Genomic DNA, 72,089 nt, shown 5'->3' on the forward strand with positions numbered 1-72,089 from the left:
TTACTTGATACCTGTAATTGGAACCAAAGTTGCTAAGAAATATTTGGATATTATAACCTTATATACAAAAGGTGAATTGATTATTGCAGGAGATTTTAACTGTGTTCTTAATAGAATGACAAAACTACTGATAAGGTTCCTAAGCTATCCTCAGTAGCTAATCACTTAGATCATTTTATTAATTCACAACATTTGAAAGATACCTATGATATTAAATCAACTAACTCTCTTAACCTTATACATTATTCTTATAGATTTGGCACCCAGGCAAACATTGATAATGTTTTACTTTTGGTAGTTTATTTACTAAAAATTGAATATGCATTGATAACTTATTGTCCTTTATCTGACCACAATGCTATTACATTTATGTTAATGTTAAAGCCAAGAAATCTGATTTGCTATCAGAGAATCCCTGCTTATACAGTAAAATTGAAATACTTTAAGGAATGGTGTCTAAAAGAAATAGATCAATAAAGTGAAATTAGCAAAAGTGGAAGAGTTTCAGAAGCAATTTTCTGGGATTCTTTAAAAGCTTATCTATATGGAAGAATTAAAAAAATGGTACATATGTAAAAAAAAAGAATGGGATAAGTAGTTGATGTCTTTGCAATTTAATATAGATAGATTGAAATCCAGTTTAAAATCTTATGACATATCAGCAAATGCTGATTTGAAAATGTTAAATCAGAAAATACCTTGATGTACTTTACCGTATAATATCAATAAATCTGGAACAACTAAAATTATAAACTTACTCAATAAACCCAAAATGTTTGCAGAGGTCAGCTGTTAGAGCTAAGAAAAAAATACTAATCATATTAAAGAAATCATTTCCAAACAAGGTGAAAAAAATAAAAAAGTGACTGGTGTAAAATATATACGATATGCTCTAGGAAATATTATGAAAAAAATTAATAACAAAGAGCCATCCTTAGAAATCAGCAACATAACCAATGACTTTTTGAAAGGCAATATAAGGTTTAAATTAACCAAAGAACAACAATCCAAAATTGATAAGTCATTCTGTTTTAAGGAGTTAAAAGATCAAATTAATAATCTTAAATCAAATAAAGCCCCTGGTCTTGATGTTATAATCCTAGAATTATACAAATTATTAATAGAGAATATTTTAAATATCCTATTAAAAGTTTTTGAACAAGTTAAACATATGTTAACCATCCATCCTCCTGAAAAATATTCCCTGATATATCCTATCTTGAAACCAAATAAAGAGTCTAATGTATGTTCTTCTTACCATCATATTTCATTATTAAATGTTGATTATAAAATATTTATGTCTATTATTGCAAAAAGGTTGAACCTTATTATGTCAGGATTAATAAATGGTGATCAGACTGATTATATACTACATAGAAAGGTTCAGGATAACATAATTAGGCCTAATAATTAATAGATCTGGCTAATAAAAACAAAAATGAGCTAACTATAATAAGTTTAGATATAAATAAGGCTTTTGATTCTATTAGTTGGAATTATTTGTTCAAAGCACTTATGAATTTCCCTAGATTTTATAAATTGTATAACTAATCTATATAGTAACTCATTCTCTTTTATTAAAATTTGCTCTTTTCTTTCTAGTGCTTTCAAAATATTAAAAATTATAAAAGAGGGTTGTCCCTTGTTACCTTTATTATTTGCTCTAGCAATTAAACCTTTTGCAAACTTTATTAGAACTAATAGCAAAATTCAGGGATTCTCAATAGTTGAAAGTTATTCCCATAAAATTCAGTTATTTGTAGGTGATTTTGAAGCTTCAATAGAAAATTGAATCGCATATATTAATACTTAGTGGCAGGCTTAATGTTTAACGCTGATAAAACAAAAATTTTACTTATTAATAAAAAAGTTAATAATCATTTAACAAACTGTAAGAATTTCATTTGTGACAATTCACAAATTAATTATCTTGGAATTATAATTAAATCTACTGTAAAAGACTCAAGAGTAGTAAATTATAGTAATTGAATAGACACTGTTTCTGAACTCCAAAAGAGTAAAAAATCCTACACAGAGCATGTAAGAGTGCAGGGGGCATGTCTGAGAGCAGAGCAGAACTTTCAGAATATACACATACCCACAATGAAGAACAGCAGAAAGGCCAAAAGAATGAGTGAGACCACTCATAGGTGTCCACATACCACCAGCAACATCCCCCATGTGTACAACAGCAATAGTAAATACAAAGAAAATAAACATACCATTTTTCTTTTTGTGAATCCGATTAAAGCTAACTGTAGGTGCATGGGTTTGCCCATCACTTAGCTACGGTTAATGCAGCTTAAATGGCTGAAGAGGATAACAAGGAAGATATATGGAAATGAAGCAGTATAGCAATAGTGTAATGGGCACTTACGAGCAGGCATTCCTGGTTCGAGTCCCACTGCAGCACATTCCATTTTCCATGTCAAATCACGTTATGACCAATATTTTAGTTACATAACCTACTAAATAACAAATATTTGTGAACTAGAATATTGTATTAAATGCAGATGTGAGGTGTCAGTGTCATAATGTTGCAAACTCCACAGATAATCACATGTGCCCCATACAGCATATGTACACAGGAATAATGGATATAAATGTAAGGTAAAATGTGTAATGAATGATAACACCATACAACTTCCAAATCCCCCACCTTCCCAAGAGCCATTAGACATTACTGTCTAAATCAGTGCAGTTGTAAGCAGAAGTAAGCACTAGTAAGCAAGTGTAAGCACTATTAACCAGTAGTAAGTATATGTAAGCACTAGTAAGTGGGTTTAAGCCCGTTTGTGCGGGGGTAAGCAATGCAGATACAGGTTAAGCAATATTGAAGCTAACTCTCTGTAAGTATATTTAACCGGAGGTTAGCAAACCCACACAAACTCACTTACAACTGCTTAAAAGTGCCTTAATCACTCTGTATCCAATGGCCCTTGTTCTGCCCAGCAACAAAATAAACAGCCGTGTAGGTCTTGAACACAGGACCCTATACACTATAGTCGCAGTAGTTAACCACCAAGCCATCACAGCAGTACATAAGAATAAGGTATCACCAAACAAATCCTCACTATAGTAAAATCAAACTGAACATGTGAAAGGAATCAGTATACAGTCAAATGTTCTATAACCCACTACATAACAGAAATATGTGAACTGGAGTACTGAAGTACGCCCAGATGTGAGGTGTAAATGTAATATAGTGTTGAAGTCCCCTACTAAACACAAGGACCCCATGCAGTGCACAGACACATGAATCATGGATACCAGATATATATATATATATATATATATATATATATATATATATATATATATATATATAAGATGTAATGAATAATACATCAATGTCAAAAAGCAAATATAATGCAAAGTCAAATTTAAGCAATGCTAAGCATTGCACAGGCCAGCTTAGGAGGTGTAAGCAATGTTTAGGCCAGCTAACTCAATGTTCCCAGTGGTATACCCCTTTAAACAATGTCAACCTTAGGTAAGCAGGTTTGCCCATAGCTTAGCCTTTTCAAAACTGGTCAATCATGGCAAAGTGCTGGAATTCAGCCCTACTTAAACCCAACAGGTGGGAATACATCTCATAACTGGTTGCAGCTTCCCCTTGCTAGCACCATGGTAGAAAGGGGAGAGGGAGTGCACTTCAGGGGTGCAGCACTGGTGCATCCAGGAGTCCAGAGTCATGGCAGAACTCTTTGTCAAAGACCATGAGCAGAGACTGCTGCAGGGCCAGTACCAGGTTTCTCAATATAAGGTGAAAGCTTGTGACCACCTCGCCCATGACCTCACCAGTGCCACTGGCATACCCCAAACTGGTGAGCAGGTCAGGCATCACTATGCTGACCTGAAGCAGCATAAACGGGACCTCTTGGAGCAGTGGATCCAAGAGGCTAGAATGGCGGGGGCTGTCCCAGCTGTGTGTAAGTATCACTCTACTATGTGTGTAATAATTGCCTGCTCATGTATATTATGGATGGGTTCCATACACTAGATGGAATTTTTTCTAATTCGAAAAAGTGCATGGAATGCTCACTGCAGCGAAAGTGCACTTAATCGAAAGTGCAACGAATGGGTGTTGTACTGAACTTCCGTGCAGTACTCACGGACCTTAGGGTTAGGGTATGGGTCATAGTAAGGGGATAGCCCATAGGGCTATCCCCTTACCATGACCTGTGCCCTAACCCTAAGGTCCGTGATGACTGCAGCACAGTGAAGGACATAGCAATGTCCTCCACTATGGTGCGATAGCCACGAACCTTAGGGTTAGGGCATGGATTAGGGTAAGGTGATAGCTTTACTAACTATCCACTTACCCTAACCCATGCTCTAACCCTAAGGTCCGTGACTATCGCACCATAGTGGAGGACATAGCTTGTTTTTATGTCCTCCACTGTGCTGCGGTGTTTTTGGTGAAGTGCACTTACTCAAAAGTTCACTTTTGTTAAAGTGAACTTTCGCAGAAGTGAGGCTTCCTATTACAAGTTTGAAGTAGTGAACTTTCATTCTTGTAATAGGACTCCATTATGGATAAGTATGGCTAAGTATTCTGCTTATGTCCTTCACATTGACAAGTGAGGGGGCTACAAACCAGGAAGCCCATGGCTGTTGCCTGGAGAGGTTGCCAAGTGAGGCAGGACAGTAATACTCTTGCATGTACTGTCATAGGAAATAAATCTAAAAGCATTAGTAAGGTAATTGCCAGTATAAAACCTGTATTGTTTAAGGCAAGTACAGCATATACCAGGGAATATGTCAGGAAGAGTCTCATATAGTTTGTATGTAAATAAAAGCATAATAGCCTTACAGTAATGGTCAAACTGCTGGACTGCATGTTTATACTCTGGTATCATATGGTAATGTAGATTTGCAGTCACTTAATAGTACTGCTGTATTAAGCACTGTTACTCAAACTGTGCAGCATAAATAAAATGTGTAGGAATGTCTGTATATGACTGGTGTAATCCCCAGAGGTCATTTAGTACAACTGAGAGACACATAGACAGAAAACAGTGAAATGGCAGACAACAAAATCCAAATAGCAGACGCAACTGAGACGTGAACTTTTGTATTTTTAGCACACACAGCCACGGTTCGAATTCTGGCAGTGGTAGTAGTCTGCATGCAGAATCATACCCCACAACTGTACAGATATGTCCGGAATGTCCAGTAAAGTGGCCCATAGCTGCTGCCTGTCACCCTGTCCCCCTGGGAAATCAGTGGGATGATCCCAGATGTGTAGGCAGCAAAAAGGAAATACAACTGTTTGACACACATCTATGAGAACAAAGCTGGCACACTAGCAACTCCCCAAATTCTTATGAGAGTAATAAGCCATGTGTGTCCCATTTACACTCCCATGTTGTCAAGCTGTGACCAGAGTGTGTAAAGTAACAGAGTGAGATGTATGTGCATAATCGTAATGTGGAATCTGGTACTGTGTGTGTGGCAACATTCAGGTAGTACTAACAAACATTGCTCCCACAGGTACGTTGGATATGAACACTGTGCCAAGAAATAAAAAGCTTGATACCCTGTACTGGTACTGTTTACTCTGGTATTGTATGGAATTGTGAGTGTTGCAGTTGCTCTGAATAATAAGGTATCACTGTCACTCACACTGTGCTACATAATATAACTGTGTAGGAAAGCCTGTATAAGAGTATTGTAAGTCACTAAAGGTTGAAGAGGCCAGTAGTCTAGATATGTCCCAGTTCACCTGCATGTGGTCAAGACATGGCCAGAGTCTGTGCAGAAAGAGATGGACAGGTATGTGCACAACATCAACCTGGAATCTGGGAGTATGTGTAGAAACAGTTAGTGTTAACAAACATTTCCTCCACAGGTATACCAGGTAAGAGGTGTATACTGCAGGCAAAACCAGTTCATGTATAAAGATGATGACAGACATATCACTGTCCAAACTAAGGCAATTTGGTAGAGTAATAATACTTGTAAGGTACACATAACAGCACTGACTGGAATGTAATGTGAACTACAGGAATATACTAGTTAATTGACACATTTCTCCCCCCCCCACTATATCTTCAGCAATAAACTAAATACCCACCTCAACTGGTATGTGATGACTTCACTGTTCTGTTGGGACACATGTCCTATTGGTTGATAATTATTTAAATCTAAATAACCATTTTTTGAGGCACAACATGACAATAAGAAGCTTGACCTTTTATTAAACACACTGAACTAAAGAAGAAAAACAATAAACATCTAGTAAGCACTTTCACATTCTCTTGAATGCTTCATCAGACTGTTAAAAAAGCTAAGCCATTTTGACATTTAAATACCTTTGCTGTTACTTCATCAACCAATCATTACTGATCCTTACTTGATAACATCAGTGCTTAATTGATTAAAACATTAACTAAAAAATTGCTGGCTGAAATTCATGTTCAAAACCTCTGTGATTCTTTATATTAAAAACAAATATTTAATTTATAATAGATACTTCAACCTCATTCAGCGTAAAAATATATATACAACACATCTCAAACTGTATGTTCCACTATTTAAAAATCATGTGCTTATGTATAAATGTATACTATAAAAATATAAAATATATCAAATATATATGTTGTTTATTAATAGATTTGTGAGCCATCCTGAAAAAAGTTAGACTAATAGCTTATAAACAATGTTAATGTGTCCCTTGCTATCAAGAATGGTTTCATGGACACCCTGTCATTCAAACCAGATAGTCTATCTGCTTGTAGCCTCATGATCCCCTTGTCTCTCTTTGTTCAGTGTAGTCTCTATGATTACCTAGCTTAATGTTCTTATATACAAACTCAATCACAGTAAAATTAAAACCATGTGTACTGCCTTCATTTATAACATGTCTAGCTAGGCATTGCTGTCATCTTCCCTGTTTATAGCATAGACATGTTCTCTAACTCTTTCTCGAAGGGTCCTATTTGTCTTTCCTACATAAAAATGACTACATTTTTTGAAGACTGCTAGGTATATTAAATCTTGTGACTTGGAGTCTGCATAAATTGAAAAATTATATGATCTTCCACTGTCAGGATGGACAAAACTATTGCTATTAGACATGTAACTGCACTGGTTACATGTCCTACAAGCATAGGTCCCTTTCCTATCAGATGTTAAAACCAATTTATTATTTCTCTCATAATATAATAGTCGTTTGAGTGATTTTGTATTCTTGTAAGTAAATCTAGGTTTATCACGCACAAGTCGCTGTATATCATCATCTATTGTGAGAATATTCCAATTTCTGTGGAAGATCTCCCTGATCTTCTTATTATTATTTGTATACGGTATTACTGGCTGTTGTGGCCTGAACAAGGCTCTTCTTTCATTTTTAATGATCTGTCTACCTCTGTATATGTAGGGATTTCCACTTATTCTCCTATCTACAAACTCTTCCTGATGCAAACTCCTTCTTTCTTCTGACAATATACCCTCTCTCTTTGAATTCACCAGATAAGGTCTGTATGGTTCCCTGAAACCTAGTCTCATCTGTAGTGAGTCTAGAGACCCTCAGTGCTTGACCCTTTACTATATTGAGATAGATATGTGGGGGGTGCATACTAGTGCGATGTAGCAAAGAATTTCTTCTACATTCTTTTCTGAATAACTGCGTTTGTGTAGTGTTACCTTCTTTCAGTAGTATGACATCCAAAAATTCAATTCCGTGTGGTGACCATTTCCCTGTGAAAGACAGGAAACTTGTGGTGCCATTTATATATTGAATGAACTCTTTTAGTGTCTGCTCATCACCTTTCCATATTAAATAAACATCATCAACAAACCTTTTATATAATAATATATTTGTCTCATAATATGAACTACGTATAATATAGGTGTATTCCCAATATGCCATAACTATGTTTGCATATGAATTCGCACAAGGAGTGCCCATGGCCACTCCTTTCTGTTGGATAAAATATTGGTTTTCATACGCAAACACATTATTTTTTAAAACCAAATCCATTAGTAAAGCACATCTTATTATTCATTCTCTTGGCATATCTTTCTCAATCAAGAACAGCCTCGTAGTCCACCCTGTATCATTAGGAATAGATGTAAATAATGATGTTACATCCAAAGTCACCATGTATTCTGTCTCTATATCACTAGGTATATAGTCTGTAAGGCTTTCCAAAAATTGTTTAGTTGTTTCTCCAAATATATAGATATATTTGTTTCTGTTAACCATCCCTTGCTTGAAACTATAGGTCTCAAAGGTGAACTTTCAATGTTCTTATGGACTTTAGGTAATCCGCTAAAAGTCGGTATAGATGGTTTCTCTATTAAAAAATATTTATAAAGATCTGAATCTATCACTGCACATAACAACAAGTCATATAGTTCATTTTGTACTCCATTAATAACTTTGTTAAGCTTCACACCATCAATATTTGTGTATGACTCATTATCATTCAAAAGAGTCTGAATCTTGGATTTATACATCTCAGTATCTAATACTACTACTGCACCCCCTTTGTCAGCATTTCTAATGACAATCCCCTTGTTTTCCTGTAAATTCTTCAAGGCTTGTTGTTCATCGCTATTCAGATTATAAAAAATCACGTTTGACTTTAGCTTCTTTATTATCATATAGCTTCAATAGGTCTCTTTCACATGCTTTCTCAAACGACTCTACTAAAGGGTGCATCTGAGGAATAAAAGTTGATGGCTTCTTGAAAATTCTGTTAACATTCTCACATATGATGTCTCCATATAACATTTTAAGATTTATATTTCTAGTAAACATTTTTAAATCAATTAGCATATCAGTAAAGTCAACATCTTTCGCTGGACTAAAAGATAAGCCTCTATTTAAAAGGCTTCTTTCTGACGATGTTAAATGATAACTAGAAATGTTAATAACTAAGTCTGACTTACAGGTTTCAGTACATTTTTCTGAAACTCCAGTCTCTCTTTGGGAAATTTGCGTTTCTTGGATCCCTGTAACGTTGACCATGGCGTTTTTGTGTTCAGTTGTATGGGTAAAGGGAAAGAAGAAAAAAAAACCTCTGTAGAAGTAGTAGGAGATGCACTAACAGCATTTGTTTCTTTCCTGCGTACATCTTGATTCAGAATTACATTAACCGTTCCCGCTAAAGCTGACGGTTCTCTATTGATATCCATCGCATCGTTGTTACATGTGGTATTATTGTTTGTCATCACTTCCTTCTTTGGTGGGTGGCTCTACTCCCTTCTTGTTTGACATATCAGGCTCCCTAATTGGTTGAGCTATCGGAATTGATGTGTCTCTTCTTCCATCTACGGATTGGTGGGCTGTCTTTTGCTGATTATTGCCTCTACCTCTCATTGGTTCACAAGGCCAAGTGAACACATTCCCCCCTCTGGAAATCGAGGAAGTCCCTTTCAAGTTTCTTTTTCTTTCCCTGCATCAATTTATTCTCAAGTAATGAGACATTAGCACTAGCACTTGCCAAAAAATCATTCATCTCTCCCTGTGTCATATAACCAGCCAATTCTTCACGTAATCTAGTAAGTTCAAACATCAAGTCTTTTTCTATTGACATGTACTACCCTACTAGTAATTTCATATAGCCTCAGCTGGTTTCAAGATTGAGTTGTTGCCATTTACTAAGTAGTTCAGGGTAAGTGATACCGAAATTCGGCATATTAAGTATACGTAAACCACGTGGAACTACTTTAAAATTAATGCAGGCTTCCATATGCCTATGTTGCCATTGTGCATATTTCAGTTTCTCTAGAGATTGTTCTATTTTCCTCGTTAGTTGTATAACATTAATATTTCTGTTAATATCGCGGGTTCCCCTCTCATTACTCATTAAATCAATCCTTGATAATTTCAGTAAAGGATTACTGTCAGCTAATAACAGTTTCTTAAACAAAGTTTTATTGGTATCAGTCACAGTGTCATTAAAAGAAAAAGCTGAATTCACCATGTCCTTTTTACTGGTCACTTCCGTCATGTCCCTTGCTTCAATGATAAAAATGGAGTTAAGCAAAAGGAATCAACCACAAAGGGTAAAGTGCCTCGAGCAAAATGTAGTTTCAAAATCAAAATAACCTTTTCTTGAGGCACAACACAACAATAAGAAGCTTGACCTTTTATTAAACACAAACAAAACTGGAAGCGAAATGAAGGAAAAACCTTCAAAGTTTAATATAAATCCACAGCAAAACACGCCAATACCAAAACCATGAACGCCTTCCAAGCCTGAGCGTTTTCGTCACAAATGGACTTCATCAGATAAAAACAGTTGTTTCCAATTACCCTTTTATATAAATTTAAAAACAAAGAACCAATCGTATTTGTATATTCCATAATAAGCCTTCAAATCACATAAAAGTTTCAATTGATTATTAAATGTGTACACCATTTTAATTTCATAAATATTCTTCCTAAATAAATACATATAATTAAATAAGCAATGAATAAATAAATATTTCCCAATAAGTTATGAAATATTGTTAAAAATTTGTATTTAAAACCCCTTATAAATAGTGTATAAAAAAATAAATTACATTCATAAATGCAAACCTAATACTTTGTGTAATGATAATTTCATGTAGACAATGATGCCATCTACTAGTTACCTGGGTTATCACAACTTTCTATTCATGTTTTTTCAGCCCTTATTTTCAAAAGAGGTTGAATAGATATGTATTCATTTAAACCCAGTTTCCTATTTGCCTCTAAGGCCACTTGCCACCACAACTCCCTATAGGCTATTAATTCTTCCCAGGGGCCCGCTCTATTGTCACTTACTATTTGGTCCAAAAAATTGGAATTTGGACCCTACACAAGTCTTGGAATGCCTAAAAATCGCATTTGTTTCCTTTTCCTTCTTGACATCATACATGTGTTCATATATTCTTCTTTTTAGTGTCCTTTCCATCTTTCCAACATAAAAAGAAGGACATTCCACACATGCAGCCAAATACACAAGCCCCCTTGATTCACAATTATAATATGCCTTGCTTTTTAACCATCTTTTTCTCCCTTCCAAATATATTTTTTCTTTATTCAAAATGTAGTCACATTGTCTACACCTACCAGATTTAAAAGTTCCAGTTTTTGTTCTACCTCCTGTTTCTTTGTTCTTTTCGGTATCAGTATTATTTTCTAAACATCATTTTATACTAATGGTGTTTTTGAATATAACTTTGGGCACATGGGTAGATAACCCTTCCAAGTCCGTAAAGTTTTTAAATCTCTCCCATTCTCTCTGAAATATTGTCTTTACCTTCTTGTTTAATAAATTATATTCAAGAATAAGTGATTGTTGAAAATTTTCATCTTTCTTTTCTTCTATCACTTTCATTTCATTATTCGACCCAAGTATAGGTCTGAACCTGTCCCTTCTACCCTTTTCTACCTCTATTCTCAAACTTTGGATGAACTCCCTTGGGTAAGCTCTCTCAAGAAACATTTTTTGTAACAATTCACACTCAACTACAAATTTATCATCTTTACTGGTCATTCTCGACCCTCTTACAAACTGCCCTTTCACTAAATTCTTTTTACAATACAATGGGTGGGCACTATTAAAATGTAAAAAAGAATTTACATAAGTGGGTTTCCTATAAACACTTGTTTGGAAAGTTTTTTCTTCTAAAGTTATTTCTACATCTAAATATGGAATGCTAGTCTTGGAATAATTATATGTGAACTTTAAAAATTTCGAAGTTTCTTCCATGTATTTGATAAACTCACCCAGTATATCTATGCCCCATATCCAAAATATAATGATGTTGTCAAGAAATCTTTTATATAATGTCCAATATTTCTCATATTTTGATCCCAAAATATGTTTCTTTTCCCAATTTGCTAAAACTAAGTTAGCAAAGGTAGGTGCACAGGCGGCACCCATTGCTACTCCTTGCAACAGCTGGAAATTTTCTCCATTAAAAATGAAAAAATTATTTTTCAATACTAAATCCATTAAGCCTGTGCACACTACCTTTTCTTCATGGGTCAATCTACTATCAGCAAATATTTCTTCTTCAAACATCATAATGCCAGCCTCGTATGGTATGGAGCCAAACAAATCAATAATGTCTATAGTAACGAATGTAAGTTCTTCATGATACAAATTGGTATTCAAAATACCCAAAAGGTCCCAAGAATCTTTCAAAATTGTTTGTTTTTCTATCCAAATATGCTTGGTCTTTACATCCACATATTTAGCTAAGGAATTAGTTTTTGACCCACCTGCTGAGACAATAGGTCTCAGTGGTGGGTCCAAGCTGTTTTTGTGGATTTTCGGGACACCAAATATAACTGGTATTTTGGGCTTGGCCTTCTTCAAAAAAGTTAGGGTCTTAATATTAATAAGCTCTTCATTCATTATGTCCTCCAAAATACCGTCAATTTTGTAATAAGCCATATTGATTTAATTTTTAGAGACCTCCCTGTATTTTGTTTCATTTCTTAATATTTCATTCATTTTTCCTTCATATACAATCACATCCATCACCACCACTCTGCCACCCTTATCGGGTTTCATGACCCTAATATTTTTGTTAGTTTTTAGTTCCTCTAATATTAGGTGTTCCTGAGGGTGGAGGTTGTTGTGAATTTTGTGATCTCTCATGTTTTTCTCCTTTCTTCTAATTTCCCTTTCCATAATATTTTCAAAGTTCTTTAACTGCGTATGTATAACTGGATTAAAAACAGATTTTTTCACTAATAAGTTTTCATTTGTAATGTTCCCTTTTCTTTTCACATCAACATCCATACATTCTTTGTGAAATAACTGCAAATTCATCTTCCTAATAAAAAGTTTTATATCAATGAGAGTTTGTGTAGAATTACCTTTTACAAGTGGAATTAACTTGAAACCCTTTTTCAATAATTTAAAATGCTGAACATTTAGTACCAAAGTACTAAAATTGTAGATAGTTAACCCTCCTAAAGTGTATTTGTTCTCATTCTCCTCTATAATGTTGTCCAATCTATCCTCTGTTAGGTGGGGGGTTCTGTCCTCTGTTGGGTGGGGGGTCCCTATTGTCTGTATCTCCCCCTCCCCCTTCTCCCCCCCATTGTTGAAAATTTCCTTGCTGTCTTCTATCTTGCCAGTTCACACTCCCTGGTCTTTCTAGGGGGGGAAATTCAACACCATATTCATTTTCCATCCACTCTACACTTTCCTCATTGTTTCTGCTTTTTTCTAGGGGCTTTTTGTAATTATAATTATTGTGGTGTTTGTAATTATAGTACTGATACCTGTACCCCGTCGGTTTGGGGTAACTAATCTGATTTTCATATTCCTGGATATCCCTTTTTAATTTGTCCATTTTCCTATTAACTAAAAGTTTGCATTTATCATCTATTTCATCCTTCATTTTAAAATATTCCTGCCTTTCTTCCTTTATTTCAAAAATCAAATCTTCCTTGATACACAAATCTAAATAGTCTATCTGAGTTTGAAGGCTTTCTAAGTTTCTGTTGTTCTCCTTTACAATCAACCTAACAATGTCCAGCCCACACTTATTGAACACCACTATCAATTCCTTATGAAATTCTGATCCAATCTGCACATTGTTAGGATATTTCCAAGTTCTCAGTCCTTAGGGACAATATCCCACTTTAGGCATTCATTAAGATACACATTTTCAATCATTATAGTCTTATATTTATGCATAAGTTTAAACATGTTATTCAATTTTTTACTAAAAGAATCATTATTGTAACTTCCATTGTGCTGTCTGTTAATGTTGGCATTGAAAGAATACTGAATACGGAGGTTCTGATGACGTAGGCCAATCGAAGAGGCTCATTGGACAACTCACCCAACTGGTAGATCTTCGTACTCCCTTATGCAGAACCCTGGTCAGGAAGGAAGCAGAAGGGACAAGTATGCGGTGTGCGCATGTGGAGCAAGAGGTTTCCTGTCATAAAAGCAAACATAAAAGTGAACTGTGTGGTGCTGAAGGAGCGAATGAAGAAGGGGTCGGACCGAATGGTAGCCACTTCAACCCTCCAGACACACCAGCGATTTTTGGTTTAGACAATGAAGAGAACCCAGTTTATTCCTTTGACAAACAACCGAGTCAAAGGAAACGGAATTGCTCAGGTACTGTCAATCATGATAAGTCTATGGACATGAATGACTGGCTTAAAATTCAGTATTCTTTCAATGCCAACATTAACAGACAGCACAATGGAAGTTACAATAATGATTCTTTTAGTAAAAAATTGAATAACTTGTTTAAAGTTAGGCATAAATATAAGACTATAATGATTGAAAACGCGTATCTTAATGAATACCTAAAGCGTGATATTGTCCCGAAGGGACTGAGAACTTGGAAATATCCTAACAATGTGCAGATTGGATCAGAATTTCATAAGGAATTGATAGTGGTGTTCAATAAGTGTGGGCTGGACATTGTTAGGTTGATTGTAAAGGAGAACAACAGAAACTTAGAAAGCCTTCAAACTCAGATAGAATCTTTAGATTTGTGTATCAAGGAAGATTTGATTTTTGAAATAAAGGAAGAAAGGCAGGAATATTTTAAAATGAAGGATGAAATAGATGATAAATGCAAACTTTTAGTTAATAGGAAAATGGACAAATTAAAAAGGGATATCCAGGAATATGAAAATCAGATTAGTTACCCCAAACCGACGGGGTACAGGTATCAGTACTAGAATTACAAACACCACAATAATTATAATTACAAAAAGCCCCTAGAAAAAAAACAGAAACAGTGAGGAAAGTGTAGAGTGGATGGAAAATGAATATGGTGTTGAATTTCCCCCCCTAGAAAGACCAGGGAGCGGGAACTGGCATGACAGAAGACAGCAAGGAAATTTTCAACAACGGGGGGGGGGAGGGGGAGATACAGACAATAGGGACCCCCCACCCAACAGATGAGAGAACCCTCCACCTAACAGAGGATAGATTGGACAACATTATAGAGGAGAATGAGAACAAATACACTTTAGGAGGGTTAACTATCTACAATTTTAGTACTTTGGTACTAAATGTTCAGCATTTTAAATTATTGGAAAAGGGTTTCAAGTTCATTCCACTTGTAAAAGGTAATTCTACACAAACTCTCATTGATATAAAACTTTTTATTAGGAAGATGAATTTGCAGTTGTTATTTCATAAAGAATGTATGGATGTCGATGTGAAAAGAAAAGGGAACATTACAAATGAAAACTTATTAGTGAAAAAATCTGTTTTTAATCCAGTTATACATACGCAGTTAAAGAACTTTGAAAATATTATGGAAAGGGAAATTAGAAGAAAGGAGAAAAACATGAGAGATCACAAAATTCACAACAACCTCCACCCTCAGGAACACCTAATATTAGAGGAACTAAAAACTAACAAAAATATTAGGGTCATGAAACCCGATAAGGGTGGCGGAGTTGTGGTGATGGATGTGATTGTATATGAAGGAAAAATGAATGAAATATTAAGAAATGAAACAAAATACAGGGAGGTCTCTAAAAATGAAATCAATATGGCTTATTACAAAATTGACGGTATTTTGGAGGACATGATGAATGAAGAGCTTATTAATATTAAGACCCTAACTTTTTTGAAGAAGGCCAAGCCCAAAATACCAGTTATATTTGGTATCCCGAAAATCCACAAAAACAGCTTGGACCCACCACTGAGACCTATTGTCTCAGCAGGTGGGTCAAAAACTAATTCCTTAGCTAAATATGTGGATGTAAAGACCAAGCATATTTGGATAAAAAAACAAACAATTTTGAAAGATTCTTGGGACCTTTTGGGTATTTTGAATACCAATTTGTATCATGAAGAACTTACATTCGTTACTATAGACATTATTGATTTGTTTGGCTCCATACCATACGAGGCTGGCATTATGATGTTTGAAGAAGAAATATTTGCTGATAGTAGATTGACCCATGAAGAAAAGCTAGTGTGTACAGGCTTAATGGATTTGGTATTGAAAAATATTTTTTTCATTTTTAATGGAGAACATTTCCAGCAGTTGCAAGGAGTAGCAATGGGTGCCGCCTGTGCACCTACCTTTGCTAACTTAGTTTTAGCAAATTGGGAAAAGAAACATATTTTGGGATCAAAATATGAGAAATATTGGACATTATATAAAAGATTTCTTGACGACATCATTATATTTTGGATAGGGGGCATAGATATACTGGGTGAGTTTATCAAATACATGTAAGAAACTTCAAAATTTTTAAAGTTCACATATAATTATTCCAAGACTAGCATTCCATATTTAGATGTAGAAATAACTTTAGAAGAAAAAACTTTCCAAACAAGTGTTTATAGGAAACCCACTTATGTAAATTATTTTTTACATTTTAATAGTGCCCACCCGTTGTATTTTAAAAAGAATTTAGTGAAAGGGCAGTTTGTAAGAGGGTCGAGAATGACCAGTAAAGATGATAAATTTGTAGTTGAGTGTGAATTGTTACAAAAAATGTTTCTTGAGAGAGCTTACCCAAGGGAGTTCATCCAAAGTTTGAGAATAGAGGTAGAAAAGGGTAGAAGGGACAGGTTCAAACCTATACTTGGGTCGAATAATGAAATGAAAGTGATAGAAGAAAAGAAAGATGAAAATTTTCAACAATCACTTATTCTTGAATATAATTTATTAAACAAGAAGGTAAAGACAATATTTCAGAGAGAATGGGAGAGATTTAAAAACTTTACGGACTTGGAAGGGTCATCTACCCATGTGCCCAAAGTTATATTCAAAAACAACATTAGTATAAAAGGATGTTTAGAAAATAATACTGATACCGAAAAGAACAAAGAAACAGGAGGTAGAACAAAAACTGGAACATTTAAATGTGGTAGGTGTAGACAATGTGACTACATTTTGAATAAAGAAAAATATATTTGGAAGGGAGAAAAAGATGGTTAAAAAGCAAGGCATATTATAATTGTGAATCAAGGGGGCTTGTGTATTTGGCTGCATGTGTGGAATGTCCTTCTTTTTATGTTGGAAAGATGGAAAGGACACTAAAAAGAAGAATATATGAACACATGTATGATGTCAAGAAGGAAAAGGAAACAAATGCGATTTTTAGGCATTCCAAGACTTGTGTAGGGTCCAAATTCCAATTTTTTGTTTTGGACCAAATAGTAAGTGACAATAGAGGGGGGCCCTGGGAAGAATTAATAGCCTATAGGGAGTTGTGGTGGCAAGTGGCCTTAGAGGCAAATAGGAAACCGGGTTTAAATGAATACATATCTATTCAACCTCTTTTAAAAATAAGGGCTGAAAAAACATGAATAGAAAGTTGTGATAACCCAGGTAACAAGTAGATGGCATCATTGTCTACATGAAATTATCATTACACAAAGTATTAGGTTTGCATTTATGAATGTAATTTATTTTTTTATACACTATTTATAAGGGGTTTTAAATACAAATTTTTAACAATATTTCATAACTTATTGGGAAATATTTATTTATTCATTGCTTATTTAATTATATGTATTTATTTAGGAAGAATATTTATGAAATTAAAATGGTGTACACATTTAATAATCAATTGAAACTGTTATGTGATTTGAAGGCTTATTATGGAATATACAAATACGATTGGTTCTTTGTTTTTAAATTTATATAAAAGGGTAATTGGAAACAACTGTTTTTATCTGATGAAGTCCATTTGTGACGAAAACGCTCAGGATTGGAAGGCGTTCATGGTTTTGGTATTGGCATGTTTTGCTGTCGATTTATATTAAACTTTGAAGGTTTTTCCTTCATTTCGCTTCCAGTTTTGTTTGTTGGTACGTGGTGTTTGGCAACACCAACTCTGGCATTTTTTCTTTTATTAAACACACTGAACTAAAGAACAAAAACAATAAAACATCCAGTATGTGCTTTCACATTCTCTTGAATGCTTCATCAGACTGTTAAAAAAGCTAAACCATTTCTACATTTAAATACCTTTGCTGTTACTTCATCAACCAATCATTATAGTTCCTTACTTGATTAAATCAGTGTTTAATTGATTAAAAAATAACTAAAAAATTGCTGGCTGAAATTCATGTTCAAAACCTATGTGATTCTTTATATTAAAAACAAATATTTAATTTATAATAGATACTTCAACCTCATGCAGCTTAAAAACATATATACAACACATCTCAAACTATATGTTCCACTATTTAAAAAACATGTGCTTATGTATAAATGTATACTATAAAAATAAAAAATATATCAAATATATATGTTGTTTATTAATAGATTTGTGAGCCATCCTGAAAAAAGCTAGACTAATAGCTTATAAACAGTGTTAATGCTTGTTGTCCCTTGCTATCAAGAATGGTTTCATGGTTTATTAGATACAGGGGTAAGCAGGAGTAAGCACTTTTAAGCAGTAGTAAGTGGGTTTAAGCCTGTTTGCATGGGGGTAAGCAATGCCTACACAGGTTAAGCAATTTAGAAGCTAACTGAGTATAAGAAACTGCAACTGGAAGTTAGCAGTGCTTACCTCCACGCAAACCCGTGCAAACCCATTTACAACTGCGTAAAAGTGCCTTAAACACTCTGTATCCAATGGCCCTTGTTCTACCCAGCAACAAAATAAACAGCCTCTGCAAGGCTCGAACCCAGGACCCTGCACATCATAGTCAAAGTGATTTATCCCTAAGCCATGTCAGATATACATATCCCTGATGTTTTCACAAACATAACATCCAGCACAGTCATTCAACAGTATAGGAAATGTATCTAAACATGCAGATGTATGGCTGTGTGCACATATATTAATAGCTAAATAGATATAGATATATCTATATATAGATAGGAAAAAAAAAAAAAAAATATATATATATATATATATATATATATATATATATATATATATATAATACATACATCTATTTATGGTTCTACCTGACATAATCGAAACCCCAGAACACCGACAACGCAATCACCGACACCACATAATCGACAGTGCAGAAACACGAACCCTCACATGCCCGACAACGAAATAACTGACGGTACACAAACACGAAACCGCATACACTACACACACCACAATAACAACAATCAACAAACAAAACACATCCCCTGTCCAAAAACCACACACACAACACAAGCACACCAAAATCCCTACAAACCCACACTAAACCTCACATACACAACTATCTACAACCCTAACCCAAACCCTAACCCTAAGGTCCATCACTATCGCATACTCAGCTAACCTGCGCCCTAACCATAACTCACTTAACCCGCCCCTAACCCAAAGACTATCACTACCGCACACTTACCTAACCCACTCCCTAACCCTAACTCACTTAACCCGCCCCTAACCCAAACACTATCACTACCGCACACTTACCTAACCCGCGCACTGACCCTAACTCTCTTAACCCACCTCGATCCCCACAGACCGTCAATATCCACACTTACCTTACTCGCACCCTAATGTCCGTCACTACAGCATAATTACACAGCCTTTTCCCATGTCGGCATCCTCGGCGTCGGCGTTTTAATCCGTCGCGTCCGTCTTCTGCATTGTCGATCTTCTGGCGCTCGCGATTCGCTTGTCGGTGTTCTGGAGTGTCGACTGTCTCAGGTAGAACCCTATATATATATATATATATATATATATATATATATATATATATATATATATATATATATGTCTACATCTATATGTATATATATATATATATGTCTACATCTATATATATATATATATATATATATATATATATGTCTACATCTATATATATATATATATATATATATATATATATATATATATATATATATATATATATAAATATATAGGTTTAAACGGACATACATCTGTAAATAAAAATGGGAACATAAAAACGTGTATGTCCACATGCACAGTTAATGATGTTGAGGGGGCCCAAACAACATATGTCTTGTATGAATAGATATTCCCCTCCCACAGCCAAACATGTCTGCCCTGCAATACACTACCGACTGTTGCAGATCCCATAACCAAGACATGGCAGAACATGGACACAAGATGTTAACAGTACTCCATCCCACCTGTATGATGTCAGGCTGGTATCAGAAACATATCATGCAGTACAGTCTGGCTACCATAGGGAATGTACAATGTGGAAGCAATCAACATCCCTAGGATACAGATACACAGACACATATATGCAGAGACAGATATACACACACACACACACACACACACACACACACACACACACACACATATATATATATATATATATATATATATAGAGAGAGAGAGAGAGAGAAAGAGATGTGACTACACATACACACACACAGATATGTATAGGAGGATATATATGTAGAAGGTGCACACAATACGGAACAGCCACTATGCCTACAGTTACCACCTTACCAACTGGACACTGTATGAGCCACCCATACAAATGACAATCGTTGCCTGCAACATATACCCACAGAGAGGTCAAAGGGTATAACACTGCACACAGGTTTGCACTCATGGGAAAGCTTTATTTGTGTACTATTACAGTTGTATTTGCCATGTCAAATAGCTGTTTACACACCAACATCCATATAAACAGAGTAATGCAACTGTGAAGCAGTTATACTATTACAGTAGTCTGGAAAGGTTTACATATGTTGCTGTCCAGGCCAAGGCCTTCAAGTAGTACAATAGTAAAGACAGACTGGGCCACAGGATACCAAACAATCAACAGTAAGTAATGCAGATGTATAGTCCAGCAACCTTTATCTACACTCTGTACACAATCCCTAGAGGGTAAAGACCTCAGCTGACACAATGGGATGTATCTGTTACATAACAAGGCATAACTGACACAATCACACTGACAAACAGAACAGTCTGTATGGCAGGAGGCAGTAGGTCTGCATTTACCCAAGGTGAATTGTATGGTAATGTACATTGAGATACCTTAAGGCAGGTTACCCCTGATACCCCCACATGTTGTAACAGCCTGGGTTAATTATTGTGCATCCCCCCTAGACTTGGTAATACAGTGCCATATACCACTGTTACATACACTGGCCTCTGGAGTGCAATACACATATGTATTGTGTAGGTGAAGCCCACACATATATGGACCCAACCCAACAGTATGTGTGGGAACACAACAGCAGTAGACTGATGGCAGTAATGGCAGCATGACATACTCACAGCCCACTACATAACAACCTCTGACAGCATGTCATATGTACAAAGCCTTGTATGTAGGTGGAGGACAGAAGCTGGAACACAGGCTCATATGTGTAAAACTGTTGTCATACACTAAGCAAGTTGCTGGTGTTACATGATAGTCTGCAACATACTCTTAGTCAGGAATATTAAGTTAGAAACAGAAATGGATGTAGCCATGTATTGATAGCACTCAACACATACACTGCGAGTGATATATCTGACACAAGACCTGTGTGGTGGGCAGATAAAACATAATAGGCACACCTGTGGCCATCAAGAGGATAGGCCCACAGTTGAGAGTTATGCAGACAGACTGCATTCCAAGTTAAACTAGTATGTACACACAAACCCTGTAACTGTGGTGCTATACAATGCATACATCACTAATGACACACTGTCTGTAGTTCTGGAAACTCTTACAAATATGTAACTGGCCTGAGTGTGCAGGCTCTCCTGTAAGAGGTATTGCTACCTGCTGTCTGTAACACTACTGCCCACACACAGGAAGGGTGCCCATCATACAGGAAGGGTAAAGGGACCATGCCCACAAGATGCAGGGATTTATAGTAGTTGGTTGCCATGACAGTGGTAATTGGAAGTACTACACAGCATGCTACATGAAGGTACCAAGTGGAGGACACTAACTGGTGCAGAGACCATCACCTGATCATGTGTATCACCTACAAATTTCATGCTGCAATCTATGCAAAGCAGCTCAGTCAATTTGCTGGAGAGAGACTGAGAGAGAGAGTGTGCATATAAGGCACAAAAAAATAAAAAAAAAAAAACACTCAGAAGAGTCTGCATTCCCAGAAGAATTATACATGTATGTAACTGACTTTAGTACTTGGTCAATAATAATGGGATAGACGATGTGGAATGATTTATATGTGCCTTCAGGTGTTGTTGTTGCAACTGAACAACTGCTAAGGGCAATAGAGTCCATCCCTTTGGGTAGTGGGCCATACCCATCAACCGTGCAGAGCAGCACTGACTGATAAGATGTAAGCCATCATAGTGTGTGTTGTGTAATGGGAAGTATGTATATTATGTGGCCAATAGCTGGTGGTGGAAGTAATGCCATTATGATTGACATACAGGGTCCTGGGTTCAAGACCTGCAAGGGCTGTTCATTTGGGTTGGGAGGGTGGCTTAATATCTAAGGTGTTTGCCTTGCAAACCCAAGGTGCAGGGTTTGAGTCTCAAAAGGGATAATTGGCTAGGCTTAAAATGGCTCATAAAGGCAGTTAGCTTAGTACTATACTATGAACTATGAACCTATGAACATGAACACAGCCCACCTCTTGCAGGATACTCAGGTTAACCTGTATTGCAGCATGCAGGAATGCCATACATGTGTAATAGGGTTACCTGCAATCTAGCTCTACATATACCCCCAATGTCAGGCTGTGTCCATATGTGGCACCTGTCTGTGTTGTAGCAAGACAGAACAGTGCAGATGTGCAGGAAGGCATTGTGAGATTGTGGACCTGATGTCTGAATGTACCCCACATATAGGTATGCATATGTGTACATATATATCTACATGTATGTCCACAAATATAGATACCCATGTGTAGACATATATATGAGCACATATATACTTCACAAATATCTACACATATATAGATATATACCTATATGCACATGTTTACATATATATAAGCACACATACACAAACATATATATATGTAAATACATGTCCCCTATAGAACTACTGCAGTGCTGCATGCTATGTGCGAGGAAACAGCACACATAGCAATACGCACATATATCAACAGCTGTCAGTGTGTGCAGCATGGATGGGTATGTCACATGTGAACCCTTTGTTGGGACCACATTGCCCTTGTCTGTGAAGTATGGAATGGGAATATGGCGATGTATGGTGGGTATAGTTGTGGAGGTAGTCAGGGTTGGCAGATACAGAGGGCAGCCTACAGGGGAGGTATGTGACACATGTGATGTATAACCACTCTGGATGGTGTGTGTGGTCTATGATGTTAATGACCCATGGGCCCCAATATGGAAACAATGGGAACAAGCCTTCCACCCACTGCTACTCACAACAGCAGTCCATGTCCTGAAGGTGCCTGGCCTGGAGGCTGAGGAGGAGGAGCATGTGGGCCCTGTGAATGTGTACTGGATGTCTCAAGGTGATGTAGCTCATGCCACATGTGTCTGTGGAGCCCGTTATGGAACAGACCCTGGACCTGAGCTCAGAGGACAGGAACATGTCTGTGTGTGCCCCCGGGGGCAGATGAGTTTAGAGAAGTGGTTCTGATGGCCAATAGTACATAGATATGCTGTTGTGTCACTGTTACAGAACATATGTTGGTAGCAATAGTCTACACAATCCCAGAACATGTCCAACATCATGCGTAGATAACTGCAATAACACAGTATGTCAGATGTGCAGCACACACATAGCAAGCATACCATAGGCATATATAGAACCATTGTGGCCCTGACAATGGCATGCAGGTGAATAGTCTGTAACAGCCCAGCAATGATAGTGTCCACACAGGGAACACGGCTACAAACAGATTGCACAAATGTGGTACAGTACAATATCTGCCCCACTGGTAGGTATGCTGTAGCCATACCTATTGAGTTGTGTATACAGTTTGTTGTCGCTGATATGGTGAGGGGGTTGACAGTGATGTGTATTAAGAACTGTGGTAACTTTGCTGCATGACTTGCTCACACCTGTTCCCATCTTTATGTCTTTCAGGCACGATGTCTCATGGAAGGCTGCCAGCCTACACAGCAGTGGAAAATGAAATTTTGCTGAATGGACTCATACAGCACTATGCAACCTTGTTTGGCCAGGCTGCCCATGATCAGCAGGAGCAGACTGTCCTGTGGAATGAACTAGTCCACAGGGTCAATGATTTCGGACTGCACAACCGCAGTTATGAGCAGGTCCAGCATCATTATTCTGACCTGCTTCGCAATGCCCATCGGCATACTGCTGCAGTCTGGGGGGGTCATCTCACCGCAGGAAGAGCCATAGCATCCATCCCCCCCGACACGTGTGGTGGAGCTCCTTGCCAGCCTTGTGGTACCTGCCTGTCTGGCCAGCCACCAATCACCAGACACTTTTGTGGAGGTGGGTGTCACCCACACACTGGTTGAGGAGCATGAAGGTAAGGTCGCAGGGCACATCCATAGACCACTGTTGCATATACATCCACATCTGTACAGGTAGATCATGTATATCTGACACATCATAGCTATATTTTGTTGCTGCATAGTAGTGATAAACAGATGTCCATATGTGGAAGTATTGTGGGAATGTACTGTTGATGTACTGTAATACTGCACCCACTCAGCAGCAATGCCACAGTTGTGGCCACTGACTTTGCATCTCCCACCCTCTGATGTAGGTCCCTCTGGGATACCATTAAGGCAGCAGCCTGTAGCTGGTGAGTATGGTTTATGTAGATGCTTGCCAATACACCGGGCATGTAATGGCGATGGTATATTCCATGCACACATCTAACACACCTACCCAAAATACATGCTGTACATGTGCACGTATTGTTGCTGTGAAATGCACAGCATCACAGGGGTGACCATGATGGGGTATTGGAAGGGTATGTCAGACACGTGCATGATAACTAACATCCTCTCATTGCAGAATGTGTCCACAGGGAGTAACATAATGGTGGGAGACATGGCCTACATTAGGGACATGTTTGAAACAACACCCATATACAGTGCAACACCAGTGCATATACCTGTAGGACAATGGCAACTGCTGCAGAGATACACTATGGCATAACACTCCCGGTCAACAAATTTAAATAAATAAATAAATAAATAAATTATAAGGCATTACTATGGTCCACATTATCAGCTGGGACTACGCTGTAACATGTGGTGTTCAGTGTATGGGACACTGCAAAGTGACACACGTGTAGGGCTTACTTGTCATGCATCTGCAAAAAGGCTGAAGGAGGGGGGAGGAGTGTCAGCATGACATACCAGTGTACTGCAGCAGGGATCCTAAGGATGCTAAGAATGGCTGTATCTGCACATAGTCAGTTTCTGGACCTGTGAAAGCCATAACCCTACCCGCACAGCAATAGTGATGGCAGTGTGTGAACACCAAGGGATGTGCACATGAGTAGACCTTGCAATCATGTGGATTAGGGGGACATGTGTAGGGCAGACTAAACATACACTGGCAAATGCAGATGGCCCACACTGATATACCCCTGCAAGGAGTAGTGACTGCTGTAGTACACACAAGAGGTGCGACAAGCCGTCATGATAAGGGTGTGCACACATATGCCCACACAGTGTGTATGTATCACGGTCAGCATCCGCTCACCTAACACATTCCTTAGACATTGCATGTGAAAGTACAGGACATATGTCACATATCGGGCTCATGTACTGTTACGATATGCAGTGATGTGGTCCCATGGCAGACCAAGGATGGGTGCATCATATCAATAAGGGTGTGCACACCCCCCATAGCCATGGTATGCTCTGATGGTTGTCAGTGTAAGAGTATTGGATTGGTCATACATGGTCCGCTGATGTTGAGAGCTGTGAATCAGACATCAGGCATTCACAAATTACATTTGTCCACATATCAATCCAGGTATGTGTTGCTGGAAAACATAGGGTCTGTGAGCATTAAAGCTGACATAACTGACACAGTAGTATACATTCAGCAATGGGCTGCATACCTGTGAGGTGTGGTGCACAGTACATGGCAGGGTGCAGAAAAGGTGCACAACAATACTGTGTACATGGGTGCAGTGGTATCCAGGGGAAGGGGCTTCACCTAGTGACACAGTACATGCATCACACACATGTATACTGTTGCTAGCATGGATTGGCTATAGCTGCACTGCATGCTGTTGGGTACCATATGTTATGCATGTTGACAGAGGGTTAATAGGATGACTGTGTGTACTATAATTGTGCAACCTCACCTGTATGTGTGTGTGTGTGTGTGTGTGTGTGTGTGTGTGTGTGTGTGTGTGTGTGTGTGTGTGTGTGTGTGTGTGCATGTGTGTGTGCATGTGTGCGTGTGTGAGTCCTTCTGGGTAGTTAGTTTGTCTGTAGGGTCACTCTGGTGAAGTGGAGGGAGGTTTATGCATGTAGGATGCATGTGTGCATGTGTGTGTGTTTGTGTGGCTGGCCATGTATGCACGTGTGATTGTGGGGTGTTCATACAGCAGTACCTCCCTCTGGTATCATGCAGTGCATGGACATGGACTGCCACATTACACACCTGGAATACTTGTCATGTGTATAATCACAGGACAGCTGATAGTATAATATGGTCTGTAGCATGGAACAGGCATTGAGAGGGGAGGTAGACACCAAGTACACCCTAAATATCACATTCAGCAGAGAAGTCACCTACAACCCATGTATGCAACACTACAGATGCATTGGGGAAGTACTTGTCAACACCAGGGAGTGTATCCAAATATTACAGTTGTCACATGATAGGCTGATTGAGCAGCATATCTGGCATGTACTGAGCATTGCATACACATGACGCACCAGTGCATGATATTATGGTTAGAACATAGTAGCCCACACATATAGGGGCCATGGTCATGATGTCCAGACATACACAGGGAGAACATCGAATGACAGCAGTAAGGCCATCTAAAACCACTACACACAGGTCATGCAGGTAATATAGTAACAAGTCTTGTGTTATGATTGCTTGTGTAGGCATTTAGAGGACTGATATGTTAATGAGTGGTATCAATGTGTATATGTTACCAAGTGTGATGGACATATATGTGGGACTGTCTGTAAAGTCATGGACAGGTAGTTATTACAGTGGTGTGTGTGTGTGTGGGTATGTGTTTCTGTGTGTGTGTGTGTGTGTGTGTGTGTGTGTGTGTGTGTGTGTGTGTGTGTGTGTACTGTTAGGCAATGCTGTACAGGTTTTAAAGTGTGTTTGTTGTTTATTGTTTTCCCTCACAGGTGGTGAGGTGAGTCAGGGTCACTCCTGCATGCAATCTGATGTTGATGTCCATACAGACACCGAAGATGATGATAGTACTGTTGAGGCACAGGTGGGTTTGTCAGGGGCTGACACTGCGCCATCATTTTACACCCCCCTTTTAGCAACCCCAACCCAGCACACAGTTTCAGTGCCTATACATACCCCATCACCAGTGGCCATAGTGGAGGGACAGCTGGTGTTTGGTGTCAGTGCACAAGAAAGAGTGGTTACCATGCCTACTGTGTCTGGTTGCAGCAGGCATAGCTTAATGTCTGGCAGGGCACCATATATGCAGATGTCCCAGGGTGCTCATAGTAGGGCCACTGGGCATCATGCCCCTGGCAGAGGTGGCATAGCTGGTACCAGCAGGTGCAATTTTCAGGCTGTCATGATGGTGCAGGCTTGTATGGAATGTTACACCAGACAGGGCCTGAGGCTGCAGAGGGCTGCTCTCTCATCTGTAAGTGACAACATCCGTGAACTATCTGGTACCATCCATGCTTATACCGAGCTCATGGATGGACGGCATGGTGAGATGATGGCCTTCATTGCCTGTGGTATGTCTGTGCTTGAACATGTGGTGGGGATGCGGCAATGGCCTCTTGGACGTAGGCCAGCAACGCCAACAGCTGGCAGTCAATGTGGACATGCTATGACACCAAGGGGCTCCCGTAGTGGCAATACCAGCCCCGGCAGTGTGGGGGGTGCTGTCCACACCATACCACAGCAGGCCACATGCACATGGTCTTGGCCAGTCCCAGGAGGAACCTAGTACCAGTGGGCATTTGTCATTGGCAGGTGAGAGTAGCACATCGAGGCCTGTACCTGGACATGCCCATATAAACCCTGGCAGGCACAGTCCACGTGTCCGTGGCCAGAGGCAGTGAACTGCACACCCTGTCAGGTATGGTCTGCAGCTGTCCATAAACACTTGTGTAGGGCAGCCATATGGCAGAACTGTGTGCATGCATACCCACACACTATACAAACACACCTAGGGCAACCCCATATCTACACACACACCACATCACCATGCCCAGCTCACCTCAGTACACCCCTCACCCACACACATGGTGTCAAATGTATGGCCTACCCTCGGCCTCTGGCAAACCAACAACACACCCTATGCATATGATGATACCTGTGCCACATCCTTGTCATCCATACCATCAATGCAGGGACAGATTAATATGGCTCTGATGTACATGGTGACTGTACTACAGTGTACCACAGTGCAGAAGTGTAACATGTTGCAAGGAGTGAAGTGTAATGCATATATGTCAGGTAGTGTAGCCATCCAACAATGATGCATTATAACTGTTAGTAACACTGGTTGATTGCGGTCTCTATAATGTTATCCATTTGCGTTGTAGATGTACATGTGTCAGCAGAAGGATGGTCTGCAGTCATATTCCATAACAGGGTATAGTACTGTGGTGACACATGTCACAGGTTAGTATAACGGTTATTGCCTGTGCCACATGGACAGATGACCCACTGGAGTGTGTATACCCTGCAACCTGATGTAGACCCATCCACATACACGCACACTGTTACCTGGCAACACTGGGACTACACCCCTACCTAGGTACGTAGTGATACTGAAGTGTGTGGCTTACATTGTACACACCAACAGCATTTAGGGTGAGGTGTGTCCCAGGTTACATGTTATATGCAGAAAATCCACAGACGTGTACAGTATGCTAATGGGGGATGTAAAGGGTGTATATGGACAATATGTAGTGTGACATATCTACATATACACATTAACAGCCACATAACAGGCAAACACACATCCAAGAGACCAGGGCCTATCACTGCTAACTAACTTTACCTTGTGTCCAATGCATTACCCGTAGGCTGCACACAGCACATTTATAACTGGCCTGGATTGTGGTATCAATTACCTGTTTGATTGATGGTGACAGTGGTAACCATAACGTGGTACATGGGACATGTACCAGGTTTACCTTGGTGTAATGACAGTGTACACAGCACCCACATCCCCCAGTGGATATTGTACTCCCTGAAACCCATGATGACACTCTGCCACACCCACCATCACACACTGGCCTCAACTGCGATACAAACCATAGTATACCCCAACAGTGGTACTACAGGGATGTGCATCTAATGCACATGCCAAATGAGTAATAGGGTGTTGCATTGTCATGCCTCGCCTATGGGCAGCAATGACACTATCTGTACTACTGTGTGGCAATGGGTATTGTAATAGGAGTATGTGGCCTCAGAATGCTGTACCATACAGATATATGGACATGCACACATACACACTTGCCAGAACACAATAGGTATCCCATGCCTATCAACCCATTTGTACAACACTGTTGTGCTGGTAGTGCAAGGCTCATTTAGCCGGTATGGAGAGGAGCTTAACAGCGTACATGTAATGTCCCATACAGCAGCAGCCACAACTGACTATGGCAATGGGTGTTGCGGTGGTTGTGAAGGCCCTCATGGCATTCCCAAGTACATGTGTGCTAACATACAGACACTGCTATACTTAGTCATGCAGACATACACATGTGTCAGTACAGGGGTGCTTCACTGCAGGTGGTCATAGCTGTGTACCTAGCTATCATCTAGGGAGAAATGGGTCATGTAGGGGTAGTGTGTGCAGTGGTATCCTGCCACCTGCCATGTAGCTGTAGGCAATCTATCGACAGACACTATTGTGGTGGCCCTCAGGGTAAGAATGACATGCATCAGCCAATCCTCCAGGTGCCTCCTGCACATGGCCACTGAGGTGATCAAGTTGACATGTATGCAACATGCATTACAACATGTTTAGTGTCTGTGATGTAGACCTGTACCCAAGCATGTTCTGTTGACTGTGGTAGTGTAGTGGAGGTACCCATGGCATGTGGTGCGTACAGGGTGTCATCTCCTATATGTGTTAGTTCTTACACAGCTGGGCAGACATGTCAGTGTCAATCAAGCTTAGGTTGCCTGTACATATCCCAGCTGAATACCTGCCATCTGCACATCTGTACAGGGACTGACAGTCATCAGCATGGAAAGTAGCTATGCAGTAGGTTTAGTGTGTTGACAGATAGATGTTTGACAGCAATATGTATGCCATAACTACATGTCAGAAGCCCTCACTAACATGTGCTGTACAGACGGTAGTCTACAGTTACATTCCACATGTCAGATCATTACCCAGTAGGGGCTATATACTGTGACACAGCTCACACACCAGGGATACAACAGGGAGGCCTCAGAGTCCAGCTATGCCTGCAGGTGTGCCTGTTGTCAGTACTACATTTAGGACTCTGCTCTCACCTGGGTAAGCACTGTCAACAGTAGTACCACCATGATACACTACATGCCAGTGTGACAGCATGTACCCTGGGTTACTAGACCTGTATGAAACACATTCACATGGATGACAGTGCTGTACAGGCCTCATATATGTCTGTTTCCCACACATGACACTCACACCCCTTGCTAGTGTAATGACAGCACATAGGCACATGTATTGTACATGGCATCACATTACCCTGCAATGTTATCAGACTTTGTGGTGTGACCTGGTTACCAGGGCTAAGCCTTGCTTGGCAAGTATCAACATTGCTGCAATATAACAGCTGAGCTGATGTGCGCACTCTTAAGCAAAGCCTACACTGTGTAAGAGCCCATGCATTTACCCATAGCTTAGCACTGCTTAGCTTCACGCAAACTGGTGAAAACCCACTTAAAGCTGCTCAGAACTGCCTTAACCACTTTGTATCTGACAGGCATTGTTCTGCCCAGCAACAAAATGAACAGCCATTGCAGATTTTGAAACCCAGACCCTGTACAGTCTAGTCACAACACTTAACCACTATGCCATGACCACTGTGAAGACAGCTGGTGTTTTACCAATATATCTGTCACTACGCATATTGAGTAGTATTGAACAATTGCCTTTACTTCCACAATTGTGTAGTACTTGTTATTAATATGACTGTTGCATCACATATGTTGTTTTATTTTTAATGTACACATAGCAGATACATATGGTAAGATATATCTGGGAGGGTATACACAACCCTGAGGTTTACACATGACAGGAATATGGATATACACATATAATAGGTCAATATATGTCTACATGTACATATACATGTATACTCATACATATGTCTGTATACTCATCTGTATATTGCAACATATATATGGCCATGTGTACATCTCTTAATATGTAAATATAGATCTATATGTATGCACATCCTATGTGTACAGATATGCCTATTTATGTGGCTATATATGTAGATAACTATAACTATATGTGCATACATATCTCTTCTGATACACCTATTACTGTCAATATATATGTAGATATCCATACGTATATGTGCATATGTATCTCTAGATGTATATGTATAAATATATATTGCTCTGTATATGTATAGATCTGAGCGTTTATATGTATATATATATATATATATATATATATATATATATATATATGTACATATACATATCCATCTATCATGTCTATATGTGTATATATCTATATTGATATATGATAATTATATATACATATATGTTCACCATATGTCCTGAACATGGAGTGGAGCCCTACTTCAGCCCCAATAGTCCCAACCTCTTAGTGACTGTTATGGTGGGCTGGCAGCAGTATATCTGGCAAGTATCTGGACATAACATCTCACTGGGTGAGTACACTAAGCTGTTAGGCATGTAACAAAGCAATGTGCAGGCTACAGGCAGACTGCCACAACACTGGCCTACATTTCCTATGGGGAATACACATGTACCTGCATATATAGCAGCCTCTACAGGCATCTCACAGCTCAAAGTAACAGACACCTGTATGAAAGTGCGTAACAACAACCAATGTGAACACAGCCACATATGGTAAGCTAGCGTAATATTACAGTATATGGACTATCAGATCAACACCATCCTCATATGTGCCACTCACACATTAACCCTACATATACTGGGCCACTACACAGTGTGGTCCGATGCCTGTCTGTGAAATGGGACATGTGTGTGTTTGTCCCTACAAACATATAAGCTGATAGGGTAACATACAACAGAGCAGCATGTAACATCAGATAAAACAGGACCACAAATAATGACATCTACGACAGTCTGTACATAGGCCAAGGTACATATTCACAAGATACACACTGTCAACAATAACCATAAGTACACAGAACTCAGTACTTCACACACAATCACAGAATGCCCAGATTATGTCCTCAAATATAACCCCTACTATACATAGCATGTGTGCCAGTCTGATATCTCACTGGCTTGTAATCAGATATGATGTCAATAAATGTGGTGTACAGAACATATGTGCCTCTTACTGCATGACATATGTACAAAGGTTGACAGAGTTCTGACTAGAGGCACAAACACAGGGCCAATATTGACATGTTGCTGTGATAACCTCATACATTTACTGTTGTAACAAGGTTTGTTGCAACATATATCATATGAGGAATATGAAGTCAGTAACTCTCATGGCTGTCACCATGTACTGACTGCAATCTTCATACTATGCTTCTGCAGTTCACAGATAGGTGCTCTGTGGGTAACACAAGAAACCAAAGGCACCACACACTGCCCAGTCTGCAGATGATCCTACAAATGGGGGTTTCTTCATAAACATAGCACTGACATGACAGGTATAAAAACATGTAGGACAGCCATATCCACACACACCCTGTTAAAACAACATTACTCCAATGCAGTATAGCAGCACTTACATTCTGTAGTCATGTCAGGCACATCCCCCTTCTGTGTGTTGGCCTGTTTCCACAGTGTATGTTGTTAGAGGTAAATCCCCAATCCATCTGTGATGCTTTTTGCCAAACAACAGATCTAGGTCCTGCTCACAGTGAATGAAAAGGCCCAACACCAACATGATGTTCCTAGATATTGGAGTGTGTTTCCATGCAATTGGCTATGGGAATGTTACCACAGCTGTTCCACACACAATCAGCAAGAGGAGGGCTGCAATTCATGCAGAGGCCATCAGCTGATCATGAGCATCATTTACAATACACATGTTGCTGCATAAGCAAAGCAGGTTTAAATCTCCACATCCACCAGAGAGGGAGTGAGAGTGGCAGACAGAGGCTAAAATAGGTCAGGGAGGGATGAGAGAGTAAAACATAAGCATGTTTGTGTCACACAACTACCAGTACAGGGTACCAAACACCTGACTCTCTATGTAACACTATCATATGTCTATGCAGTTATTGGATGCGCTACATAGGTTACATGTTGAAGAGCCCTCCAAATGTATATGTGATGATGATTGACATCTGCAACAGTGATATGGTAGCTGTACAGTAGGTGTAGTACACATGCCTGACCACATGAACAGGTGTCAGCATCAACACAGCCACACTCTCTCTGGGTCCCACACACATTGCACACTTGGCAGGGTCAGAAATACAACTCCTCACTAGTTAGATGGCCACAATACAGTACTGTGCAGGTATCACATGCACCACAGGGGTTTTCTGGAGGGTATATGGACAAAGGGTATGTGGAGATGTCTGACATCAGACAGCATGCTTCAATATGCCAATGGGGGTTGTGGTGAGTGTGAATGTAGTCATAGGCATCATACACCACACACACAGACACAGGGTGCCAGTTCTGACATGCATGGGTGCATTGCTTCACGGGTGTGCAGTGGTCGACTGTGCCAGATAGCTATACAAGGATAGGTGATGGGTATACCTTGGCATCAGGCCACATGCCAATGGTCTGCAGTGTGGCTCAGGGATGTAGTGTCTGGATTGTCCCACAAAGATGGGTATTGTATCCACCATCCAATCACCTGGGTAACTGTTGTGTGTGGCCAATGCTGTGCATTGCTTGCCATGTATGTGTTCCTTAGTCCATGACATGGATGGTATCTGAGATGTGCACACCTCCCATATGCATGTACAGTGACATGTGGAACTGCACCTGGGGTGTCTGGCCCATGTTGTGTACACAGATTGTTATCATCAGATGTGCCACTCCTGGCCTCATGTGGCGGGAACTGTTAATAGACAGCAGGTTGACCCTGCACCTACAATGATAGCATGATGCTGGTATTCCCTGGTGTCAGTGGTATCTGTCCATACAGGGCTTGTTTTTCAGGCATGGTATGTCCTTTGTGGGTCACATTTGATGGCAGTACAGGTGTTGCAGGTGTTCAGTGGGGAACATGGGAGAGGTGTGCTGTCGGCATGTACATGCCTATTGGACTGATGGGCAGGGTGCCATGCTCTCTGTAGCCCACTGAAATCACACCGTAGTTGCTATCAGTGGGCAATATGCAGGGTACTACCAACATAGCAGCTGTTGCCTAGGCAAGTGTGTGTGTATGAGACATGCATTGAGAGTGTTCTCCGGGTGATACAAGGGATGCTAACATTGTTCAGCTGGCCTTGATGTCACATGTAGGGATATGGATTTGCACACCAGGCTCTTGGCTATTTCACATCTGTTATCCCTGTATGGTGGACATTGTGATATATATACTAGGGCTACCATATAAGAATTTGACAAAATCCACTCGACATTGAGTTCAGTTGTTCCACACTCACCTCCACAGAGGATATGAATGACAAACACAGACACACACACACAAACCTGTCATGTCTGGGATTAGAACTTCTACCTAACTAGTACATTACACTACAGCACTATGCAGTTAAAGGAAGCACCATGGAGATTACTGGAGTACTCCTTCCCCAAAGGTGTATTTCACAGTGAATGACATCAGCAGGATTGCCAAAGTAGGGCATTTGAATTGTAATGAGTATGACTAGCCAAAAATGCATTGCTCCCTACACAGACATAAAACATCAACAACTGCCATGTGTGGGAATAAAACCCCTACCAGAGTTCTATATCACACTACAGCATAAAGCAGTCATAGGATGCACCACAGGGATTACTGGAGTACTCCTTCCCCAAAGGTGTATTTCACAGTGAATGACATCAGATGGATTGACAAAGTAGGGCATTTGAATTGTAGTGAGTGTGACTAGCCTAAAATGCATTGCTCCCTGCACAGACATAGAAACACACACAAAACATCCACGACTGCCATGTGTGGGAATAGAATGCCTACCAGAGTTCTATATCACACTACAGCATGAAGCTGTTATAGGATGCACCACAGGGATTACTCGAGTCCTCCTTCCACAAAGGTATATTTCACAGTGAATGACATCAGCAGGATTGCCAAAGTAGGGCATTTGAATTGTAGTGAGTGTGACTAGCCAAAATGCAACCCTTCCTACACAGACATAGAAACACACACAAAACATCCACAGCTGCCATGTGAGGGGAATAGAACCCCTTATAGGATGCATCATGGAGATTACTGGAGTACTCCTTCCTCAAAGGTGTATTTCACAGTGAATGATATCAGCAGGCTTGTCAAGGTAGGGCATTTGAATTGTAGTGAGTGTGACTAGCCTAAAAAGCATTGCTCTCTACACAGACAGAAACAAACACACAGTTGCTATGTCTGGGCTTAGCACTCTTATCTAACTAGTTTATCACACTACAGCAGTACATAGCTATAGGGCATGCCACAGAGATTACTGGGCTACAGCTTTCTGAAAGGTGTATTTCACAGTGAATGACATCAACAGCCTTGCCAAAGTAGGGTATTTGATTTGTAGTGAGTGTGAGCAGCATAAAAAGCATTGCTCTCTACACACACACACACACACACACACACACACACACACACACACACACACACACACACACACACACACACACTTGCCATGGCTGGGATTAGAACTTCTACCTAACTAGTTTATCACACGGCAGCAGTAAACAGTTATAGGTTTCACCGCAGAGATTACTGGGCTACAACTCTCCCAAATGTGTATTTCAAAGTGGATGACCTCAGCAGGCTTGTCATAGTAGGGCTATGGGGGGGGGGCAGTGTGTGTGCATGGGCCATAACCCATTCATCTAAAGGTTGACACACCACATGCGGGCACATGCAGCATTATATTCCACAGGTACGTGTATACAGCTGCTAGATGTTTCTCATCCAGAAAAAAAGAGGTCATTGTTCCTCTCTACTCATAACTCATTATAGAGTACAACACCCCTTTTGGTATGTACTTCACAAGACATCTACAACAACTGGAAAGGCCACAGAAATATCTCGCAAAGAGGATTCCTGACCTCAAACAGATGCTCTACGCAGACAGTCTCAAAAAACTCCAGCTTTACTCAGTCGCATATCGCCTACGCAGAGGCAATCTCTGCCTAACATACAAAACTATGTCAAACCCAGAGCTGTTGGACATGGTCCACTTAAAGAAATCCCAATCCCTTCAAGCTACATGCTCTAGGGACCAAAACCTTGTCACCACAATAAACAGAACATGCTGGAGGGATAGATTCCTGTCCCAGAGACTTCCCATACTCTGGAAAAGACTACCTATGTCAAACAGAGCTCCTCATTAGCACTCTTCAAGAAAAATCTTGATGATTGGATGGGAGATAGGAAATTCACCCAGGGGATCACTTCTGTGGCTCTGCTTAACAGGGGCACAGGAAAATAATGTTCTTGGGAGGCAAAAGCCAGGGTACATTTTTGGCTAGGCTTATATAGGCCCTAGGGCCAATAGCCTAGTAGCTACCTATGAACTTATGAACCTATAAGATGACTACTTCCTTATGCAGTCATGTTGCACAGCTAGCACTTGCACCACATAGTCTGTAATGCTGACAGATACCGGTGGCTAATGTCTACAGTGAGTGACATCTGAACCTTATGTAGTTTTAACCATTTGGCTGTGTGCTGGGTGGGACAGGCCTCATAATGGATGGCTCCTTGTCACAGTCACTCTCTTCCACACATCTATGTACATCTACTTTTGGCTTATTATAGTGTGTTGTCCTTGGATATATGCCTGTATTTCTATCCACTGTGTGTGCAAAGCATGATTGGTGCATACTGAGGAGTGTCTGCACTAACATCTGCCAAATATGTCTGGTCTATTGTTGTTTTCAGACATGGGCTTCATTTGTTTAAGTGTGCTGTGCCAGCATGCCCAGTATGCCCTCCAGGTAGTTTGTACTCCAGTGCAGACGTTTGTGTTGTACACCTACAGGTAGCAAACTGTTTCTGAAGAGTATCCGCCGATCATTTGGCAATATGGGAACAAACTGTGCAGGGGATAGTGTGTACTGTAGGTGATTGTGTCTCTGCTGCTTCAGCTGCATGGTACTGCTGTTAGCAGAGATATTCAGACATGTACTGTTATACACAGTGATGTTTTCTGTCCTTAAGTACTCTCAGGTGGACATTCTTGCACACAGTGATGTCTTGGGGGACAAGGGTGACTGCAGCTGTGTCCAGTATTGTGGGCAGACACCTATGTATTCATGGTAAGTTATGTCATTCTGGTGGGGGAGCTGCAGACACTTTCTACTGGGTCTGTGTATCCAGTTCAGCACCTTGGTACAGTGCTGGCAGAGGATCCCATACTTGTATACCCATCAACATGACAGTATGGGCTTATCTTGCTGTGGCAATGCCTGACAGCTGTACAGATTCACACATGTTATCCAGAGGCAGGGGCCATGGGTCAGGACATTACCCCTATTGTGGTGTATGGGCAGGTGTGTAGCCACCCATTCATTTATGTGTTTGCAGCCAGGGATAGTGTGTGCACTCAGCTTGGTGTCGGACCTTGCACATTTTGTGCTGCCCATGCTCCCACTCACCCCCTGTTATTGTAACCTCTTCCACACATTATGCATACATTCTCTTATACTTTCCCTAACGGTACCACCCCATCACAGGTGTGTGTTAGTGTTGGTCCACAGTTCATGCAGTGGGATATGGTGGACATGTTACTGTGGTGTGTCCACATGGCCTTGAATATGGCTTATGTGGAGTGTGTTATGTTGTTATTTGGGTGTCCATGACATAACATGCATTGGCAGTACGTGTGAGACACAGGCTTTTGGCAGAGGCCTGTGGGCCATTAGGTGTTGCTGTGGGCCAGATGTGGCAGACCTTTGCATTTTGTCAGTCCTACAGTCTCAGACCACCATACAGTATATTCCCCTGGGGTGACAGGGTAGGTGTGATAGGTATTCATGCCAATACCTTCTATCAGTCTTGATAAGGTGGTGTGGATGCTGGCAGGCTGCTACCTAGAGCTAGGGACACACCTGCATGGGACACCTGCACTGCTTGCTGCATTCTTCTGCTATTGTTATATACAGGTGGGGTCATACTGTACCTATTCCCCACAGCATATATATGACCAGAGAGGTACCTGTGGATGGTGTCTGTGTGAGCTGGGTCCATGTGTGCTATGGACACTACTTACATCTGACACACAGATATGCGTGGGGTATTCCAGTTATGCTGGCATGTGCAGGTACATCAGCTGTTTCCCAATACATCAGTCCTACCTCCTTTGTGATCTGCAAGTGTTCAGGCAGACATCATCGGTATCCCCTGCTACAGGACCAGTTACTGTGATGCATACCTATATGTACAATTCCAAGGGTGTCTCCATTTCACAGTAACACAATATATACAGCATGTCTGGGGTACTTTCCCCTGTGTACTGCTTATATATCTAGCCCAACAGCCATGCCATGTCAGTCTTTTAGATGGTGACACATATTACCACCATACATTTACAATGGCTTACTGCTAGCATGTGTTGTACTGGTGGAGATTGTCTTTGGCACTACAGTTGTGAGGGCTTGTCCCTGTCATCAGCAGTAGTGAGCAATGGCCACCAGGTCTTACCTCAACATGCATACATACTGACCACTCTCACACAATATGAAACACACACCATCCTAACACACACAGACCTGCATATTGTGCAAATGCTACAACCTATCCTGCTACCTTGGCCATGTCTGGGCATCTGTGCTCCACTCGTATTATACCTACTCATACATGTTACTACATTTCTACACAGAATTGGGGGCACACCTGACTGTTACTACATTTCTACACTGGATTGGGGGGAACACCTGACTGTTTTTACATGTCTACATAGGAGTGGGTGGCATACCTGACTGTTACTACATTTCTACATTGGAGTGTGGGGGGGGGGGGCACACCTGACTGTTTCTACATGTCTACACAGAATTGGGGGCACACCTGACTGTTACTACATTTCTACACAGGACTGGGAGGCGCACTTGACTGTTACTACATTTCTACACAGGATTGGGGGGAACACACCTGACTGTTTCTACATTTCTACACATGATTGGGGGGACACACCTTACTGTTTCTACATGTCTACATAGGATGGGTGGCACACCTGGCACTTGTATACATTTGCTATGACTGTACTGGCATGTCAGGTACTCCATTTCATTCTGTAGTCTAAACTATCATGCCAACTAGAGGCATATCAGTGTACTACAGGTCTTAGCTTTGGTTGACCTACATATTAGTGTCTGACTTCCTACCCTTCAGAACTAACATCCCACTGCCTGACCTGCTGTAGTCTGTCTGTGTAGGCCTGGGGGGTGGTTATCCATAGGCATCATTCAGAGACCATAGCACAGCCTCTGTTTGTGTTTATCTACACCTGTCCTGCTGGCTGAGACTGTTGTTGAGTATGTGAACCTCCCTGACTGGCATGTGTGAGTCATATGGACACACATGTCACCCAGCACATTTCCTGCAGTGGGTTTTGTCGCCCTGTGTAGTAATGGCTACTATGGTGACTGCAGTATTTGTTACAGCTGTCATGGTGCCACTATGGGTGTCTACTATCTGCTGGCATACCATTCAGCCACCTGATTCACTTGCATGCTCAAATCCATACCATAGATACAGGTAACGACACATTCTACTCCATTTGGCAATTGGTAGGTTGATTGACTTACCTTGTGGGTGTGCCAGTATTGAGGATGGTGCTGTAGGGCTGCCTATGTTGGATGCACATAGTACACTCCTTATACATGGTTGAGCACAGGTAGTGTCATGTTTGGCATCCCTTTTACTGTATGTGTGAGTCAGAGAGAGGTGTCATTCCATGGGTCTCTACTGTGTCAATGCATGTCCAATGCATTGCCTCTTTGCCAAGGCATGCCTCCATCTGCCTACTAGGGAAGGCTCAGGTTGCTCCTCCTCTGAGTCACTCTGTGCCTGTGCAGGCCTTGGCATTGGTGGGGAGCTGTGTGTCCCTGCCCTGTGCTGTTCCTGGTGCAGCTGTTTCCACAGGATCATATTGTGTAACATGGCATGTACCATAACAATTTGAGTACATGTAGCTGGTGAGTACTGCAAGGCTTCACTGGATGTGTCCAGGCACCAGAACCGTGACTTGAGCATCCCAAACACATGCTCTATTATAAGTCTGGTCTGTGTGTGTGCCTTATTATGGCATTCTTGTTCGGGTGTGTGTGCATTTCTGATGGGTGTCATCAGCTACGGCTCCAGTGTGTAACCTGCATCCCCCACTAGGTGACCGTAAGGGATGTTCCCATTGGCAAATCTCTGGTACAGCTGTGTCAGACATCAGATGTGGGAATGCTGAAAGCTTCCAGGCAGCCAGCACACACATTCATTATAATGCCCTAGGCATCGTGCATGACCTGGCAGTTGATGAAGGGGAGGCCCTTGTGGTTGATGTAGACCCTACCCTGATCACCGGTTGCTGCTTTGATGTGTATGTGCATGCAGTCTACAGTACCCACTACCTCAGGGTATTCTGCTATTTGGTGGAAGAGATGCATATTGCTGGCCAGCACCTCATGGGTGTTGAGGAAATATACGTGATCACCGGCATGTGCTGATATGGCATCCAGGAACTGGTGGAATACTCTAGATGCTGATGCCTGTGAGATCCCTATAATATCTTTAAATCTTAGATCTTTAAATCCTACCCATCCTTGGCTGCTGTATGCACCTGGCTAGGAGTGTGCTCCGTTTGTAAGTACTCCATGTGTTATTTGTACGCAAGAATCGGGAATATCCCTTAAGCTGTTTTTTACCCTGCATATTCCCCTTGGGACCTCGCCTGGGTGGATACTTATACCCAACTAAAGTCATCAGATTCTTCCATTGTTCTGTGGTCCTGCAATACTTACCTCTCTGCTGCCTTAACCCCTGCTGGGAAGGTTGAAGCAAGTCTCCCCAAAGGACATTGAGGAACTGTTTTTTACCCTGCATATTCCCCTTGGGACCTCGCCTGGGTGGATACTTATACCCAACTAAAGTCATCAGATTCTTCCATTGTTCTGTGGTCCTGCAATATTTACCTCTCTGCTGCCTTAACCCCTGCTGGGAAGGTTGAAGCAAGTCTCCCCAAAGGACATTGAGGAACTGTTTTTTACCCTGCATATTCCCCTTGGGACCTCGCCTGGGTGGATACTTATACCCAACTAAAGTCATCAGATTCTTCCATTGTTCTGTGGTCCTGCAATATTTACCTCTCTGCTGCCTTAACCCCTGCTGGGAAGGTTGAAGCAAGTCTCCCAAAGGACATTGAGGAACTGTTTTTACCCTGCATATTCCCCTTGGGACCTCGCCTGGGTGGATACTTATACCCAACTAAAGTCATCAGATTCTTCCATTGTTCTTTGGTCCTGCAATATTTACCTCTCTGCTGCCTTAACCCCTGCTGGGAAGGTTGAAGAAAGTCTCCCCAAAGGACATTGAGGAACTGTTTTTTACCCTGCATATTCCCCTTGGGACCTCGCCTGGGTGGATACTTATACCCAACTAAAGTCATCATATTCTTCCATTGTTCTGTGGTCCTGCAATATTTACCTCTCTGCTGCCTTAACCCCTGCTGGGAAGGTTGAAGCAAGTCTCCCCAAAGGACATTGAGGAAGTACGTGTATCTGCTGCTACCAAGCTTCTGTAATTTTACTCCTTCTTGTTATTTGTGTACGCTATCTCCCCACCAGGACAGCCAGTGGCCTATACCCCTCTTATCTTTGTCTCTCTACTCTCACCCTCATTCTAATTTCTCTAATCCTTACAGGCTCCTTCCCATTCAATCCTCTTTAGCCCATTCGCTGCCCTAGTGACCTAGTGTACTTTTACACTTATCACAAGAGGGTACCCCTCCCCACTGATATTCCATTACTTTACATACTTCTTGCTTTCTTCCCTTACTAGCCTTTACTTTCATCTCTCAGTGAACTCTCAGCCCACTCCACCTATTACATCCAGAACCTTACTTACCCTCTTACAGCTTATTTTCCTGCAATCTAAGCTCCACTGATTGGCTCTCATCCTTCTCCTAGTGTTTCCTGCTCTTTTTCTATCCCTCATATCTAACTAGCCTTCCTCCCTTCTACCTTATCTCCTTCACGTATCATCCAACCCTATTTCTGACTTCCTCTCCCACCCTCCAGCTTGCTCCTTACTCTGTGCGACTCCTCCCCTTACATAGTAGACATACCACCTTTCCCTGTTAGCTCACTTCCCTGCTCCTCCCCCCTCCCTCCACATCCGCCTAGAGGTTATTTAACCCCCCTCACCTCTGGGCGCCATCTTTAATTCCTACCGATCCTTGGCTGCTGTATGCACCTGGCTAGGAGTGTGCTCCGTTTGTAAGTACTCCATGTGTTATTTGTACGCATGAATCGGGAATATCCCTTAAGGTACACAGACCTGATAGCCATAAATGTTCCATGCTATGCATCATTTCTTTAACTAGCGACTGCATTTCTTGGGTGTTTTAACACTCCTGCTGTGTTACGGAACGCATTTTTATACTATAATGCGATAATCAGCTTAAAAGGTTTGCTTATATTAACAGCGTCTGTATATAGAGTTTATTCCATAAGTTAACGTTCAGGATAGAGGCTAAAGGACTGGATTCATTCATTACCTGTATATTCTGGTTTCTGCCATAAAAGTTCTATGCTATGCATTCTTTCTTTAACTAGTGACTGCTGTTCCTGGATGTTTTAACGCTCCTGCTGTGCTAGGAACGCATTTTTACTAAAATGCGACAAGCAGCTTGAAATGTTTGCTCATATTAACAGTGTCTATTTATAGAGTTTATCACACAAGATAGCAGTTCAGGATAAGGGCTCAAAGGCTTGATACGCTCATTATCTGTATATTCTTGGTTTTAGTCATATCCTAACAGCTTGTATTTACTCTTTAGCGACTGATGTTTTATAGTATCTTTACCCTCCAGTTGTTTAAGGAGTGCAACGACTATTAATGCTTGTATTAAATATCTTGCTTGAAGGGATCACTGCATAGGATCAGTGCTCTTGTATTGGCAGCGCTCAATACCTGCTTATTGGTTTTTGCATAATCAACAGCCTTTTACTTAATTCTAGCGACTGCTGTTGTTGAGCGCTCTTACGCTCCTGCTGTTTGAAGAGTACACTGATGAGTAATGCCTGGTTGTTTGTTAGAAAGGGTTATTGCTAATATACTGTTATTATAGTCAGAAGGGCCCACATGCTACTACGCTATATTGTGTTGCATCCCGCTACAGATATCAGTTACTGATTGTATAATATGCCATCATACACGTGCATATGTTATTCCTTAAGCGCTTGACTAACTACTGTTGTAGGGCATACCAAGGTACCAGGAGAGAAAAAGGCACCGTTTAAATACTGTTTTTTGTTAACGGTCGAGGCATTTACTATATTACTGACTGCGCAACATGCCAGCTTCCACGTGCATGTGTCTTCACATGCACCTGGCTAAATGCTGCTGCAGTGACCTACCAAGGTGTTTTTCCTGCTTAGAAGTAGTACTATCAAGAGTATGCTGTTTATTAATAAGTGCCTACTGTTGGAACTGACTTTTTTGATGACATTGTTTTGTCTTTTTCAAATTGAATTGATACAGAGCCCAGTTGTACACCTAACTTGTATCTAGCCTACAGTATCCCACTGTATATTTAATCTTTAGTGTTTGACTCTATTGCTAAATTGTATCTATTGGTAAATGTATCTTGTTCACAACATTTCACTGTTTATTTAACCATTGCGATAGACTCCTTTGTTACATTCTATACTTAGCCTTTATTTGCTTCATTTTTAGTATATTGTGCCAACACTACTTCCTTACCTGCCTATTACTACTACTATGGAACACATGCTGTTACTATTACACATTTATTAATCCTCTCTCTATTTTTTCTCCTCTCTCCAGCTGTTTTTTACCCTGCATATTCCCCTTGGGACCTCGCCTGGGTGGATACTTATACCCAACTAAAGTCATCAGATTCTTCCATTGTTCTGTGGTCCTGCAATATTTACCTCTCTGCTGCCTTAACCCCTGCTGGGAAGGTTGAAGCAAGTCTCCCCAAAGGACATTGAGGAAGTACGTGTATCTGCTGCTACCAAGCTTCTGTAATTTTACTCCTTCTTGTTATTTGTGTACGCTATCTCCCCACCAGGACAGCCAGTGGCCTATACCCCTCTTATCTTTGCCTCTCTACTCTCACCCTCATTCTAATTTCTCTAATCCTTACAGGCTCCTTCCCATTCAATCCTCTTTAGCCCATTCGCTGCCCTAGTGACCTAGTGTACTTCTACACTTATCACAAGAGGGTACCCCTCCCCACTGATATTCCATTACTTTACATACTTCTTGCTTTCTTCCCTTACTAGCCTTTACTTTCATCTCTCACTGAACTCTCAGCCCACTCCACCTATTACATCCAGAACCTTACTTACCCTCTTACAGCTTATTTTCCTGCAATCTAAGCTCTACTGATTGGCTCTCATCCTTCTCCTAGTGTTTCCTGCTCCGTTCGCCCTACGGGCTCACTCCGCTCCCCTACCCTGCCCCCAATTCCCACCCGCCCCCAGCACCACTAGCTATATTTCCTCTTCTTACCACACCCACTTCCTCCCAACACCAATCCATCACCGATACCCTTGACACACCCAGTATCTTCTATTCACCTCCTTGTTACCACACCCTCTAATTAACTACACCATCAGACTCCAGATCTACACTTTAACTCTGATAACTGACCCTATCTTTCCCCTTACACCAGCTTCTACCATTTCTACTACCTCCTTCTTAACTCTGCACTCCCCACTACAATCTTCACCTATACCACCACATCCTCCTATATTTACCTTTAAAAACATACTTAATTCATTTAGCTTACTACTAACTAAGTAACCTTAATCATCATGCTTTTAAAACCTTCATCTATCTCTATTTTACTATTATTACTTCTAAACCTTTCCTATCTTCACTACCTCACCCAACCTAGAAACTGCCACCATTCACGTCTCTATCACACAACCGGCCATCAAACTCCCCCCCCTCTCACACTCACACTCACCTATCTCTCCCCATCTATTTCCTATAAAACAACACTTATTCTTCTCCTACAAAATACTCACTTCTCCTAAACTCTCCATCCCCACTACTACCAAAAACCCCTTCACCATCACAACAGTACCCAACCCTTTTACTAAACTACTTAATTACCTCTCCAACCACATCCTTCACCTAGCTACCTGTCTCTTATCAGGTGATATTCATCCCAACCCAGGCCCCTTTACCTCTACCACCATACACAAGCCTCTATTACTTACTTCTTTAAACTCCCAAAGCATAGTCAACAAAATAGCAACCCTCCATGCCTGGCTCACATATAATAAACCTGACATCCTATCTATCTCAGAAACATGGCTAAAACCCTCTATAAAAGACACCGAAATAATTCCACCTAACTACTCTATCATTAGAAAAGACAGGTCCCATAAAAAAGGCGGTGGTGTAGCTCTCTTATTTTCAACATCCTTGTTAATTACTCCCTACGACAAACCTATTCCACAATTCAACAATGCTGAAATACTCCTCACCCTCCTACAAGTCAACAAGCATAAACACATATGTCTTGTATCTCTCTATATCCCCCCTGGTGACAATATCTCTACATTAGAAGACATCCTCTCTTGGCTCTCCAACAACATTAGTAATGAAACCATAATTTTAGGTGATGTAAATATCAATTGGACCTCCATTCAATCTCCAACCAACCCCCTTAACATTAACCTATATAACTTCTCCCAGCTAATCAACGAAGTAACTCGTCCATCTAAAAACCTTTCCTGTGGCAGTATATTAGATTGGATCCTTGTCTCACACCCACACTATCACTCTGACAGCGGTATTCTTCCCGGCTCTAAGTGATCATTTGCCCATCTTCACTTATCGACTCCCCTGCATCTCTCAATTCCCCCACACTTATATTACTACCCGCAACCACAAAAATTTAAACCCAACAAACTTTTCAAATTCTCTAAAAGCGATTAATTGGAACAATCTAAAGACACTATCCTTAGATGATGCAGTCTCCCACTTTAACTCTACATTCTTAAAGATACTTGATTCCCAAGCCCCTTAAGGACAAAGCGAATAAAAAATAACTCTGCCCCTGGATTACCAAAAATACATTAGCAGCCATGCCTCAGAGATAAAGCCTGGGCACTTTACCAGAAAATTAAGACCACCAAATCCCACATTGAATATAGAACACTGCGAAACAAAGTAAAAAGCTTACTATCTCTGACAGACAAAATTATTTCTTTACCCTTCAAAACAATAATAAAACAAATCCACAGAGATTCTGGAAAGGAATCTCTACCCTCCTTAACCCTAGCAAACCACACACCCCCACCCCTGATCCAAATGCCCCAGACCTAGACTTGGCTACTCAATATAACTCCTTCTTCATTGACTCTATTAGCAAACTAACTTCCTCCTTTTCTACTTCCACCTTATCATCCAATACCCCCTCACCCTCTCCCGCAAAAAAAACACCATGCACTTCTCTTACTTCCCCATTCCCAGCTACTAACTCTTCACCTACTCTAACTTCCTCATCATCCTTACCAGTATCAAATACTTTCCCTCCCCACACTGCTCCCTTCTCATTAAAACCTATACCCATTTCTACAATAAAGAAACTCCTTAGAAAATTGAAGCCCGGCACTAGTGCACCTGATAACATCCCCTCATACTTCCTAAGCATAGCTGCTGATGGAATTGCCTATCCCATAAGCATTCTCATCAACCGCTCAATCCTGGAATGTACAGTGCCCCAACTCTGGAAACAAGCCTTCATCATCCCCCTCCATAAAGGTGGAAAAAACTGCAGTGTTAACAACTTCCGCCCAATTGCTATCCTGTCCCCCATTTCTAAGCTACTAGAAAAATGTGTCCAACTTCAACTACTACCATATCTTTTAGAAAATAACCTTCTTACATCTACACAACATGGCTTTAGGCCAAACCATAGCACCATGACAGCCCTCCTCTCCTTTCTTGAAACCATCAATAAAGCACGTGATTCCGGGAAAATTGTCTCCACCCTACTACTTGACCTTTCTAAGGCCTTTGATACTATCTCACACAGTCTGCTCCTAACTAAACTTTCCAACCTTAACCTTTCTCCCTCCTCTATAAACTGGTTCTCCAGCTACCTATCAAACAGACACCAAACTGTAAAATGGAAAAAAGCCACTTCCTCTTTTCTCAATACCCCCACCAGAGTTCCCCAAGGCTCCATACTTGGTCCTCTTCTCTTTAACATATTTATAAATGATTTTCATAAATCTATCCCATTCTCTGACATTATCCAATATGCTGACGATTCTACCATTATTTGCTCTGCCTCATCTGTCCCTAAGCTTCTAAAGCTCACACAAGAAGCTTTCTCAATTACTGAGCATTGGATGAAAACAAACCACCTAGCTCTAAACGCCTCCAAAACCAAACTCATGGTATTTACCCCCTCTAAAACTACTCCCTTCAATACAAACAATTTCTTGATTATAAGTCAAAACAACTCAATTCTAGAACTAGTGTCCGAAACTAAGTTACTTGGTGTCCAAATTGACAACCAGCTTAATTTCAACTCTCATCTTCAACTAAATATTAAAAAAAAACACCAAAAGCTGGGTATGCTCTACCGTCAAAACCATTACCTCACAAAGACCTCTAAAATCGCTCTCTCCTCTTCCTTTCTTATTCCCTCCCTGCTCTATGGCTCACCTCTCCTAACAAATCTTCAGTCCTTTCTAAAGAAACAACTTTCCTCTTGCTACAATAAGATCGCCAAGTTCGCTAGCGGCCACAGGTCATCAACCCACCACTGTTCCTCTCCAAAACTAAACTGGCTTGAACTTCCTCATCAGCTCAACTACATTCAGCTCACCCTAGCCCATAAGCTCATAAATAACCCCTCTCTCTGTCCCTCCCTGTCTTCTGCTTTTAAGTTACATCTACCAGACAGAGTCTTAAGGTCTAACAACCAAAACCTACTAGAAGTACATAAACCAACACGTCCCCCAGGCAAATACCTTCTATCCTCTAACCTAGCCCGTCTTTGGAACACACTCCCACCATCCATTCGTACCACCTCTAATCTTTATACATTCAAAAAATTTCTACACACACATCTAAAGTTGCAATGGGAATGTTCCTGTTCTCATCCATCATAAATATATGGAACTCTTAATCCTTCATCCATTCTTAAGCTATTCAACAAAGCCTACTTAACTTATCATTCCCTTCATAACTACATTCATTTATAACAAAACAACTCTACCTCTCTAAAGTCATTACACAACTCACATCTATTTTACCTATTTCTATTACACTGTATTATATGAATGTTACCTCAAATGCAAAATCAATGACTGCATCCTATTTTACATTTGTATAAGTATCTAAGCTATCTATTGTTTATTCCTGCCCTCTGGTTTGCTTTAAGGGCTTTTTAAATTGTTTGTACCTATTTTGTGTGTCTGTTTTTTGGAGCTTTTCTCCCCAGGACTCCATTGAAAACGGGTTCTTTTAGGCCCAATGGACTATCCTGGTAATCCAACTGCAAATAAATAAAAAAATAAATAAATCCCCAGTTGAGCTTTGGGAGGTACCTGTGGCTAATATTCCTAGCCCTACACATACCTTGGTATCCACTGAGATTGGTTCCCCTCTTTGAGTATGGTGTGTCAGGCGTGGCCGGCACAGCTCAACAATTTGCTGTAGGAGGTCCTTCTCCACCCTATAGCGCTTCACTATCACCAGCACATGTAGCCATGGTAGGTTACCCTGGGTCTGTACACTCTTCTCCGACTCCTCACTGTGGATTGCTCGACATCATTCACATCCTCATCACCCTCAGCCTCTTCCACATGTTGTTGTATGATGCCTGCAGGAGCCTCTATAATTTTCTTGTTTTGTTTGTTAAAAGTTCCATGCTTGTATACACCAGTGATGTAGAGTATAGGAAAAACCAGAGGTGAGGGTGTTTGCATAGTTTATAGTTGTGTTCTCGGCTGGGCTGGTCTGCTGCCTGTGCAACTGGCTGATTCTTATACATTTCACCTGCCAGCTATGCTAGTTCTCAAAGATAACCTTCCTACTGCTGTTTTTCCTTCCCATTGCCTTCCTGTTTAAGCCCGGGGGCGCGCTGCACAAACACAATGCTCAAATGTCCACAGAGCTGCTATTTCCTGGTTTACTTTTTTTTCATTAAAACCCACTGCGTGGCATGCACACCCACTTAGACAATGTAAAGAGTGCTAGGCAGCCTCAGACACACCCCTTGCCTAGCTGTGCTAAGCTAGGAACAAACCTGAGCCACAGGGCTCCAATCTGCTTACAGTATGCCTGACACACACCCCTATGATGTCAGCTAACTCCTAGGCTTGCACCAAGCTATTCCTGCTCTTACACTGTTGGGAGCTGACTAGCATGCAGGGGAAATCTGGGATTCACTATCATTCCCCTCATTTGCATAGGATTGTATGCTAATGCATAGTTACATGTCTCACACTGAGCCTCCCCCCTTAGCAACCACTATTCACTGGCCATGTTAACTTCTGCCTGCCATTGACTATAATGGCAGAATACTGGTTTAGTTAGAATGCTTATTTTAGGTTTATTTTCATATTTTCCCCCGATCCCATTTGCCCGTCGCTGCCCTATGCTTAAACAGCTGAGATTGGCTAAAAAAAAATAAAAGTTTATTTTTTTCAACTGTTTTCCATGCCAATTGCCTTATATTTGGCCATTGGCATGCTTTCTGAATGATATGCACCCTTTATTTGGAGCTGTCATGGCTCCGTTTTTGAATTTGCAGAAATGTACTCCGTTACTGGTGGAGTACAGTTCTGCAGATTACACTAGTCCTGCACGGCTGGTTTCCAGCTTCCTGGATCTCAAATTCACCTTATTTGCATGGATTTCTCCTGCAAATGGGGTAATTTGCATACAGGGGATGTGTCTGTGCAAGATTAGTGCAGGAGCGCTCGTGCACACCCCTGCAGGTTATTCCTGGATCGCACAGCAGACATATTGCCTGCTGGCGCTCCTGCACTACTCCACACCGTGCAAGGCTTGCAGAATCCAGGGGTTTGTTTTGATGATGCAGCACCATGGATGCATGAGTCTATATGTAGCCTGGCATGGAGGAAAGCATATGAGGCTGACAGCAAAGGGAAACCCATAGAAAACCCTCATTCCCATAGAAGACTATGGTTGATGACATTGCTGCTTTAAGCCAAAAATCTGTCCCACAGCTGTCAAAAGTTACTGGACTTTCCCTGAATTGGTTTGCTCAAGAGAACAGTTAAGTGTTGAAGCACAACTGAATGCAAGGTACAGTTATCAAGAAATACTAGACATGTTTGGATGTGAACTGGGCAGGATCAAGAGGCTTAGCTCCTAAGTTTCCAACCATTGAGGTAGTAAGCAATGAATATCTTGATTCTCAAAAGCAGGAATAGTCCATATACTGGGCAAGGAGTTATTGCACACAGAAAAAGAGCTTCTAAAAGAGGGCTAGAGGAAGAGACAAATGATATTTCAGTTGATAGTACCTAGGATCGGCTATTGGGCACCTCTGGCTAGAGCTCATGATATTCGTTTTTCATACCACATAAGCATACTGCTTAAAAATGTAGATGCAAAATTTGTATTCAGCCATTATTGCAAAACAAATATGTGTGAACAGTCAGAAAAAGTTATAAAGGCATGATACAAAGTATCATTGGTGCATTTGCTTGTTTTTGATGAAGCTCTTTCGAGAGCTACTATAAAAAATATTAATGTCCCTTAGAGCTTGAAGCTCCCCATGTGAGACCTGCTCAGCTGTTTGCAGAAGTATTGTTGGGTAAAACATTTCCTCCAATTTATCCACAAGCATATGGCCTAGTGGGGAGCAATAACTCTACGCAGAAAAACATTTTAGAACCATTTGCACATAACATTAAGCCATAAAAGGACAAGAAATGCCTTATCTACTAAGATGATACAGAGATGTGCCAAGGAATACACAATTTCTTCTCAAGCTATATAAATATATATATATATATATATATATATATATATATATATATATATATATATATATATATATAGATAGATAGATAGATAGATATATACCCTTCAAATCAGGATTCTTAACTGTGTAACTCAAATATACAATCGACAAAGGTAATCCTAAACCACCTAGTGCTACTGAAAGGATCAACTTGTTCCAGTTGACACTTGCCCTCTTCCCCTGCCAGATGAAATCCTTCAACTCTTCATTACTTGCTATCCACAACTTCTCCTCTGGTTGATAAAAATATGTCTTACATATGTATAAAACTAAAGGGATTAAAACATGTTCACTGCCTGTATCTTGCTAATCATATCAATAAAACAGAGCTTAAAGTCTCAGCATTTGTATTATCTTTGTTCAATCTCTTCCCACATATCCTTTGCTGCCACATCAGAATGCTTTCGAACCCATTCTCCTAAGTTCTTCATGTTATCATGTCTGATAAATATGAATATTGCTGAGCCAATCTGTGTGTGAATACATAGTTTACAGCTATTGTCTTTGTTTTAGCTTCATTCATTTTTTATCCCCCCAAAAAACTCAAGGCTGTCTCAGAATGTTTCACAACACTAAAATGCCCTTCGTTTCTTGATTTTCATACCAATTATGTCCTTGCATTTCTGATACCCTTAGTGTCTTTGTTTCTAAACATAATGCAAATAACAATGGTAAAACGGGACACCCCCTGCCTGATATATGTGTTCAAACTGAACTAATTAATTTTCATCTCTTATCTCCCATAGATCCTCTTAATTAACCTTATTATTATGTCAGGGAATGTAAATGCTTCTATTGCCCTAATCATTAAATCCCAGCATACTCTGTCAAGTGTTTTCTCTGCATCAAGACCCATCAACCACAAGGGTATTTTCTTACACTCTGCATCCCTCTGGATCATCATTACTCTGTTAATGTCAAATGTTTGACTGCCTCCCCAAAACCCCATTGACCCATCATACCTATCAATCTTGGCAATATTGTTACCATTCATTTAGCCATTATAGACAAAAACACTTCATAACCATAGTTACAGAAAAGTATTGCTGATGTAAAGTTAATGCATCTCCCTGTGACAATGTGATATACTGCTCAGCTGTACATTACCATCAGATTGCATGTTTTATCTAGTTTACTATTTTAAGAGTTAAAGAGAAACAAAACATTTTCAGGGTTGGTATTCATGGTGGCAGTTCTACTAAAGTAGAAGAGGACTATAAGAGGCATTATAATGTCTCCTAGAAAATCATTGTGCTTGTCTGTTTGAATGCAATATTTAGTTACATTACAGATGGCGTGGATAATCTACCATCGTACGGCACTGAATTCAGAAGAACGTGGAAGAAGGACTATATCTTTTTTTATGTGGCGTTTCAATGTTGACCCTGTTTGAGTGTAGATGGAGTAGGCTTGTACCTCTGGACAGCAGCACATATTTTCTACATGCTCTTAAGACCAAACATCACTTCCCAAGTTATTTATAATGATTTGTATACATCTTTTATTTTGTCCTGTTTGCTGCTCTTTACTAATGTTTGTTGGTGAAATAGATCAAAGCATCATGTACCCTCTGTCCTTCACTTTTCGGACATGAGCCTATACCCCTTGTGACAATCATATATCTTTGGTAGCAAGTACTATTAGAATCACAAGCAGTCTGCTCATGCAATGGCACTAAATTCAGACAGACTGACAACTGAAGTTGATGTAGTCATGCTGGTAAGTTATTTAAATTCTACATGTTTATTGTGAAACTGACAAAACTACTAAGCACAATGCCTAATTACAGGGCCAACCAAAGATCAGTACCTCGTTAACTGAACTGTTCAGTGTTACTTAGTACATAAATGGGGTCTGTATTATAAGAACAAAGTTTTAAATATTCGAACACCATATGGGCGACACCAAATGGTCAAATATTTAAAACCTCGCAATTGTGAACGGACATTACCATAGGGAATTCTTCCCTTTACTTCAACATAGTGCGATCTCAGAGTTGGTATATTTAAGTAGAGGGGGGTGTGGGGGGTGCAGGGGGGCTTGTCCCCCTGCTCAGAGCGATCAGGTAAGTTTTTCTTTTGTTTTTACATTTTTTATTTTGGTTTCGATGTTTTACAACTTCACTAATATGGTGTCTCCCATATGGTGTTCAAAGTTGTAAAACTTTGTTGTTATAATATAGACCCCATAAATGGGAAATGAGGCAATCAAACTCAGGACTTTCTGTTGAAATACATTAGCAGCTCCAAGAAATACATATCTGCAATAAACTGCCATGGAGAAACTTATTTGCATGTTTTACACCTCAACAAACGAGATGGGATAATTTGTATTTCCCCAGTTGCCAAGATGTTTTTCCATCCCAAAAGAATATGCATGGATTCTGACCTTCATATGGGTCTCTGCATCAAAAAGTTGTTTCTCAATAAGCAACTTGATAGTACAGATGTCTGTTATAAATGATTTCTTGCATACAATAGATATCTATTTCCCAATACCATGGAACCTTACTTATTTATTCTGTTAAACTGCATGTGTAACAACAGATGTGACTGTGCAATCTAGTACTCATTTTTAAAATACACTATTAGTATATCGTAGGCAAATAAAAGGCATTCAACAAATAAATTATATGTGTTCAGTCTTTTTGAGGGAACAGATGCAAGTCAGTCTTAGTATGTAGTATGTAACCTATAAACACCAGTAGCTGTACAACTGACTGTCACTGACTGTGATACCAAATGCTGGGAGGACATATGGTTTGCTGTCCCTTTACTTGAACAAACTGCATGGGCTGTTGGCAGATAGAAGCCAGTAATCAGGGTAAGGCAAAACTTTAATCCTTTCACTTGCACCATTCCCCCATGGAAGTAATTCTGAAGGACAGGATCTTGAGTTGATTTAGACAAGCTTCAATGTGGAAGGAGACAAACCTTCTGGACTGCTTTCGCATCATTATATGTATATAATAAGCATGAAGGTCTAAGTAGTAAATTCAATATTCCTCGGCAGATATAAGAGAACAGCTTATATGTTGTCACCTTGATTATATCATGACACGTTCTGTTATTTCTGGTGTGTGTACAAATTTAGCTTTGAATGACAAAACAATGACCTTTTTAACAATCATTGCACATATGGCTCATACACACATTATGAAAAACTCTGAATACATATTGTATTTGCTTTCCTTGAGTATTTGACTTGGTCAGGACATTTTTCAGAAGCAGCCTGTGATGAAAAGCTCCTTAACAAACAGAAAAACATGTCTACATTATCTTACATTTACATTAGCATAATAATTAGGCAAATAGAGGTGGCAAAGGTGGATGAGTTTAAATACATGGAATCAACAATTCAGAGTAATGGTGAGTGTGGAAGAGAGGTGAAGAAGAGAGTACAGGCAGGATGGAGTGGGTGGAGAAGAGTGTCAGGAGTGATTTGTGACAGACGAGTACCAGTAAGAGTGAAAGGAAAGGTCTACAAGAGGGTAGTGAGACCAGCTATGTTATATGGGTTGGAGACAGTGGCATTGACAAAAAGGCAGGAGTCAGAGCTTGACATGGCAGAGCTGAAGATGTTAAGATTTGCACTGGGTGTGACGAAGATGAACAGGATTAGGAATAAGTATATTAGAGGGTCAGCCCAGGTTGGAAGGTTTGGAGACAAAGCCAGAGAAGCAAGATTACGTTGGTTTGGACATGTGCTGAGGAAGGATGCAGAGTATATTGGGAAAAAGATGCTAAGGATGAAGCTGCCAGGTAACAGGAAAAGAGGAAGGCCTACGATAAAGTTTATGGATGTGGTGAGAGAGGACATGCAGGTGGTTGGTGTTACAGAGCAAGATGCTGAGGACAGGAAGACATGGAAACAGTTGATCTGCTGTGGTGACCCCTGATGGGAGCAGCCAAAAGAAGAAGAAGAAGTGACAGGTAAGTATTTTATAGTTATATATACAGGCATACATATCTAATATCAACATCATACAATGAGGTAAAAATGTTGCATTTCAGACTGGTCAGTAAATATGTCAAAAACAGTTTTCAAAATTTGATGGCTCCAGAGTAGTATCATATTGTGCTGGAATCACAGGAATATAATAGAAGGCTAAGGAATTTATGTAGTAAGTTCATAGGTTCATAGATTGGTACTAGGCTATCGGCCCTAAGGCCTATGCAAGCCTAGCCATAACAATTCCCTGGAATTTTTTTCCCACAATATTTACTTCTCTGGGCCCCTGTCTAGCAGGATGACTGACATGATCCCCGGGGTGAATTTCCTATCTCCCATCCAATCATCAAGGTTCCTTTTGAAGAGGGCCAATGAGGTGCTCTGCTTGACATGTATGGGCAGTCTATTCCAGAGTATGGGGAGTCTCTGGGTCAGGACCCTATCCCTCCAGCATGTTTTGTTCATTGTGATGATAAGGTTTAGATCCCTGGAGCATGTGGCTCTGAGGGATTAGGACTTCTTTAAGTGGAGCATGTCCAACAGCTCAGGGTTTGACATGGCCTTATATGTTAAGCAGAGATCACCTCTGAATAGACGATATGCCACAGAGTATAGCTGGTGTTTTTTTAGACGGACAGCATATTTTGAACTTAAAAACTAAATAAGTTATGAAGGAGTATATAGGGAAGACTATTCATAACTATAAACAGTAAGAGGAAGAGTAAATATGATAGTAGTTAGTCAGCCAGTGGGGATAGACTAGCACTGACATAATCTATCATTTAGGAAGTGAGTGGGGAAGCTTCTTTTAAAGCTATGCTTATTGTCTGTACTAGTAATTAGGCTGAGTACGGTACTCCATATCTTGCATCCCATGATGACTGACAGAATTTAAATTTATGAGCAAAGATATTCCCCCCGGATTCACTAACCATCTGTGCAAGACTAACTTAGTCCTGCATGGAAGCGCATGTTTAGGAGCAGGACGGCAGCATGCCATGCGTAGTAATGAAGGTGCGCTGGCCGAGCTCCTAGGCTTGCACGAAGTGTGTACAAGTGCAGGGGGCGTGTCTGAGAGCAAGGCTCTCAGAATATACACACCCCTGCAATGAAGGACTGCAAAAAGGTAGTAAACAATGAGCGAGACTGCCCATAGATGTATGCATACCTCCAGCAACAACCGCCCACATGTATAAGAGCAATAGTGAATAAAAAAAAATAAAAAAAGATATGTATTGTTAATGAAACGGATGAGGTTTAACTGTAGGTGCGCAGATTTGTCCATCGCTTAACTATGGTTAATGTAGTTTAAATAGCAAAAGGAGGATAAAAAGCAAGATATGTGCAAATGAAGCAGTACACCAATACTGTAGTGGGCAGAGCGTTTGTCTCACGAGCAGTCAATCCCGGTTCGAGTACCACTGCAGTACATTCCATTTCCATGTCAAAGCACTGTTATGATCAATATATTTAGTTGTATAACCTAATAAATAACATATATGTGTGAACTGGAGTAGTAAGCTGTGTAATGAATATTAACCCCATACACTTGCCAAATTCACCACCTCCCCAAGAACCAGTAGACTATTACTGTCTAAAATATAGCAGTAGTAAGGATAAATAAGGACTAGTAAGTAGGTGCAAGTCTGTGTGCATGACAGTAAGCAGTGCTTACACAGAGTAAGCAATAGTGAGGCTAACCATGTGTAAGCGGATGTCACTGGAAGTTAGCAGTGATTACCGTTGCACAAACCCAATGACAACTGCGTAAAAGTGCTTCAATCACTCCCTATCCAAAGGGCCTCATTCTGGCCAGCAACAAATTAAACAGCCTCTGCAAGGCTCGAACCCAGGAGCCTGCATACCATAGCCACTGTGATTTATCACTAAGCCACCACAGATATACATAACCTGATGTGTCCACAAACATAGCATCCAGCAATACCAATCAACATAGCTATATAGATATATACCTCTCCCTCTCTTTATTACATATGTATGTGTGTATATATATATATATATATATATATATATATATATATATATATATATATATGTATATATATATATATATATATATATATATGTATATATATATATATATATATATATATATACATATATATAAATATCCACATATAGATATATACATATGCAGACGTCTTTACATCTATATGTCATATATATATATATATATATATATATATATATATATATATATATATATACAACAATATATATGTATACATATATATATATATATATATATATATATATATATATATATATATGTGTGTGTGTGTGTGTGTATACACAGATATAGATACAGCACATAAGAATGACATATATGACCACAGGCACCGCCAATGGGGGTGAGGGGGCTCAATCAACATACCGATATCCCCCCCCAGCCAAACAGGTGAAACATACAAACAAACACACAAAAAAAGTAAACAAACAACTGCTTCCCAGACTACAGGCAGGATATAACCAGTGGGAGAAACATTGTCGACCCTCTAAGTCTAATCTAGAAAAAAAGACAGGAACGTCCCTTGTGGGACACCCCAAAAATTGATGGGTATTTGGGTTCCTTCCAATACACAGATACGCAAGGCAGGGCATGTATGTTCTCAGAAAACATGATTGCTGTGGAGGAGCAGCGGGATGGGGGGAATGATGGATATGTAATTATGGTCGAGGGGTGCCAGTGTTGGATGGAGAGTTCTAATCGGACTGCCTCGTGGATGTAAGCAATAGTGTGTATCGGGAAGAGCTTTCACCTAACGAGCAGACATTCCCAGTTCGAGTCCCAATGCAGCACCATCTATTTTACATGGCAAATCATGTTATAACCAATGGTTTTGTTGCAAACCCCACTAAATAACATATATTTATGAACTGGAGTACTGCAAGAAATGTACATGTGAAGTGTCAGTGGCAGAACGAATAAGGCACTAGTAAGTAGGTTTAAGCACAAATAAGCAATAGTAAGCATATGTAAGCACTAGTAAGTGGGCTTAAGCCCGTTTGCGCGGCGATAAGCAATGCCTACACTGGTTAAGCAAATCTGAAGCTAACACCCTGTAAGCAGATGTAATGGCAGGTTAGCAGTGCTTACCTCTGCGCAAACCCGCTAACAACTGCTTAAAAGTGGCTTAACCACTTTGTGTCCAATGGCCCTTGTTCTGCCCAGCAACAAAATAAACAGCCTCGAGGTTCAAACACAGGACCCCACACACCATAGCCAAAGTGATTTACCACTAAGCCATCTCAGATGTATATAACCCTGATGTATTCAAAACATAACAACCAGCCTAGTCATTCAACAGTACAGAGAATGTATTCCAACATGCAAATGTATGTGTGTGAGTAAATATTTTAATATCTAAACAGATACAACATATCAATAGATGTAGATATCTATATATATGTATCTATAGACATATCTATATATATATATATATATTGGGAAATGGAAAATATATTTAAGAACCCCCATTATATGCAAAAACTGATTTTCTACAAACTTTACCTTGACGATATATTTATATTGTTCAAGGGTGATTTAGAACAGCCTTCTGATTTAGTAAATTAACTTAACAATTCTACCCAGTTTTTTGAATTCGCATTCAATTTTAGTGTGGAAGAAATAGACTATTTAGATATCAAATTAAGTAAAGATTTCAATAACAGGATATATGAGCCTAAGATTTATAGGAAAAGTACCTATTCAAACTCATTTCTGCACTTTTCTAGTTGTCACCCCCTTTCACAAAAACGTTCAGTTATAAAAGGACAACTAGTTAGAGCAGCCAAGATATTCTCATTAGACACCGATTTTCTAGCTGAATGTGAATTCCTAGGTAATATGTTTGCTAGCCATGTTTACTCCACAGATTTGGTTGAAGGTGTAACAGAAGATGTTCAATATAAAAGAGTGAATGGGGTAATTACACCTATTTTGAGGAGTTCTATAGTTCAAGACCAGATAGTCCATAGTACAAGTTCTCCTATACTTTCAGGTCATTCTCAATTACCTTATGTAGAACATAATCAGAATCAAGATGACACTAATTATAATATTAGTTTAATAACAATGTTTAATATGGATAGTACTATAATGTCATATATTATATATAAGAACTGGGAATTGATAAATAATGACATCGTTCTTACTGATAAATTGGGACTGCACCCAAAAATAGTGTATAGAAGAGGTTGCAATCTAAAAAATATTTTAGAAAGTAGAAAAATGAGTCTAGTTAAGCAACCAGGTATGCAGAGATGTGGGATGTGCAAATGTTGTAAGCACATGGACATAGGAAGCAAATCTGAAGTGAAAGGCATTTAGATCCAACAAAAATTTACATGTAATTCAAGATCTGTTCTATCTGGCCAAGAGCCAATACTGCTCAGCCTTTTACATAGTTAAGACAGAGTGTAGACTCCATGAAAGGTTATATGAGCACTTATATGCAATAAAAAAATATAAGGTTGAAAATACTTTGGCAAAACATTCTCAGATGACAGGTGGTCATTCTTTCATTTTTAGAGCAATTGACCAAGTACAAATGGATGGAAGCGGTGGGCCAGCCTCACTATTATTAAAGGAGTTAGAATTGTATTGGCAATTGTCATTAAATGCCTTTAATTTTCCAGGCATAAATGAAGCATGCACTATTCTTGTCTACTTAAATTAAAAAGTCTTAGAAGATAGGAATAATGGGTCTATATTATATCATCGAACGCTTAAAAAAGCGAACGCTGATTGATCGACCTAATTTAAGTGAAAGCTTACAATCTCGAACTGTCAGATCAGTGATTTTTTTCCCAGGGAAAAAAAAATCGCTGATCCAAAACACATACACACAACACAAGCACACCAAACAAACAGAAATCCACACACATACACCTAAAATCTGATACCTAACCCTACACTAAACTATGCGCACACCACTAACTACCCACTTACCTTAACCCAAACCCTAACCCTAAGGTCTGTCACTATCGCACACTGACCTTACCCGCTCCCTAACCCTAACTCACTTAAATCCGCCCTAACCCTCATGTCCACTCAGTCGCACACACACCTAACCCGAGCCCTAACCCTAACTCACCTAAATCACCCTAACACTCACATCCACACAATCGCACACTTACCTGAATCCGACTGGTAACTTTCCACCATAACACTGAAAATACCGAAGCAACAGAAATGGACAACTGAATTCTTTCCCTAGGAAAAAATTTGAATTTCTGCTGCTTCGATATTTTGCAGTTTCGCAAAAATAAGTTCGATCAATCAGCATTCGCTTTAATGTAATATGTGTAATAGGGTTTATTTTCTTTTATATACTTTACTTATTACTATCATTATTACTTTTACAATGTTTTCAATATTTAAAAAAAATGTTTAGCAGGTAAATGTTCCTTTAAGGGCTTATTCCCTGGTCTTAATATTAGGAGAATGCTTATTGGTTGTTGTAAATAAAGATGAATTTGTGGTGAACAATTTGTATTACCCTTTTTAAATAACCGTGAAAGTTCTAAAAATATTAACATTGGTTTAGTCTACAAGTTTATCACTTAATTTTTTTCAGATGTCTCAGGATGCCACCACTGTAATGTAGAGTGCAAACTGGATTAGAGATATGCCTGAAGTAAGCCCGTACCTTAACTCATACTCTTTGCAGGACTGATGCAATCTTCAGAGTACAAGGTAACCATTCCCCTAACTTTACTGCTATGAATTTGGGGACTACAGATACACCAGGTAAACAGACATGCACTTTCATTTCAAACAGAACTCTTGCTATGTATGATAATCCTGACCCCAGTCCTATAACTATGAATTTGTGGACTCTTCTTTGAGCTGAGAACTAGGTGCATACCTAAATAAACCACCTACCTTCACTGATACTATATCTCAAATCCAAATTCAGCCTTAAGACTTCAAGCAAATACTAACCCTAGCTGTAACCTAATTCAAGAACCAACTGTTAAAATTTTTTATGGTTATTCTTAAGATTAAGCTTGGCATGGAACTGGGTATTTGTTAAGCTCTAGGTTTACTGCTGTACCTAAGGATAAAATCAGTGTGTGACAGACAAATATCATACATGGAGATGAGATCTTTTCACTCATACTCAGAGCGTGTGACTTAGTGTCAGTACCTGATTCTTTCAACTGTGGCATATTTTCTTTCAACATAATGGATGGTTCAAATGTTTAAAGTTTGGAGTTTACCAAAGAACTTTAATATTTTATGTTCTGTTTATTTACATGGACTCAGGTAGCATCGCCTTTATTAAATTTCCATGGTTCAAATGCTCAGACTTCAAAGAACTTTGCAGAATAGTTTGGTGCTCTACTCAAACTGTTTATCAGTCACTGGAAATTTACTGTAAGAAACATCATTTTATTTAGTATCTTAACAAGTAGCATGCTAGCAAATAAAATGTAAGTTTTCTAACTATGTTTAGTTTCCATATAATCCATCACTTCTGAACATTGTGTAACAGGGCACACCAAACTAAAATATTCTGGAGGAAGCTGGATAAATGGTATAGCTGTATGATTTTAGTTACCTGCAAATAATGAATGGGCTGCAACACAGAGCCAAGAAACAGTGTGAGTCAGTTACATACATGTCAGTAGTTTTACACCCATGCTGCCTCTATGTGGTTGAGTTATATAGGTCTCAGAGGTATTGCACCAGCAGTATAAGTATGAGTGGTTTTACACCTGCTGCATCTGTCTGCTGTATCTGTGTCTGTATGTGGGTAAATTATATAGGTGTCAGTGGTCTAATACTTGCTGTATGAGGTAGGCATTCAGTAAATAATGGTGGGAATTCAGTAAAGCTCAAACAATAATTTTTACACTATATGTTGTGGCGTGATGCGCACATGGGCATAGCAAGTTTTAGATTCAGTAAGCTCCATGTAGTGGCACACAATCACGTGCACTCACGAGAAAATACAGAAACTTTCATGGAATGCAAATTTCAACATAAGTTGCTGAAATTTATGTTAATGAAGCAAATCAACAAAAGTGAGTGATCCAACAATCTAAAATGAAACTGTATAGACTACATGTATGTGTTGGCAGTGTACTTGGAAAATTTCTGAGTACAGAAGTCTGCACAGAAACAAGGGTAAGTAAAACTCCTGAAATATTAACCAAACTGACCCTAACAGGTAACATCACACATATTTCAGGCTAAGTACACATTGTAGATGCTAGAAATTCATTCTCTCAAAAAAATGTCACTTTAACTGCCATAACCATAACCCCCACCCCAAAATCAAGAATAAACTTGTACATAATACAGGCTGCTAAAATGTTCAAAACGTATGAGACAGAGTATTGTAATGTATTGTAACCATTATGTAGTATGTATCACATATTTAGACAAAGTAATACCCTGCCTTGTGTTTACAACATTGTGCTCCCATGAAGTTTCCCTGCTTACACGGCTAGTAACTGTATAGGTTCCAGGTTGTCAGCACGGTCATTATGCAAATGAAGTCAAAACTCAGTACATTTGTTGAATCACAATAAAGAGTAACCCTGCAATAATGTTCACATTGTGTAGGCACCTACACAGTGTTTTTGTTTCCAATGGATGTCAACAGTGAGTAATGACATCGGGGGGGGGGGGTCAGCTTCCCCTTTTTTTTTTCCTTAACATGTTTGTGCATTGGTGTACTCAGTGCACCCATGGAAAAAGGAGCAATAAAAGGCTAGTTTTAGTGTGCTTGCTATATAACTATTCCTGTGGCAGCACATGTATGTGTAAGGCTATAGTCTTAAATGGTCCTGGGTTCAACTATAGGATGTATAAGCATTACTTCATGTTTTGTGTTCCATGTTTGCACAATATCAGGAAAAGAGAGATAAAATCTGAATTTTGTTTATACTTACCTTATTTATATGGCTGTGCGTGGAGCTGCATGAAGGTGCACATAGTGCACTACTATGTGCTCAGCAGGTTTGTTAAATGCATGCTAATTACAGTGTAAGCAGGTGAGTTGCATCTTAATTAGCCAATCTTATCTGGACTTATTCAACAAATGTATAAAGTATCCATGTAGCCTACATTCTTATTTTCCCTCAGTAGTTCAATACCACTGGAGTAGAAACTTGGGAATTTTAACTGAGATAATGCTAGGGGCTGCTGCAGATATTCTACATCTGCATATGCTAGAGGCTGAAGCCACTGCTGCTGGTGCTGCTGCAATAGGCCTAGGCCAAGAAGGAGAAGAATGTTCAGGGCCAGGGTAACTTTACAGGTACTAAATTAGCTGGAGATTGTAGAGTACTACAGGCTGGGCATGGACAAATTACAGGAACTCTGAGCTCTGCCATCCTCAACTCAGACCCAGAGCCAACTGAGGAGAACCCATCCCACTGAAAACTAAGGTACATGTAGCCCTTACAATATTAGCTACAGGTACTTTTAAAAGAACAACTGGGGGGCACCATGGGTGTGTCACAGCCATTAGCATCCTGGATCCTCCATCAGTTACTCAATGCTATTCATACATGCCAGTGAGCACACATATTTCAACCCTTCTGCTAAGGAGAGGATCAGCAATGTGCAACAGTTCCACCATGTAGTGCACTACCCTAAAGTATTTGGTGTCAGAGATTGCACTCATGTACACATCAAGGCACCACCTGGTGAGCATGGTAGCATATACATTAACTGCAAGGGATACCACTCCATCAACTGCCAAGTCATGTGCGATGCCCAGGGGATTATCCTGAATGTGTGTGCTGGCAAGTCTGGCAGTTATCATGACTCCCATATCTGGCACACATCACAGCTGCAACAGATGATTGCTAGGCAGGGCATCCCACAGGGCCATTTACTGAGAGATGCTGGCTACGCCCTGGAACCATAGATGATGGCACCCATCAGAATGCACACACACTCATGGTAGAATGCTGTAATGAGGCAGACGCTCAAACTAGAAACATTATAGGGCATGTGTTTGGGCTGCTGAAGTGACCGTTCCATTGTCTAGATATATCTGGTGGAGTTCTGCAGTATAATCCACACACATATTTACAGTATGTGCTAAGCTCCACAGTCTGATCCTGCAGAAAAAGGTGCAGCAGGATCAGCAAGTGAAGAGCCACATGCCCCCCCTCCAATGACTAGGTCACCCCAGCGACAGTCATAGGAGGACTCTGAGGAAGAACCACCAGCTGCTGTCTCCTGTAGGCAGATGCAGGCATGCTCAGTATGCCCTCACTTTGGCTAAGATACAATGTATAGCACATTCACTGGCCACCTAGAGACATAACACCTTTCTCCTATTCACATACATATATTAAAATTGATGCCAGGTAACTCATACAACCTTTACTTATCCATGTATTGGCTGTGTGCTACTTGCATCAAACAGAGTCAGCCCTGAACTAAGGGTGTATCAACTGCTACATTTTCAAGGCAAGTCCTGAACCTAGACTATATTTTTGAAGATTATTATGACATACCCATGTATCTCTTACCTTGTTACAGTAAGCAAGTAAATAGTGGTGGATTTTTACAGAAATTACATTAACATGGGACTACAGACATTCATTTTACTAATACGTGTCCATTTGCACTAAGTAGGCATCTTGCATGAAACATCCACACAGTCATACCTCTGCAGAATACCAGTAAATCATTCAAGAGAGAATTTAGAAAGTGAGGCTACACATTGACTTCAGACTTGTTTTTTGTCATAACAATAAGTACCCTTTTTTTTCCCTCCCCAAAACAGGAGTGTACCCTTGTACCTGCCATAAAAGTAACTCAGCTATGCTACCCCCGAACCCACAGTATATGCATGTTTATGCCACAGTTAATATCCTCTCACATTTTTAGGACAATTATATAGAATTACTTACATATTGCATGTGTTAGGCAACTGATGAATTACTAACAAGCAAAGACAGGTAAGACAGAGAGATTTATATTTGCTACCATAATTGTGACAGGTTGAGTAACTAATAACTGCTCTATGTCCAAATATAATACAGAGAATTACATTACTTGTACAATATACAAGTCCATGGTTTGATAGCAGTGTACATTCTTATGCAGATGGTTGTGTGATGAATGACCCCAGTTCCATGCTGGCAAACTGCTTCTGTGGCAAAGAGAACTAAGGCAGCCATCCTGTTTGCTAAAGCTGTGTTGGTGTGAGGGTTCTAATCCTGGTATAAGTAGACATTTTGGATGTGCACTATCAATTGGTAGAGTGCTTTTACCAACTTTGCTTATGTTCATAATTTCATAGGTTCATAGGTGTGTACCAGGCTAATGGCCCTGGAGCCTTTACAAGCCTAGCACATAGAAGTGCTGTGGCATTGTACTGCCTGAGATCAGTTCCCAGTGCTCTATCAAGTACAGCCACTGGAGTGATCTCTGGTGTGAATTTTCTATTTCCCATCTACTCATCAAGATTTCTCTTGAAGAGGACCAGTGAGGTGCTCTGCTTGACATGTATGGGAAGTCTGTTCCAGAGCATGAGCATGAACTTGTCCCTCCAGCATGTTCTGTTGAATGTGGTAATGAGGTTAAGGTGTCTGGAGCATGTGGTCAAGAGGGATTGGGATTTCTTTAGATGTAGCATTTCAAATAGAGCTGGGCCAGACATAGCTTTGTAAGTCAAGCAGAGATTGTCTCTTAGTGGAGACAGAAAATAGCTGGAGTTTTTTTAATCACTCCATGCAGGACATGTGTTTAAGGCAAGGATCCTCTTCATGAGGTACTTTTGTGGTGTCTCCAGCTGCTGCAATGGTTTCTAGTGAGGTACATGCCAAATGGGGCATTATACTCTATCATTAGTCTAATGAAGGAAGAGTAGAGAGAAATGACGACCTTTTTCTTCCTGGATGCAAAACCCTTGGTAATGAGATGTGCCACATAGAAGGACTTTCTGACCACAGTGGCAATGTGGTGGTCAAAGGAGAGGTTGCTGTCAACCTGTGTCCCCAGATCTGTTATAACTCCTTCAATGTTCAGTGGGCTCCCATCGATGTGGTAATTAGTGGGAACTGAGTTTTTCCCAAAGGGGATGATGATGCATTTTTTGGCATTAAGCTTAAGGCCATGGTTTTGACACCAGTCATTGGTCTTAGTGAGGCCTTTCTGTAGGAAGTCTGCATCACTTGGGGAAAAAGAAGCACCTGTCTTGGTACTCAAACCATATACGCCTGCATGCAAAGCTGGGACTCTAACCACTATGCTATCTTGGCATGTCCCATACTTTGAATAATTAACCTCTTTGCCTTGTTTTAATTCCACATTTGCACAATGTGCCATGTCTCGGAAACATTTTAAGAAAGCTTATCTAGTTTGCACAAAGCACAGCATTGCAGAAACAGAGAAAATCCTGATAAGATGTATACCACCAGACTGCTAACATCAGAAAGTGGATACCTTCAATTATTGCTCTGAGTCATTGGGAAATCCCAGCCTGGAGTAGAGACAGGAGTGTGCTATAATAGCAGGTATATATTACATAATAGTAAGTCTCAGATGTTAGCAATGTGGTTCACGTTTGCGCACTGCTTACCTACGTGCAAAACTGGTAAAGAGGCAAATGTGCATGAGTGTACAGTTAGCTAACTGTAGCGCAAATCTGAGGCTTCTCGCAATACTCCATATTATATATATATATATATATATATATATATATATATATATATATGATACTTATGATAAGTTCATATTGCTTTACATTTCTCAGTTCCTTTGTCTGACCTAAAAGTACATGTAGAAACTTTGCAAACTGGGGGTACAGTATAACTTTATGTACATATATTTACAATCAATCCATCTGTTTCTCCACTACCAAAAAAAAAAAAAAAAAAACAACAATCAGTACAACCCTGGGGTGTCCTTAATTTTTCAACACATATATCAACCACAATACAAATTGTAATATATAATGTTGTGTGCTCCCTAATTTCAGGGCTATTGGTGATAGCCAAATATGATCAATAAGGGTGTTTGTGTTGTTTTACAGTTAGGCTTCTAAACAGTATACTTCTGTTAGGCTACTAACCTCATATGACACTAAGAAATGATGTATTTATGCAGGCCTCTCAAGCCGTTGTTCCCCACATTGCTTGCTGATATCATCCACTATAAGTTCACCTGCAGTGTTAGATACATCAGGCTTGTGCTGTGGCACTTGTGTTTACTGTGTTCTGTAGTCTGTGCACATAGATAGGTAGGGGTTTTGCTCTCACTGCAGTAGACTGTGAGTGTGTGTGTCTCCATAAAGAAGAGTGGAAGTGTGTATCCCAAATTGTCTTCTCCAATGTAATGCTTGGTGCTTGCGCAAACATTCATTTCATGCAGGGCTCCAACCTCGTCCCCTACATGACCTGCTGATGTTATCTAATATAAGTTCACCTGCAGTCTTATATAAATCAGACTTATTCCACGGTGCTTGTATTAAGTACTGTGTTCTGTTGTCTGTTCACTTGGATAGGTAGGGGTTCTATACTCACTACAGGGAACTGTGTGTGTGTGTGTGTTCAGAAAGAAGAGTCTAAATGTGCATTCCTAACTCACTTCTCCAATAGCATGGTTTTGCAGAATTTTGGTGCTTGCACAAACATCCATTTCAAGCAAGCCACCATCTTCTTGTCTCCCACATGGCCTGTTAATGGCATCTGCTATAAGATCACCTGCAGTCCTATTAAAATAAGACATGTGCTCTGTTGCATGCATTAAAAAAGTGTGTTCTATAGTTTGTGTACTTAGACAGGTAGGAGTCTTATTCTCACTGGAGTCAACTGGGTTTGTTTGTATCCATAAAGAACAGTGGAATCGTGTATCTCTGACTTCTCCAAGAACATGGATTTGCAGTGTTGATTTCTCCAATGACATGGTTTTGCAATGTTTTGGTGCTTGCACAAACATGCATTTCAAGCAGGCCTCCAAACTCATGTCCTTTACATTGTCTGCCGATGTCATCTACTATAAGATAACCTGCAGTCCTTTTAAAATCAGACTTGTGCTGTGGCACGTGCATTAAGAACTGTGTTCTGTTGTCTGTGTACTTAGATAGGTAGGGGTTCTATTCTCAGTGCAGTTAATTTGGGGGGGGGGGTTGGTGTGTGTGTCTGAGCTGTTACTGGACATTACACAGATGGTGATTTACAGCAGCCTATGAAACACTGTTTGATGCACATTCATCTGCCATTGTTATGAAGTGATAGACTATGTCCAGCTGCTGCTTTCCAGCTGCTGCTTTGATTTAAGTAACAGAAAGTATAGTTCAGTTTTTTTGTGTTTCTATGATTAATTTTGGAAAATATTGTGCTGCTTTTGACTCTGCCTATGTAATGTTATGAACAAGGAAATTGTCAATTACTGCTTTTATTCTGTTGCAGTAGTGTTGCCCACACTCTACATTGGATTCACACTGGATGAATGCAGTTCAGTTCAACTACTGATAAGTAAACATCATGACACATGATTCCTGGGAAAACATCCCTGTACCCTTGTGCCTGGAGTGTACACTAGGACTATATATTTGAAGTTAACTGTTTATGATCTCATGTTGAGCTTTAATAGTGTTACATTGTCTTAGTTGCTCTGTTCTTGTTTGTGTACAGAATGCTTAACTCTTTGTGGTTGTAGATGCACAAAAAACAATACAATTATTTTCCATTACAACTGGCCAATGCTCTCAAGCAGAGATCTTTAACAGCTCAACATTGCTGGTCAAATTTCAATTAAGCAAGCAGTAATTTCACATCTTATCTTTCCACAACAGAACTACAGATCAAATTTTGGATCTTACTGTACACCCCACTTGTTAGTCCCCCTAAAATAGCACCATATCACATATCTAAATTCTTTTATTATACTCTATGCAGATACCAGGATCACACCTCACATTATGAGCTGTAATTTTCCCTATTTTTCTTCTGCTATCCTAGCTGACATGTTTTTATTGTCTCAGTGCAGATAATGCCTCAGGCCTGTATTACATCAATGAAGTGCCATCAGGGGTGGAGGTACTTTCCAACAACCTTGATAAACAGCAGAGACATTCAAAACACAAGCATTGCACACCTAATACTAAATGCAAATGACACAATACACCTAAAAAAGGAGCACACGTGTCTCACCCAGGAAGTGCTTAAGGCAATAGTTTTCTATTGCAAAGGTTGACCTTATAGCTGATTGTACAGTGAATCATACATCTGCCCTGCTCTCCAGCTTAAACAAGGAGAAATTAAAGTTCAGCTGTGTGGCACAAATAATTGTCACATCACACATATCAAGGCTGTCCACAACAAGTCCCATTATTAATCCATCATAGTTGGTGCTGATATGCACAACTTGAGATGTATCTATAGGGAATATATGGAGACAGACATGGTTGAGCTCACCAAATATATGTCCCAGGACTGAGCTCACCAAATATATGTACCAGGCATGTGTGCCCCTTTGTTTGACCAGAGTTATAAGCTTGCATAGGATGAGACAACAATATAAAGAACAAAATGGAAATGTGTGTGTCTGGTGTCATTCTAAGGGGCTTCAGTTCCTGTCAGTGTGGGATGACATTGTGGATAGACCACACTACTTGGAAAGGCATGGACTTCACCTGGCACCTCTAGGCTTTTGTTTGATGGCTAAGGCACTTGCCTCCACCAGAATGCCTTTATTAGGCAAGGTCACAAAAACGGAAGTTAGTATGTGAAAATATATAATTCCAACAAAGTAAGGGTCATGCTGCTAAACTGTAGGATTTAACATAAGAAAGTTCACTTTCTATCAGCATTTGTTCCGGTGGAAGTGTTGGATGTCTGTGCAGTCACAGAAACCTGATTCAATGCTGCAGTAAGTAACCCAGCCTTGCAAGGCTACAATGCCTTCCACACATTCAGACTGCAATTTGAAGTTGTGGGAACCACAGGGTGTGGATTATCTCTCTTCACTGAAGATAATTCCTCCTCTACAGGGATAGACAACATAAGTGCATGGAGTTAATGTAACTCTAATTTACTGTGGCTAAGAAACCCTTTAATGTTATCACCAGTTATATGTCCCCTTCCATGAACAAGAAAGGCCACACAGTCTATTTATAAGTACTTGTAACAATTAAAGTTGAACAAAACAACCTACTCAGGGATTATTTCAGCTATAACTACAATGATTGTGAAACTCTGAGGCCAAACTCACTTGCACAATAATTCCTGAACTTTGATAACTCATGCTATGGAACCAAGACTGTATGACCCCACAAGTGTCTGTAATATTCTATAGCTAGTCCTCACAAATAGAATTGACCAATGCATCCCCTCATGTGTAGGGCCAGCACTGGTTTCAATCCAAGCATAAAGTATTTTTTTTAGAATTTGCAGTAGGTTCAGAATTACAAAATGAGAGGTAAACTGAAAATACATATTCCAAGGTAACCATACTATCCTAAGGGATGGTATAATCTTGTTCCAACATACAGTTTCCACAGAGGACATTGACAACTATAGTAAGGTATACCCTGATGCCCTGCATAAACATCTAAACAAATGTATAGACACAGACATACCTGATAAGATCAAAGAAAGATCCTTATGAAAATAATAACCATGCTGATGGATGTCTGACATTACTTGATTATACAGTAAGCAAACAAAGCTGATGTCTACAAATAGTGTAAATCCCAAACTGAAAGACAAACATCCCCAGCCTAAACAAGACAATAAGACACCTTGTAAAATCATCATAGAGGAGCTATGGGAAATATGGCTTGCACCTGTCACCCCTGGGATTCCGGATATTGGCAAAGGCTCTTGCCACCCCCATAGTGCCTTTTTTAGGCAAGGCTCAAATTCTAAACCTACCACCCTAGAACACAAAAAAGGAAAAAAACTAAGGGTAATGCTGCTCAATGCCAGAAGTCTAAATCTCAAAATGCACGCACTCGAGGCCCTTCTCAGTATGGAGAACATCGATGTCTGTGCAGTGACAGAAACCTGGTTCAAGGCTCCTGAGAGCACCCCAGCACTATCAGGTTTTACCTCTTATCATGCGTTCCGGCCCCAAAATCCGGACAATACCAAGAAAGGAGGGGGTATCCATATTCATCAAAGACACCCACACCTCAAGACTGGTGGCAACGCACGATGCATCGGAGACCATCCAGGTGCAATTAACCATAGGCAAGACTGCTCTGCAAATTGTAGCATGTTACAGGCCACCCTCACAAACTCAGGAACCTCACATGGCCTTCCTGAAAACACTAGAGGGATAAATGTATCACCAAACACCATCATACTAGGTGACTTCAATTACCCTAATATAGACTGGGAACACTACTCAAGCCCAAACACCCTAGCCCAAAAGTTCCTGGAATTCATAAACTCAAATGCCATGGAACAACTAGTCACCATCCCCACAAGAGGAGAAAACATACTTGATCTCATCATCACGAACATGGGAGCACAATGTTCAACACCGGAAGTATACCCCTCACTGGTGAGATCAGATCACAAACTAATCTCGCTGGAGGTCCTCATCCCACCCCCACCTGAAATAAAAAGACCACAGTAAAGAACTTCTCGAAAGCCGACTTCACACTTCTAAAGACTAGTGTGGTCTCCTTTAAGGCCCCCGAGCCGACGGAAAACA

Source organism: Protopterus annectens, chromosome 5.part1 (genome assembly GCF_019279795.1).
Source record: "Protopterus annectens isolate FY-2018-M chromosome 5.part1, PAN1.0, whole genome shotgun sequence".
NCBI classification, from domain to species: domain Eukaryota; kingdom Metazoa; phylum Chordata; order Ceratodontiformes; family Protopteridae; genus Protopterus; species Protopterus annectens.